The sequence below is a fragment of the Toxotes jaculatrix genome, chromosome 16, assembly GCF_017976425.1.
Source record: "Toxotes jaculatrix isolate fToxJac2 chromosome 16, fToxJac2.pri, whole genome shotgun sequence".
Lineage (NCBI taxonomy): Eukaryota > Metazoa > Chordata > Actinopteri > Toxotidae > Toxotes > Toxotes jaculatrix.
The window spans coordinates 21,662,301-21,732,583 of record NC_054409.1 but is presented as its reverse complement, the minus strand read 5'-3'; the positions used below and the strand labels follow the sequence as shown (position 1 = coordinate 21,732,583).

The 70,283-nt window shown below is 41.7% G+C and overlaps 5 protein-coding genes across 8 annotated transcripts; 2 read left to right on the top strand and 3 right to left on the bottom strand.

Moving 5' to 3' along the window:
* Positions 1–31,958: 31,958 nt before the first annotated feature.
* enc1 (ectodermal-neural cortex 1) lies at positions 31,959–44,463 on the bottom strand. The gene is made up of 3 exons (XM_041059518.1): positions 44,164–44,463; positions 37,667–39,479; positions 31,959–34,688 (listed from the first exon to the last, which is right to left on the bottom strand). The coding sequence occupies exon 2, from the start codon at positions 39,471–39,473 to the stop codon at positions 37,698–37,700; it is 1,776 nt and encodes a 591-aa protein (XP_040915452.1). The 5' UTR covers positions 39,474–39,479; positions 44,164–44,463; the 3' UTR covers positions 31,959–34,688; positions 37,667–37,697.
* Positions 44,464–46,243: 1,780 nt separating this feature from the next.
* hexb (hexosaminidase B (beta polypeptide)) lies at positions 46,244–52,855 on the top strand. 2 transcript variants are annotated; one of them, XM_041058916.1, is made up of 14 exons: positions 46,244–46,569; positions 46,733–46,884; positions 48,040–48,105; positions 48,727–48,773; positions 48,880–48,990; positions 49,100–49,201; positions 49,288–49,420; positions 49,578–49,758; positions 49,847–49,933; positions 50,048–50,120; positions 51,487–51,667; positions 52,092–52,182; positions 52,320–52,424; positions 52,513–52,855. In XM_041058916.1, the coding sequence occupies exons 1-14, from the start codon at positions 46,316–46,318 to the stop codon at positions 52,574–52,576; spliced, it is 1,647 nt and encodes a 548-aa protein (XP_040914850.1). In that variant the 5' UTR covers positions 46,244–46,315; the 3' UTR covers positions 52,577–52,855. The 2 variants fall into 2 exon arrangements, with proteins under 2 accessions (XP_040914850.1, XP_040914851.1); XM_041058917.1 differs by lacking the exon at positions 51,487–51,667 and adding an exon at positions 50,670–50,844 and having other exon boundaries at positions 46,246–46,569; positions 52,513–52,853.
* A 33-nt stretch (positions 52,856–52,888) lies between these two features.
* gfm2 (GTP dependent ribosome recycling factor mitochondrial 2) lies at positions 52,889–59,670 on the bottom strand. Of its 2 annotated transcripts, none has more exons than XM_041058914.1 (20): positions 59,375–59,670; positions 59,205–59,289; positions 58,850–58,895; positions 58,670–58,767; positions 58,439–58,564; positions 58,248–58,336; positions 58,064–58,152; positions 57,899–57,959; positions 57,467–57,652; positions 57,277–57,357; positions 57,039–57,187; positions 55,362–55,502; positions 55,169–55,268; positions 54,894–55,080; positions 54,712–54,788; positions 54,482–54,620; positions 54,189–54,374; positions 53,592–53,707; positions 53,323–53,505; positions 52,889–53,223 (listed from the first exon to the last, which is right to left on the bottom strand). In XM_041058914.1, exons 1-20 carry the CDS (start codon positions 59,414–59,416, stop codon positions 53,095–53,097), a joined length of 2,310 nt encoding a protein of 769 aa, XP_040914848.1. In that variant the 5' UTR covers positions 59,417–59,670; the 3' UTR covers positions 52,889–53,094. The 2 variants fall into 2 exon arrangements, with proteins under 2 accessions (XP_040914848.1, XP_040914849.1); XM_041058915.1 differs by having other exon boundaries at positions 52,890–53,223; positions 59,205–59,267.
* Positions 59,671–59,962: 292 nt separating this feature from the next.
* On the top strand, positions 59,963–62,451 carry nsa2 (NSA2 ribosome biogenesis homolog (S. cerevisiae)). The gene is made up of 6 exons (XM_041059785.1): positions 59,963–60,104; positions 60,711–60,898; positions 61,007–61,157; positions 61,337–61,516; positions 61,661–61,853; positions 62,159–62,451. The coding sequence occupies exons 1-6, from the start codon at positions 60,102–60,104 to the stop codon at positions 62,224–62,226; spliced, it is 783 nt and encodes a 260-aa protein (XP_040915719.1). The 5' UTR covers positions 59,963–60,101; the 3' UTR covers positions 62,227–62,451.
* Positions 62,452–64,443: 1,992 nt separating this feature from the next.
* On the bottom strand, positions 64,444–68,478 carry tor1 (torsin family 1). Of its 2 annotated transcripts, none has more exons than XM_041059644.1 (5): positions 68,150–68,478; positions 66,646–66,914; positions 66,365–66,540; positions 65,770–65,897; positions 64,444–65,652 (listed from the first exon to the last, which is right to left on the bottom strand). In XM_041059644.1, the coding sequence occupies exons 1-5, from the start codon at positions 68,346–68,348 to the stop codon at positions 65,408–65,410; spliced, it is 1,017 nt and encodes a 338-aa protein (XP_040915578.1). In that variant the 5' UTR covers positions 68,349–68,478; the 3' UTR covers positions 64,444–65,407. The 2 variants fall into 2 exon arrangements, with proteins under 2 accessions (XP_040915578.1, XP_040915579.1); XM_041059645.1 differs by lacking the exon at positions 68,150–68,478 and adding an exon at positions 67,547–67,830.
* Between the last annotated feature and the right edge of the window lie 1,805 nt (positions 68,479–70,283).

Here is a 70,283-nt window from a genome sequence, read left to right as displayed (position 1 = left end):
AACAAACAAAAACAAAAACAAAAAGATAAGAAAAAGAAAAGAAAATGGGCCAAGGTTGGTTGCTGATGTGAAAGGAGCGATATTCGTATTCATTACCCCCCACTTCTGGGCAGGTGGCTCTCACAATAAGACCTGCTGAGTGAAGTACTTGTGTGAGATTAATAGTTGCGATAAGAATGTAATGAGAGACCGAGGGTGGGGGGAGGGATAAATAGAAGAGGGGGGTGAGAGAAAGAATACAGGAGAAACAGAAGAGACGCGCTGCGAGAAAGAGGAGAGAGGAGGGACGGACTTTGAGAGGGAAACCCACCTGGCCGCCTGCCAGCGGGATGTCAGCGGTCTCTAGATTAGTGGCTATACATTACCCCAGCCTATTAAAATATTACGCACACAGATTGATGCTGACAGCCTGACCAGAGGGTGGTGACTGTGTGGGCAAATGTGTCTGTCTTCATTTAGGCCCCGCTGCCTCCAAATCTCATTTCTACTGCCAAAGTCCTGCAAACGGCATGACTGTGGATTTCTTGAGGGTTTCTGAGACAGATGTTTATGAGAAGCACTCTTAGAGTCAACAAAGAGGAAAAGAATCAGCTGTGTGCTCCCCCCTGTTTACAAAGGCAAGCGGGTCTTTGTGGAAATTAATTTACATCATCCTGCTCAGTCACTGTGGTTCCCTTTGCTGTTAGGAGCTGAAGTCAGAGGGGACGCTGGCACTGCAGCACAATGAACTCCAATGACACATGACCGTCCTCTCTTGTAATAAACTCCAGGGGTGCCCTTTATCCTCCGCCACCATCACCAACCCTCCCATACTATCATTTCCCCCTCACACGCACCCATTTGAACTTGAAAGCTCTGTCGGCCAGATCAGTAAATAATTACAGGCAGCCAGGCAGGCAGCGCCGTAATTGAATGTACAGCGAGTTGAGATATGGTGATGGACAGATTCTCATTAACCAAATCCACTTCATTGCAGTTCTCCCGAGGGCAAGTTATGTTCAAACAGACTAATCCACCTACAGAGCAGTCTGATGCCGGCTCTGACAAAGTAAACCAAGAGACTGACAGTTTCATTCAGAGCAAGTTTACAGTAAAAGCAGCCTGCAGCAAGCATGACCACACTTTGTCCTTGCTGTTTGATGCTTCATCTTTGACCTGGCAGATGTCACCTGCATCAGGAGCTGGTGCTTTTCTGCTGAGGCAGTTTGTTTGTGTGTGCGTGTGTGTGCTTGTGCGTGTATGTGTGTTCCTTCCCAACGAGATTGGAGGCCAAAGGAGGCAGTCCCCTCCATTAAACACGGACACCATCTTCAGTGCAGTCTTTCACTCTGAACACTTTAACGTGTGACCGTCTGATGAGATGTGCTTGTTTGAACTTCCAACCTCGTCCTGACGTACCCATTCCAGCTGAGTGACCCTGCACAAGGCTCAGTGGTTCAAGGGAAGGAGTGCAGCACATACAGTTGATGGTCCTGTCACATCAGCTGTGAAGGGCGTATCGTTTGCTAGATTAAATTCTGGAGCCTGTCATGTACAATAGCTGTATTATAAGCCAGGCAGAAAGTTGATTAATGTGAGATGCGACCAATGGAGAAGAAAGCCCGACTTCATTAAGGAGCTCGTGGGGGTCGACAAAATAACGTAAAGTCTTCAAGAAAAATTACTTTGACTTAAAAATAAAAGATGAAAAAATAAATCAAAAGTGGCAGAAGCAAAAATGCTTCACAATGCAGCCACAGCTTTAAAACCAGTAACCAGTTGGCTGATCCATATGATGTATGTCATATATGTCTGTTTGAACTCCAACAACTGCTGCAGCTTGTCTCTTGTCTTGAATATTTTTTTTTTTTGCAAAGTTCCTACACATTTCTTTGGTTGAATATATACATGTGCAGAATGTGCATATCTGTGAACTTTTGTTCGAACTGGCCCGTGGAGCCTGTCTGAAACTGTATTCCAGTGTGCGACAATAGTAAGGTGATAGTAGCAAGTCTCTCCTGTTTCCCTGTGGGACCCATTAGGAGCGACAGCTTTAAACTCTCAAGCAGACACAACAAAACATCAACATAACAAAAAACAAAAAGAAAGAGAGAAAGGGTGTTATGCACATTGCCACACATTCATCAATAACTTAACACTCATGTAATTATGCTGAAAAGGAGATGAAGCACTATATTTACAATAACACAAGCAGAAGTTGGTGTTTTACATGCGTGCCTGTTAGTATTTGTATATCTGTGTGTGCTTGTGCTTGCGCCTGCGTGTGTATTCATTTGTGTGTGTGTCTGTCGAACAGATGCTGTTGCCTCCGTCCGCCTTATGTGTCCTGTGGGAGTCCTTCATGTTTATTTCACCAGTTCTAGTATTGCAGAAGTATCAACTCACCCAGTTCTTCGGCCACTGTGCGAGGGTCATACGCTAACTTCGCTGTGTGTTTCCTTGACTGAACAGTGAATTTATGAAGTGTATGCAAACACATCTACTCATGTATGTCAGTTCAGTCTCAGTATGAAATTCTGCTGTTTAAAGGACCAGTTAAACCACTTTTTTTTTTCATTGCCAGTATTTGGATTTATCAGCTCAGATTTTCAGATATCAGACGTTCATTGGTGTTCAAAATGTAGAAAAATGACAGTTTTAACATCAGCAACATAACAAAAGCTTTCTAAAAATAAAAAATTCTGCATGGCTAGTTTCCTCTGGGGCTATGTGAAAAATAAGTCTTTTGGCTGAACTGACCCTGAAATAACCACCAGTTTCCATTGTGAGTTTCTGCTAAACCCTGTGGTGGATATACAATAAGAACATGTACTGCTAAGTATAAGATATTATCATTGGCAGCAGTGGTGGAAAAATGCCTGCAGTGGTTCTTTGATGAGTGGCCTTTGCTGAATGGTGAGATGCTTTTCTACAATCATTCACGCTGTGAATCAGGTGGATCTGGGGGATAAAGGGCTCTAAACAAAAACACAAATGAAACCTAAATTCCAGGCATAGCTCAGTCATGTGAGCGTGAGTCACCACAATGGGTGCGCAGACTTTAAAGGCTGCAGTTAAATCCCTGTACACCATTCTGAGCACCCGAGCGCCTCGCACGACTTGCAGACAAAAGGGGACACGCTGCAGGAATATTAGCCTTTAAGCTGCAGTGTAGTAAGTGTGTTTAATTCAGAATAACGTATGTCTCATCAGCTTAAATCAGAATGTAGGCAGCCTAAAGAACTTCCGTGATTGAGACACTGTTGAAGTTTTAGCACAAATTAAATTCGATTGTCAGGTACAGTCACTGGCTTCTCTGCACACAGTGTGTGATAAAGCTCAGTGTAAAGGAACATACTGGTGGCTTTGCATGCTTGAGCTCTACATCAAAGCACAATATAAGTTCTAAAGCCAAACTGAAATTTGGTTTGGAAAGTCTGATCACTATTTTATGCAAGGAAACATAAAACAGCTATTGTGCTTATCTTCTGGCAGAGTTCAGACATATGTAGTAACATTAGGAATGATTCACACTAAACATACTTTCTGGTCATTATATCAACACCTGCTGAGTCATTGGCAGCTTGCTCACAGCATGGGTAAGTCCTGCCATAACCTCAGGACTCTGTACGCCTCCCTGTTTTAGCGCCGCCCACATGGCCATATTGTCAGTTGGGGCCACAAATTTACACTCTCTGAAAAACACTAGTACAGGGGGCGCTGTTACTGCAGAAATATAGATGCCGCTTCAATTTCTGCTTTTTGGTAAGTGCAGTTTTAACCATATAAGTACACAAGTCAAAGCATATAAACACTGGTTTCTTAGCAACACTGAATCTTATTGTGAGTTTGACTTTAAGATGACCTACTTAAATTTTCATTATCTTTATCATTCATCCATGGACTCCTTTTCTGCAGCCTGCTTTGTGAGTCTCAGGTGTCACAGTGTCCTTCAACACACCAACAAGGAGAGATTTTTTTTTTTTTTTTTTTTTTTGGCTCCCTGCTCGTAACTGCATTAAGAAACAGGACAGCAAAATGTTGACTGTGATGAATTACCTACCAAAAGCAGAGTTTAATGCAGTGCAGCTCGATTTTCATTAAAAATTAAGTCTATAATGTGGAAATGTTCTGCAGTTTGTAACTGCCGCTGTATTTCATGTTTGACAGGCGTCTGTGAGGCCAGTGTGCATCTGCTCTGTGCACGTTTACTCAAATAGAGAAGACAGGTACGGTCGACCATCTGGAGACATCTGCTCCATTTCCAGACAACACAGTCAGGTCAGGGGGAGTCTGCACTTCAAACCTGAAGGAGTCCTCAGATGGCAGATGAACCTCTGCGCTGTACTGTACCTGAGGGACAGATAGGAGGAATTCAGAGGAATTCAGACGACTCTAATTACAGGTTTTATCTGTGTGTGGAATGTGAATGAACTAACCATTAAGTGTGCTGCTACGTACTTTGGGTGACCAAAAAAAGGAACATGGGTGAGAGGGAGAATTAAGGAGAGGGAGCGGGAGAGACAGGAAATGAAGGAGGGACTAAACTTGACAAAGACGAATGTGGGAAGCCTCCTTCTATCTCTGATCCTTTCACTTACACGCCCACTTGAATACAGAGGTGGAGATAGAAAAGAGACATGATTTGCCTGTGTTTGAGAGAGGAAAGCAAAAACTGAGAAAAAGAATAACATCACATTTAAATTATTTATTTCCATTATGGCATCAATATCCTATTTTGGTCACAATTATCCTCATCTGCAGGTGGTATTTCTTGCTGCTGGCTTCTCTCTGTGCCATATGTCTGTATTTGTGTCGCCTTGAAATTGTCCTCACTAGAAAAACAACAGCATTGGAGGTTTGTTCAAAAACCACTTACATTTTCACTTACACTGCACAAAGCGTCTGACTTTGGTCATCCCTGAATGCTCTCCCTGACATCTGTATGTAAATGTAGTCACATTTTTCAGTTGACATTTTACAGTGCAAACCTTTTCTGTTGGGAAATTCTCTCAAAGGATAGGTCTGGATTTCTTCAAAGCCGTCTTAACAGAACGCTCCATATGTATGTGAAAGGGTCACAGGTAACTGTAATCATTCCTCCTCTCCATGCTGGTCATGATAGTGTTTTCTTTTTGTAGCGCAACTAAGAAAAGGGGTGCAAAAGCCACAGTCCCAGTCCAGTGCAAAAGTGCATTTCAAAGTTCAACCTTACATAATAATATAATGCTTAAATAGTCTCTGTTAGCCAAATCAAGTGGGTATCTTTGTCCTGTCGCTCGTGTTTTTTGGTTTGTTTAGTCCAAGCATTAACCCTACATGAGAATAGAAGTGAGAAATCATCAGTAAAAAAATCTGTCTGGGGAAACACAAGGAGGAAATGGAAATGAATTCTTTGGACCAGCTGTTTGATTCTTACACTTAAAATTCGTTGGCTTTGGTTCGGTTTTTGTATCTTTCTAACTGTGTAGACTGGAAGCAGCTGCTGAGACATGAAAGAGTAAAACCTATAGCATCTTTTCCTACACGCTTTTTCTTTCTCTTTGTATACAGACCACAACGCCTACACACAAATATCACCTCAATTGTACATCTCAGCTTGTTTACTGATAGTAAGATGTTAAGAGAACATTATTGTGTCTCCTTTCAGCTCCGTGCTTAATTAGTATTCAGCCAGCGCCTCACTGAGGGAAGACCAAAGTGAAAGGATTATGTCAGAGCGTATTAGGTTGAATCAGACTTAACAGGTTATGTTTTGCCACTGTCTTTGAAGACGGAGAGCATCCTCAAAGATTCCCCCGCACAGATACTGCAGTTTTTACCTTTTAAATTTTCAATAACATCTCAAATCTTATCTCTTTCCAAAACTCATGTATGTTTTTTTTTTTTTTACTAACAGCTCAGCCTCTGTTCTCTGACCTCACTCTACATTTCACACACTCTTCAAACACCATAACCACCTACCGCTCTCAGCCAAACCGACTTCCCATCAATAAGAAAGTATTTTTGTTGTGTTCCTCCTCTCTCTACGGCTCTGTGGGTGTATGAATCTCTAGTGGCGGTGGTTTATAGGGCTGCTCTCCTCTCCTAAATAATATGAGGGCTGCCTTCTACAGGAGAGGCAGATAAGAGCTTAATGCATTACCCTGCAGAGTAGCGTCCAGCGCTGGCCTCATAAATCAGATCATGGTTGTACTTAAGTGTTGACTATGTGTTTGTGTGTACTGGTAGTGGTGATGTATGTGTTCTGGGAGATGGAGGTTTTGTGTGATCACAACACACATGCGTTCATATGCTTGATGATATATCACAAACACATATGACGCTATTTGTTGATGTTAAATTGACCCCCCCCCCCCACCCCAGCTTTCTTCATCACAGTGGTTATACTGCAGTGACTCGTTTTACCTCTGCAACACACACACACTGAAACGCAATGTCAAAGAGAAGCTGAGGAATTAAAACAAACCAAAAAAAAGCCCTTAAATGAATGACCGTGATGAAAGTTCCACCATCTAGCATGGCAGAGTCCCACTGAGAAAAACATTTGCGTGTTCAACTGGCAACAGAATCCAGAAGAGACAGAGGCAGACATTGTGGATGGGGCTGAGAGTGTGGCCTGAATGGAGATGAGCTGACTGATGCTGTGGGAGCTGACAAGCATCATTTCTGTCTTTGCCCAAAGATTTGTGACGCAAAATGTCACTTTGGGTACAGAAAACAATTTACACTAAAGCCACAGTCAGACTGTCGTTAGCTCTACGTGAAAAAACTCGACCCCCTTGTTGATTTGAATGAGGCCAGACCAGCAAAACGCACGATCCTGGTAGATTACTTTGTTCAAAGCATTTCCATATCTCTGCTATTTACCTTGCAATTGTTGCAACAATGGACATAACTGTTGCTTTCATGATGATTTTCCAGGAAGTATAAAACCTGATATGTTACTCAAACTGGACTTCTTGGGTTTTATTTCATGTCTCATCGTCTCCTGAAGTAATATGTTGTTACCAGCACAGCCCCTTGCTCCTTACATGCTGCGAATAATGTCTTACTCGCGAGAGACTGATAAATGTCTCTGTAAATATTATTGTAAATGGCATACAGAGCCGACATTGGAGTGATGGATGCGTTTGGCTGGTGGATCTGCTTTGCTCTTGCTTTGTCTTCTCAGCTGGCTGGTAGCCGTGAGGGCTCCTCCCATGAGCTGTTTGAACTTCTTTCCATCTGGAAAAACACTTCAGAGCATTTAGGCATCAAACATGGATCACTTACAGTGTTTATAACTGCAGGCTCGATGCGATATTGTAAAGTTTAGGTTTCTGCTTTAAGTCTGCATGTTAGTCTGAAAGAGGTAAGTTTTTTTTACAGTTTTAGTAGTTATACTTGTATAACCCTGTAGTTACATACAAACGCAGCATCTTGTCCTATCTAATCAATGTATTATTACTGTTTTGGCCCTCTTTGTTTACTCTAACCCATGCGTTTTGGTCCTGTTTAATACAACTGTGTTGTGATGACAGAGAAAGAGTGACTATCTACTTTCCAAATCTTTTTTTTTTGTTTTGTTTTCTCTGGTGGTTGCTTCGTAGGACAAGCCAAGGAGTCATGGACATGCCCTCCTACACCCGTCCTGTCCCATTAAAGTCATCGATCCACTGAGGCAGACATCATTGTTCATGATTGTTTTAATTCCGTCATCTCTGTCGAAACACCCAGTGTTGGAGTCCAGTATGACTGGATAGCCTCACCACTTCATCACGTTGGATTAAGTCAAGTGTCTCCACCCTGGCTGCATGCCAGGAGAGGTCAGCCTGGGCAGCGTGCCTACAAAAACACAACACAGCCTCTCCTCCTCTCTCAGTTACTCTAACAAGGAAGAGCACTACAGGGAGAGGAGAGTGTGTTTAACTAGCGTGCTGAGTTTTCAGAGATAAGTATCTCTGAAAGAGGCCTAGCTCAATTCGAGTAGGATTGACCAACCACTTCCATGTATGTGTGTTTGTGAGGTTGAGAGCATGTGTGCTTGCTTGGGTTCATCTGTTTGTGCATGTGCATGAATTATAACCTACCAGAGTCTGTCCACATTGTTGTAACCCTGTCAGTCTGGGTTAAATCCATCTGCAATCCCTATCGCTAACCCCACCCTGTCTTTTAAGGAGTGATCTCACCTTCCAGACGGCTCATTGTTCTCACAGTCCCTGACTCGGTCTCAATCCCAGCCAACACACATTCTCTGAAGTTTGCAGAAAGTATATTCAGTATATTTGCGCACACACACTAATCATGTGATTACTGTATAAAGATTAATGCAATATCTACATAAAGATATTGTGCCCTAGTATGATTATTTTATCTGCTTTAAGCTTGTAGCTGGTAAAGGTTTGACCCAGTTAATGCATTCAGAAATTAGCACCAGGGATGAATTTAAAAGGAAAAAAAAAAGAAATTATGCCATATCCGCCATCATGTTACTATTTTTAAGCAGGATTAATGTTTTCGACAATTGCAGGAAAAAAATTGTGAAACAAACAAAAGCCCTTCCTGTTACTTCTTGCTTTGGGTGATAATAAAAGACGATGTAAGTTATTTAAGTTCATCTTGCTGTGAAAATCAGATACTGTGAATCGTTTAAATGCTTTTGCCATCACCTTAATGCGGGAATTTTATCCAGCTGTGTTCATTTGAAAACAGGAACTGACTCACACTTTATCGTCAAGCATCATGACATTGTTCAAGATGAGGTGTAAATCATGAAAGGTATGAGCTTCAGATATCTGATTGTCACCTTCCATTGCCTCGTTTCCTCTTTTAATCATGTTTTCTTGGCATTGCCCTTTTAATGCCAACCAGTGCATGAGGAGGAGTTTCCTTCTTACAACAATAATTCCATTCAAACCTGAAAGTATAATGTAAACACAGCTTGCAATCTACAAACTAAGATCAGTGTTTCCACAGTAGGAAACATGATGAGCACACAGTTTACCTGGCAGCCGTGTGATAAGGTGTCTGTGCTTGTGTGTGTGGGGGAAAAAAAAAAAATTCTTATCTGTCCACATTTCCATTACAGGCAGGTGAACACCTTCGGGTTGTTTGTGGAGAAAGCCGACTTCAAACAAGAAAGTGATGTGTGTTAAGGTGTGCAAAAGTCAAACTAACACAATCAGTGTTTCACAAGAGTCAACACTGTAGGGACTCATGTAGAGAAACTGTCTCTCACACCCACACACACAAAGAACAATGTCTATTATCTTCTGCATCCATTAAGTGGTTTAAGCTCTGCACACTTGTCACACGGTCAATTTCTAATGAATTCTCTGCGTGAGAAATGGAGGCAATAAAGTGAAGTAGATGAGAAGAGGCTGTGTGCAGTCTGAGGAGTAATGAAAGCAGGGATATGTATAATGCGTATTCCCCTGGCCGTGGCCAAAGTCCCCACTGTGTATCATTTTTATGGCATGATCCTTCTTGGATGCCACTGCTTGGCCAAAGGAAAATTCAACTCAGCAGCGGCCAAGCTGAGGGATTACATAGGTTCACTTTCTGTCTTTTGGCAACTGTAGCTCAGGTGTTAGAGCGGGTCGTCCACTAATCTCTCTGTTGGGAGTTTGATCTCTGGATCCTTGTGTCCACATGTCGAAACGTCCTTTGGCAAGACCCTGAACCCGAGGTTGCTCTCAATGTGCAGGTCAGGCTCGGATCCGTCGCCATCGGTGTGAGAGAGTGTGTGTGAAAGGGTGAACAAGAGGCAAAATTGTAAAGCACTTTGTGAACTGCTGAGGTAAAAAGGCTCTACATGAGAGCAGTCCATTTATAAGAGCAGTCCATGTTTCGCACCTCAGATTTCCATCTCTTCTGTCTCTGTCACCGAGCACCAGTCCTCTCTTTTCACACCATCCCTCCTCTCTCACCTTGTCATCTTCCTCTTTCTCTGTCTCTACTTTGATTCAGATCATGTAATCCATTCATACGTTCATTTCCGTTGCACTCTCACAGGGCTTGAACAAAGGAAGCACGGGCTGTGTGTTGAGAATACACAAACACTGTCTTTTCATTAGCTCTCTAAGGAAGTCTAACCTCCAAACAATTATTTCATTTTTGCGTAATGTTTGTTTCGATGGTTTTTTTTTTTTTTTTTGTTGTTGTTATTATTTTCCCCTTCTGACAAACTAACAGGTACATGAGAGTGTTAACTGATTAATGTCACTTTTCGTTTCCTTCGCTTGCCAAGCCTTAAATCCTCAAATGGAAATTCTTAGTCATTTTTAACAAATGGATCCCTAATTTCAGAAAACAATAGACAAAGGCAGGATTCTCATTGCAAGTCTGTCATTGTTTTTGCCAGATGAAGTGATAACTGTTGCTGGCAGATTTGCTTAACAACAGCAAGCTAATCAAGCGAACATTATCCCCATGAACTGTCTGAAAATGCTGTGACTCTTTTTAAAACAAGAGCCACTAAGAAAGGTTTTAAATATGAATTTGATTGCTCTACGCAGCATGGTACAAATGTAAGGAAAAATTAAACATCAACCTTGCTAACAGAAGGACCCAAACACAGACACCGGAGGAAGGCTTTAGGAAGATGATCTTTTTTTTAAATAACAAAACGTCACTGGTCACAAAGTCCTTAAGCCAGGAAACAAACTTTAGGGATAACTCAGAGCCAAACCAGGAACAGAAACACAAGTAACAGGACTTCCAACAAATCAAGACATACTGAACAAAACACTCTAGAACCAAAACAAGAGTAACATGACTTCAACATGAACCAGGAATTACTATTAGTCCAAAAAGAATTCCAACACAATCCAAGATCGCCCAAAATAATCCAAAACCCAGGCCAAACAGCCCCAACAGGGCTGATCATAATGATCCAAAGCTGATGTTTACGGAACAGTCAGTGAACAAGATTTAGATGTTCTGATTGCTCCTGCCTAATTTCCATCTATTTTGCCATATAGAATTACACCCTAACTTCAAACAATGTGATTCACAGTCATTTGTCTATTAGAACTAATTTCCATTGGGGTTTTCTTTTGTTGTTTGCAGATGAAATGAACATTTCTTGTCCCACTCATTCATTATCTTTCCTTTGTCATCCTGCCTCCTGACAATATTCTCTCTGGATTTCTTCTTTCACCATTAAATTCACTTCACTGAATGGGTTTTAATCATGTGCGTAGTGACAGGAGCAGTCATGTATTCCTGCTTGGTTTGTGAATCACGTGATTTTCCTCTATCTTCTCTCCATTCACAATCTTGGGATGTGTTAACACTGAGAGATAACACCTTTCTGTCAGGAGGATGTGGTTGATATATATAAGTATCACCGAAAGGCCTCGGCCCCTCCGATCAATTCCCTAAAGCCCCCAAGCACAGTGGAGGCCCCCTAAATCACCAAGCTGCCCTGTCCTCCAACAAAAGAGTTGAGACAGCGGCACATTCGATCACTGTGTCTTCCTGTACATACGATGAAACAACCTGACAAAGTTCACTAAGAAAATAAATGTAGTGATTTTACACGTTTAATGTTTAAAGAGTGATTCTTCCAAACTTCATGAGCTTGTTGCTGCAGAGGTAGGAAACATAATGAGGGGAGAACCCCCGGTTCACTGTAGGGGTTGAGACTTGGAAAGGGCTGCTCTCATTATGTCAAACTATACAGCTGCAGTGCTGCTGTTATAGTCACTCTGGGGCCAAGTGCAGAAAAGAGCTGATCGACATAGCATTGGAAGCCAGATGAATCTAGTAGGCTGATCAAAAGAGTGAGAAGCATGTGGACTCCCTGTCCCTGAGAGCAGTTTCACTCTGACTGGGAGGCTTTTAAACATTTAAACCAATCAAAATGAGTCCTCCAGCACAGGCACAGTGTGACTCTTAACATTGCCAGTTTACAAATTTGCAAAGTTTAACTTCTGTAAGCATTATATTTATGTGGATATACCACAAGAGCAATATTTTCCATTCTCATGTGACTTGAGTTCATCTGCACTGCGTGATTGTATTCAGATTTTCTTGAGACAGTGTCAGTGGCCTCATGTTCTCCCATTTATCATTCAGCAGCAAAAACTCCAGGCTACTGAAAGAATATCTGAAAACCTCTTTGGAAAATATGACAGACAGAATTAAGATTAAGCTGCAATGGCAGTGAAACACGGTTTTACACATTCACAGATCCGATCGTCCATGAGAACAACTGAGTCACAGTGATGTTTGTTTGTTTTTTTCCCCCACACGCTTGTGAAATATACTCATTCATATATACTGCAACCCTTCCTCCTAATTACATTTAAACACTGCAAATATGTTTTGCCAAGTATGTTTTGCAAGAAATGGAATTGCAGCATGGATTATGCTCTGTGGCACCGTTTCTCCTTTTTTTTTTTTTTTTTTTTTTAACACTGTTTTTCCTAGTGAAGAAAGTGCTAAATTTTTTAATCAAATGCAAGCCATAGGGGGGTGGCTGTGCTGGATAACTGCCATACAAAAAGCAGAGGAGTTTTATTCCAGAGACAGAGATCTCAAATCCTGAGTACCGTGTGTGGTTAGGGTTAGGCAACAAAAGCACTTTAACCAAGTGCTGTGAGTGTCTAAACATAATAAAAACACTAATCGTGCTTTAGTTGCTGTGAGTGGATATTTTATTGCAGGAGTGTGTATTGTGGTTAAAACACATTAAACTTGTCACTCCATGTTTTGCAGATACATTCAGTTTTGCGTCTCACAAGATGTGTTCATTAAACATGTTTCCTTTTTATATCGATAAGACTTAATTCAGACGGTTTGATGTGACACCTCTCCCACTGTCTTGTAGGTTTTCCTGGCCACCCTCAGCTGGCAGCAGTTGACTGATTAAGTAGGTCGTCAGCTGATGTAATTCACCTGGGCATTCCAGACAATGAAAGCTGGCCCTTGTTGCTCACTTTTTAAGAATAACTTTTATAAAGGCTCCCTTCTTGTCATCATATGTACCACAAACACATTTGCCTTTACAAAATAGTATAAGTTCCATTTCTGAATCTGATTCCAACTTTTCTATCATGGATGAAGGTCAAATACACGTGATCAGCTTCTGAGGGGACTATCCACAGGACCACCCAAAGAAATCAAAGGAAAAACAAATGGTTTCACGCAGTGTAACATCCAAGTCTGTGAGATTGTAATGTTTTAGAATGATTCCAAGTGTTTGTGCTGGGGGAGTTTTGGCTTAAATGATGAATTAGCAATGCTTAATTAGAGTGTGTTATCTCAGATGGGCTTCATGAAATGAGAGTAAACACAAGTTAAAACTTAATGCAAGTGCCAAGAAGCAAGAAATCTCTCTTCCCCTTTCTCTTAACCAACATAGACACAATTAAAAAAAACATACACACATTAATTGTGACGGGTTTTGTTTTGTTTAGTTTTGTAATTTTCTCATATTGTAGCACTAACTCTGTTGGGTTTTTTTTCTCATTTTGAAATGTTCCCATTTCTACATTTCTGTTGGGTGGCTGCCAGGACCAAGAGTGCTGGGCAAAATCTGAAACTTAAAATCTTAAGAGTGCTGCTTTGTTATCCTGATCATAACAGTTTAACTTGAGTTGTTTTTTTGTTGGTTTTTTTTTATAGGCATAACAAGAGTTTCACCCCCAAGGCTTCAATTCTACAGGTGCAAATAATCATGTGCACACAACACAATCACACACACACACATGGACTTCATTGGTATAATCACACACATGTTCCTGGCAGTCCTGAGGACGACCCAGCAACACAAAATAAACACAGGTGAAGGAAATCCAAAGTTCCTGCTGGGCTTTTTATGAGGATAGTAAAAGTGTAATTTCACTTTTGTACAAAAAGCATAAAAGTATTGATGTGTTCACTACAAACAGGGTCTTCTACTGTCTGTTGTGCTGCAGATTAGCCTCTGCTGCTGACAGTCACCGTGGAAAAAAGTCCAGAGACTTACTGAGAAAAGTGATCTTTCAATTTCACAAGTATGGTATTTATTTTTCCTTAAATTTAATGGAAATATTTTCACTTTTTTGATCATCATGTGTTATTATTTCTGGTGCCAGTGAGGAGACAAACATAAATTTGAAACGCAGTAGAAGATAACAGGTAGCTGAAGACCCTTTATAATCTCTTCACTGTCATTTCTGGAAGCGATGATGTTGACAGGATAGTGACTGCAGCGACTGCGGCGCTATAATGTTGTGTTCTGAAAAACACACCATAATGGTCTCATTTGCAATGATGGATCGCAGTAAGTCCCAGCGAGCTGTTCTGAAGTGTTTTGAAAACAAAATGAGTCTTGGACTTCCAGCAGGCACAGCACACCTGCAGTAAATCAGACAGAGTTCTGAGTTTAGACTTTTCATGAGCATTAGATGAAAACTGGGTTTTTGTTTTTTCGTCGTCGTATTTTTGACGTTTTGGCCACAGTCTTGTTGGTTTTGATAACATTTTTCTCTCCAAGTTTTGGTGAGATCAGTGGAGAAGAGTGGTCAGACGTGTCAAAGTGTGTCTGCTTGTTGTTTATTTGGTCTACTTCACATACTGTAAATAGTTTTCCACATTGTCGTGGCTACTGAGAGAAACAGGGACACAGACGCACTGATGCATTTTACTTCACGATGAATTCCAGCATAGTTTCATACACAGCTCACAGTTATCATTCCCGGTCAGTGAGTGCACCAGCTGATGTAGCCAGAGAAGTAAAATACATACTTACACACACACACACACACATAGACACACACCAGCTATACAGCGGATGGCTAAAACACATTGATCTGCTTGATAACGTTTTTCCAGTCACGTAGTTGTTGGACAGGCGGACAGTTGGGGAGTGGACAGGCAGGAAGGAGGGTTTGGGGCTCCAGCAGGGAAGATTTTCTCTCCTGCAAGAACCATCGCAGCCCACTCAGAGAAGGAAACCAGCAGACTTTGTCTAATACTCACATTGTTATCAGGCCATGGTGTCACACCTACTTTAAGGTTTAGAGAACAGGCTTTTTTTCTCATGCTCTCTCGTTGTCTCACACATCTTGTGTGCTCTTCCTTATAACCTTTTAGCATGTGTAACCCTCATTTGGAGTTTTGAAATGTGTGACCTCGTTCCTGATTAGCATCTTTAAGCCTAACGTGGGAAATGAAAACATTCAGAAAGAAAAACAGTTCTATGAATGAACATTTATTTGTAGAAACAGTCATCTACACTCTTCAGCCACAAACCCTGAGGGTAAAGAAAAAGGTGTGTGTGATAACAGTTGTTAGCAGCTACTTCCTTGTGTGAGTATGTTGTGTGCTTTGTGCTTGCTTATAAGAAGCCTCGGCTCTGGTACGTATTGACACTCAACAGTGTTACAACACCAGTGGATCACAAGTTAATGTGTGAAAATTTCTGTGTGGAGGTGCTGTGATAAAATGCTGTGTTTTTACACCAGTATACTTGAAATTTTAATGGTGCCATGAAAATTCAACAATTTCAGGAGAGCTAGGCCACAATTTATGAAAGGATGTACTTTTTCCACACAGATCTTGAACACGAACACCTCATAAAGAACTCAGAGTTGTTGGATCATTATTTTAATGCAGAGACAGCGTAGCACCAACACAAACATGAGCCCAAACCAACCCTGATGCTGAACTTTACAGGCTCTGTATTTGCCATAGGGTTGCTTCACAGAGTTTATGTGCTCAGTTTCAACTCAGAAACATTAAAGCTTTATCTTATGCATTATATGTTGTTTTGGTCCCATTGTTTCCATTTACAAGCTGATATCTTGGCCTCAGTGACAGATAAACCGTCACAGGTGAAAGGAAAGGTTTACAATAAATGATTCATGATTTATCTGTAGGATGGGTCTGTTAAAAATTTATTACTGTGGCAGGCAGCTAAAGTAAAAGAAAATGCAAGAAAAACTCGTCTGACCCGAGACGGCCTGGATGAGTCTCTGTGTCTTTCTCTCCCTCTCCCACATTAGTTTGATGAATAACACTGACAAACACAAACATCAGTGGTCATCCATCAGCTTCATACCGGCTCACAGACAGAAAGGAGGACATCAAATATTTACGCCCACAACTCGTCCCTGCGCACAACTGAACTCTGACACATTCGGCGCAGTGAATTATTGAAACTCTTCAAGTATACATTCAAAACCACTGACGCACACCCACAGTGGTAGATGGGCAGGTTAGGTAATCAGAGCTACATATAATGTGATGGTTGAAATACTGAACAGAAATCAGGAATACCTGCATCTTTCTACCAAAAGAATAGTGGTTTCAGGAAATCCTCATTAATTGCAACTTGTGCCTTTCTTCCTCCATCATTCCTCTCACTAATTATAATACTGTCACCTAGTTAACTGCTAAAACCTGAACAGAGCAACATCGCTAAAAAGTTAAGCGTGAGTTTAACGGGAGTATGAGCAGTCAGATCATCTAAGAAATGTTATTAAACTGAATTCACACACCTGAAATCTTTGTAAATATGCCTCACTGCACAGAAAAACTGTTTATGCAGAACTACAGCAAGTACAGTGAGTGACTGACAAGCCCTCAGCAACAGCTCTGGAGTGTGAGTAGTGGCCACAGTCGGTATTACAGGTCGCATGACTCCCTCCGGCCCAAAAACACTTCTTACCATCCACAATAATTATAATGAAATGGCTGTAAATTCATGAAAACCGTCAATGAATCAAAATTACTCTTTTACACTCAACTCAGAGTTTGAATTTTGTGCATTTCACACCTTAAATGCTACTCATCTGCCTCCTTCCAGGGTTTTCTAAATTGCAAAAGCTACACGAGTGTCGTCCACCTGTGTTGTTCCCTCTAGTCTCCCAAATGGGAGCCCGGCAGGGAGCTAACAAGTAGATGACAGTCTGTCCCAGCAGGTGACACCAGCAGCAGCAAAGCCAAAGGGGTGAAGAGGTTAGGAGGAGGGGTGTGTCAGTGGGAGAAGAGGTGAGAGAATACTGGGGTCTGAGCATGGGGGAACAAAACACTCAACCTCTTCCAATTAAGAGGCAGCAGGTGCCAGAAGCTCTTACTGATGAGGCTGGTTGTACTATATCAGAGGCTTTGAAATGATATTTCATCACCTTGCACCACAACACACACAACCCCTGTGAGAAATCAGCATGTCTGTGCGTCTTGCTTGATTACAGCGCATTTTCTCACATGCTAATTTTTATGAATGAGCCATATGGTAGGGGGTGGGAGGTCTGTTTCCTCAGTCTAGGCCAATCAAAAGTGTCATGGCAGAGTGCGTGTTAAGCATCACACGGTGTGTCTGTTCTGTGGGGGATTAATCAGGAGAGCCTGGGTATGTTTGGGTGCCTTTAGAGGACGGCCCCAGGCCCTTTCCCAAAACATATGTGAGTGATTATGACAGATGGGGCCCTCAACTGGGGCTGGAGGAGGATGTGATGTAGGACTGCAGTGTCAGGTTTTAGAGGGCCTGTTTCAAATGTGACTCTTAATGTTTTGTAACTGATGTATTGGTGTGACTAATTCAGCTCCGGGAGTCTATTTTTCTGACAATAAGTCAGCTCTTACAGTATATTTCTCCATCCACCCCCGGACAATCCTTTTCTTTCTGACTCAGTGCTTTATGGTCTTATACATCTGGGCATGTATGCAAGAGACTGGGAGCAATGTTTTTACAATGATACAGCGGGCAACCATAATCCCACTTGAATACTGACTGTATTTTTAACCATCTTCTTGTTATCTAATCATTACTCACCATCTTTTTTAATTAGTTAAAGCAAATATATGTGCAGAAATACACACATTATATTCCCCGGTCTGCATTTAATCATCAGTTTTATCTGCTCGATCTTTAATGTAGCCACAATAAATATTTTTTATATTATTTATATTTTATTTGTTTTGTTTTGTTATAAATTGCACATTTATAACTTTTTTCATTAGCAACTTGGACAACAAATCTCCTGAGAAAATGACGACTCGTGGCTCATATTTTGCTGTGACATTGTTTGTTTTTCTTATCATGCAGAGCTTCAACCCATCCAGCATCTTTCCCGTTGCCATCAGTACAATGAACTGGCAGGTGCTGATGATATCGTCAGGTCTATTTGTGAACTTAATTTGTTCTGTAACTGCTTCTGAGCCACTGAGGCATTGAGGTCCATCTAGTATGTCTTTCATGACCGATGATTGATTTGTTCCATTTACTTAACACCCCCTTTAAACTGTGAGCAGGAATTAGTAATAGTTTCAAGACCAAACAAGGCCAATAAACAACAAAGCAATAAGCTACCCTGCCCACACTGCTGCAGTATGAGTCATTTTATCCCATTATTTCTCCTCAGCAGAGGACTACCAGTAATGAGTAAACAAGGCATTATGTTACTGAGTCTTTTTCTCAAAGGCTTGAGACCCAGGCACTGCAGAATGATGCAAAACCAACAGACAACCAACAGTACTTATTGTTATTCACCATAAAGTTTTATTTCTGGGGAATTGCAGCAGTTTCTCTCTATTCAAATGCGGTGAGAATGGTTTCAAAGCTTGGGGAAATGCAGTGGAAATCTCATTACAGTGTACACATGCTGGAAAAAATGTTGGCTCCGGGGCAAATTAAACGCCCTCTCCTGAATCGCAATAGGCTTGTTAGGATTTTAGTGTGGAAATGTAGCACGGGGGGAGAAATAGGCTGGCTAACAGTTCTGCCACTACCTGACTGCTTTAACAAGCGGGGTTAAACTGTAACCTGTGGACTGCTGTGACCTTCTCAGCAGCAGCTACACAAGCTGATTTGCATGAGATGTGCTTGCTGGAATTTCCATCCTTGGATGAGGCAGTAGCCTGAAGCACACTGGCAGGTGTGTGTGTGTGTGTGTGTGTGTGTGCGTGTGCGTGTATGTGTGCGTGTGTGTGTGTGTGTAAGTAAATCTACTGCTTCACAGATAAACACCCATTGATATTTGGGTCAATTCACATTCCAGAGTCATGTACCAACATTCCTGTGATTCTCTGACCGTGTTTAGACAAATAAGGTGAAAGTGGTGAATTTTCAGTTTTTTCATCAAATATACCAGATGTGATTTGGTGCTAACAAAGCGGTAAAGTTTTTTTTTTTTTCAAGTCTAGACGAATGGGCGATGAGTTAGTGTATCGATACTAACAAAATGTGATGTCTATGGCCTCTCTTGGATGTCTGCTGCTGACTGTTATACATCCTCTAAAGCTGACAGCTGTTAAAGGACACATCTGTCTACAAATCCCATAACAGCACAAAAACCAACAATGAGTTGATCCTAACAAGTATTGTCTACATATCCTATGTTTGAGTAACGTTTGCTAAAAAAAAAAAAAAAAAACTACAGCGCCCAGTTGTTTTAGAAAACAACTTCACACTGGTCATTGTTCATGTTTAAGGAAAACTGCAAAGTACACAAATTCATAGGGACAATACAGAGTAGAGCTGAAGAGAAAAACACCTAGTGATTTCTAGGTCAATTAAAATTCCAGTGTCATTTCACAGAGAGTGACCGAGAGCCCCAGGGGCATTCTGGGATAACAGATGCTCACATCACAGGGCCATACCATATCAAACTGGCTTCACTAGCTGAAGATAAAATCCACAAGAATGTCAGTCTTCAGGCTTTGGCTCCAGGACATTTAATGACACTAAAAAAAAGTTCAGTTCTCTCAATAGTCAGAAAAAAGAGAAAGAAAAAAAAAATCACAGTACATGACCGGCCTCAGGAAACAGAAATATGAGTATTGAACGGTGACCTTGAGTGATTTCCTAGGTAGTGAATTTGCTCGATCACAAATGGGCCAACGCCAGGCCAGAGCCATCGTGCTGGAACAAGGGCCAAAGTGGGCTCATTTGGACTGGACCAGTGCCCAAGCGGTGACTCAGTCAGCAGATCAGAATTACTTAGAGATGGCTAATGGAGAGGAGAGGGAGAGGGAGAGGGAGAGGAGAGGAGAGGAGAGGAAGGGTTGAAAGCCCTGGACAAAAAAAATTGTAAGTGACATTGATTACTATTTTTATCAATCATTGTATCATCATACATTTCATTTAAACATTACATTTTTTTTTTGGGGTGCATCAGTTTTTGTTTTTTTTTTAGAAACATCAGACACCTGATAAAAGTTTTTTACAAAAGGAAGCTGTACTGGCATTTCACATTTAATGCCAGCTGGGTCGGTCAGTTCCAGATGGCGTGAGGTAAAGTCAAGAGTTCGCAGTCTGTGGGAGACGCTGGTTTGCAACATTTTGGGAAGAAAAACCGTTCCAGCTGATTAGTCATGAGTGAGGAGGAGTGGGGTTGTATGTGCTCCCTGCATGTGATCTGATAGATGGAGAATTTCTGGTGCTGCTGCTGCTGCTCTCACACAAAAGTCAAGAAGAGTTGAAAGTTGAAAAGTGGGTCAGTGTCTCTTGGGATGTAAATGCAGACATAAAAGGAGACAGAAGGACAGTGTCTGAGTTTGAGATGGATAGATAATAGATTGATAGTGGGGGAAAAAAAACATTTGCTCACTATGTTTAAGCCATATTTTGTTTATATGAACCTGAAAACTGAAATGCAGAACAGTGAGTCCAGGGAAATGAGGTGTGAGGCAAGATAAAATGTAAAACAACCTACAACCTGTCAGCAAGATGATTTGCAAATGAGCTAATGCTTTTCATAACTGCTGTAGAGATTTTCACTGGTGCTTCACAAATTCTGCTGCCTCCCAGCCCTTCACCATTTCATATAAGGTGCTCTGTTTCTAACTACTGCGGATTAAAGGCTGTGAAGCTTTCATGTAGGATGAGAACTGCAGGCTAAGGTGTTATACAGGGGATTTCTTTAGACTGCAGCCAAAAAATGTTTTTAAAAACTTAGATTTCAGTACATAACCCACTGAAAACTCACAATTTATCATTATTGCAATTTAGTTTTTGTATAAATTTAACAAAATATATATTTCCTAAATGCTGCCCCCAACAGTGGCTTGTTGAACAGAAGGAGCAGTCATCCCATGACCTTCCTGCAATGCCTTCAGAAGGCTCAAACCAAAATCAATCAAATATCTGAAACATACCACAGCTGAGAAATAGACGGTTGGGAGGACAGTAAAAAATGAAAAGCAGGGAGGTGGTGAGAGCTCCCGAGAAGAGACAGTTGTGGGAAAAGAGCAAAATAAGCAAGATGAAAACAGACATTCTTTCAGGCATATTAAACCTGTTAAGCTACAGTATATCATGCTAAATCCCCCTCAGCTCTCCTGCCTATTAACCATTAGCACTGAGAGCCATGTGTGTTATCACACTCTAGCATACTGTGGCTAAGGTTATATCCCTGCATGTTTATTGATGTGCAATTTCCAGCAATTTAAACATGCAAGATTAAATGGAGTCCACCTTTCACCTTGAAACCATATGACAGTCATCACAGCCGAAGGTACTGTGCTTGGGAGATAACAGAAATTAAACAAAATTCTTATCAATTAGCACCTACACTATGGCTGCTGATTCAGCCTGTGCAAAGGCAGTTCTGCCGAGTTTTCAGACGTGCTTGTTAGGCTCAGTCTTAGAATCAGGGCAGGACTCAAAAGCAGACAGCTTAGCGGCGTTCAACAGTTTATTCCAATCAGTGAAAAAACAAGGTGACCAAATGGCAGCAGGTGCGGCAGAGGAGAGAGCACGGAGGTTAGTGAGGTCTGGGGCAAGGAGGCACAAAACAGGTAAGTCGTCCACAAAAGAAGTCTTAATGGAGTAAGCACTGAGGTAAGTCACCACGGGAGACGACGGAACGATCTAGCGAGGTTCAACAGGAAAGCGCAGCCTCTTATAGTGTGGAGTGGAGAGTGATAACGCCCAGATTGCGCACAGGTGTGCGCAATCAGTTTGAAGGTGAGGAGGAGCTGCCCTGGAATCTTTGCCTGTGAGACACACCCACACCAAAGACACACGCCCACACAAACACACAGAAAAGAAAAAAAAAGACAAGGACAATCCCAGAGACAGCCGGGCTGCCTCACGACAGTGCTTTAATCTTAAGCTTTGACTTTCTCTGCAGAATTCACAAGATAGCTTCTCATAAAGGAACAGTCTGACATTTTGGGAAATACAGAAATATTTTCACTTCCTCGCGAAGAGTTTGATGAGATGATCAATACTCTGTGTGCTGAGTATGAAGCGAGCGGGCAGCAGCTGATTAGCATAGCTTAGCATAAAGACTGGAAACAGGGTGGAAAAGCGGGCCTGGTTCAGCTCAGTAACAGAAACTGCCCACCAGCACCTCGTAGACTCGTTAATTAAAATGTTACATTTCATTAGTTTAATCTGTACAGAGACTGAAGTGTAAAAACAACACTTTGTGGTTTTATGGGGGGCTATGGGGAAAGAATATTGCCTGTGACTTTGTCAAAGGGCAAACTCATTTTGTACAGTAATTGAAATTGTCTGTCACTTCTTTCCATCTTGTCTGTTTTTTTTCCTCACAAAAAAGAGGGAGATGGAGAAAGAAGAAAAGTCTCAGCATTCCCCAAATAGACTCTCTTCTTATTTTTTCTCTGCACTGAGCATACACAGATTTGCAGGCTTATACAGAGTACACAAAGTCGTGCCCACAGAGAGTGCTGCCAGCACCCATTGCTGTCTGCCTCCCTGCAGACTCTGCAGCTAAATCCTCCCACTAATCTCCAATTAAAATGGTGATAATAGGTGTTTGCCCAACTCAGTGCCCACCACTGCACCCCTGCTCCGTCCTCCCTGCTTGCAACCTCCCATCAAATCTGTCATGGGGGGACTCACACAAAACACACACACACACGCACACACACACACACACGCACACACACACACACACAAACCCCCGTCAGACTCTTTCCAAAGTGCCCCAAGGATTGACCTAGATTGAGCCCACTTCACAAACTAATTTCTGCAAACACAAAGGAGGATTAGCAAAGATTAAGATGACAAGGTCTGAGGATTGAGAAGTGGCTGGCATAGGCCAATTATAATTACTGCCCTAACAAAAAGCGGACTGTGGCAAATCCAGTCACTGGAGGGCTTGTGTTTGGATCTGCTGTGCTCTCAAACTGTTATTTAGCTTAAACCATCACCTTAAACCATTACCAGTGACTGTATCATAATGGCTACACATGACACGGCACTGTGCAGTTTGGCCTGTGCTGATTGGTCAAATCTTCCAATAGCTTTGATTCAAATTAGACAGTACAGACACACCATACACTGAATCGCAGCAGTTAAAATCCTCAGGGATGCTGAATGGACTGATTCTTGTTCTCCTTTGATTCTGATTCCTTCAGCAAAGCTTTGTTAACTGATGAAGTTGCACATTTCATTTTGTTTTCCTCCTCATGGTTCTGTTTGCTCTCTCCGTTCATTGTTGTGGTAGTCCTTCCAGACTGTACGCAGGTTGCTTGCAAAGAGTAGCTTACAGTGCTTAGCCAGTAATTTCCCCTAACGTATTCCATATGTGGATCTGCTTTGTTGAAATATGCATCTGCTCCACCAGTGTGATTCATTAAATAATTTATGAATGCATTTTAGGATATTCCCAGTATTCATGTTGAAAAGTGAGATTAGGAAATTCTAATTAAAATGGAAAACACAATCTTCTCAGGATCACTTGGATGGCTTAAATTTCTGCTGCGTGCTATACTTCTAAAAGAGATTTGGCAGCTTCATATTGCCGCTGTTCTACTCTGTAAATAAGACTTTTTCATGTAGATCCTTTTTTTTTTTTACCAATGATGAGAGCACAAATACAAGCTCTGACTCCATCTCCTTTACTCAGTCCATGAGAAGCAAAATGTTAGGGAGGGAAACATCTGTGAGGAACACACCCGTACCAAAGTTTGATGTGGTCACTAAAGCCATCAGCAAATCCGCATGATAAAGCTCTTCTGAAATGCCGGCCACTTTTCATCGTTTCTGACGCAGAGCTTTTGGGTGTTTTGAAAAGTTTTCACAGCACATTGGGGACTGAGTGCCTGAGTGACTGCGGCTAACTGAGTGTGTCTGTGGGTGTTTGGAAGTGTGTTCAAATGCATGTGCGGTTTGCAGTGTTTATGTACGTGTGTGTGTGTGTGTGTGTGTGTGTGTGTGTGTGTGTGTGTGTGTGTGTGTGTGTGTGTGTGTGTGTGTGTGTGTGTGTGTGTGTGTGTGTGTGTGTGTGTGTGGTCCAGTGCAGAACAAAAGCGGACACTCATCAGTGGAGTTGGCGTGTGCACAGCACATTCAGACCAGGAAAGAAGGGGCAGGCTTTCATCGTCGCTCATGCTTGCTGAGACTCCAATGGGGACCACATGCCTGAGTCAGGCAAGGAATCCTTTTGTGTGATTAATACTAAAAGTTTAGGGCTCTCCCACTGTCAGGGCCTGAGCTATAGCCTCCAAGCCCCCATCAGGGGGTCAGAGGAAGCCAATGAAATCTCTCCAAGGCACAGATAACAACCTGCCACGGGGGAAGGCAAGCAAAGAATAAAACAGTCAAAATCCTAACCAGCTGTCAGACGTCCTGCATTACTCTGCTAATTACAAACTCTGTGGGCTTCCTTATCCCCACCTCCCCACCCACTGCTGTCCCAGCCTCACCTCTGCTCCATCTGTAATCCTGGCGTTTAATTAAGGAGGCTTCTCTAATTGATGAAAGAGAGTGAGAAATGCAACTTCAAACCGCAGTCTGACTTCAAGTGCTTTTAAAAATGCCTGAGAAATTGAAGTTTTGCACACCCCCTCGGACTCATTCATTAGCTGCGGCTAGGCTACCTCACATCAGCACACAGCCGGGTTGTCAGTGAGCATGCCTCAGTAAACACAGGCATCCCGTTGCTTCAGCTATATATTTTTTTGTTTGTTTGTTTTGTTTTGTTTTTATTGTTTTCTTGATTTTTCGTTTTCTCTGCAAGGTTGTTTTGGTTTGCAGATTAAGGTCTTAGCCTGGAGTTGTTTGTACAGACATGCCTGTCAGAGTGAAAGCAGAGCTGACCTTTATCTGACAGGTAGTTTCAGGGGATCAGGGAGAGTCAGTCTGCTTAGCATGATGGGTAATAAAGATTCGGATCATGTCTCTCTCCTGATAGATTGCAGCAATCCAGATATTTTTTTTATTATGAAAGTTAGAGAGCAGCATGCACTGTTTTCAGTGTTGGAAAGCAAAAAAACAATTCTGACCTACTTGTCCTCAAGTATTTCCATTTTATGTTGCTTTATACATGAGTGGCCAAATTCAGAGCCTTCATTGTGGAGGTGAGTGTTTGGAGCCACGGTCAGAAGGCTGTAGGTGCCAACCTTAGCCCCCGATAGTGGGCTTCTTCATCAAGCTGAAGAAGGAGGCCTTTCAGGCTTGGTTTGCCATCAGGTCTCCTGAAGCAGTAGATGGATAGCAGAGGGCCAGAAGGTGCCGTAGAAGTTCCGTGAAAGTTCTGGCAAACCACCAGATGGCTCAGAACGGTAAAACAGGCCTTGGCCCAGGTTGTGATCAGCTGGGGAGCAGGTTGTGTTTCGCTGGGTGGTGGAGGACTCGACCACCACGACTCGACCATGCCAGTGGACTAATAAAATATGTATAAAGTAGTTAAAATGCAGTAAAATGCTACATTTGCATGGGCTCATCAGTATTAATAAAATAATATTAATAAATTAAAACAAATCTGTCTAATAATGTAATGTATAATAATATATTACTCGCCTGGGGCCATTTACTTTTGATAGTAAGTACATTTTGCTGATTTCCTGCCTTTATCTAAGTCAGAACTTATATCTGTAATGGAGTATTTTTAGATTCAATTAGATTAAAAGCACACATCTTATCAGAATGATATAGGTCAACACTCACATTCTAACATACAAGTTCCCTCTGTTGTCTGCTAGAAAATGAGGACTGGAGGAAGATAACAGTGCATACGTTCACCAGCCACCTCTCTTGTGAGTTCCCTTCCTTAATTAGAAGGCTGAAGTTAATTGATTGTTTTGGCTTCCCATTCACGTCAAGAGAGAATAATGTTTACTGTTGAACAGACTTCACCCGAGCTATGCTACTTTAAAGTGAAGTGAGTTTACCCCATCAACCCACCTAAACCACCAAGCCCTCCTCCACCTCCCCCTTTCCTTACCCAACCTCAAACCACACCCGAGTGAAAATCCATATAACAGCAGAAATTGCAGGGCAAATGCCTTTGAGCCACACTGATTAAAAGACCCAACAACCCCATTTCAAAGAGAACGTAAACAATGTTATGAGCACACAGCCTGCAGTGACTCACCCCAAACTGTTATTACATCTACCTTATGAAGCTGTGCAGTGTTTCATCTTTCTGCGGTTTTCAGCAATGAGATAAGCCTTGAGATCGCTGAGGTAAGCTAAGTGGCTTTAAAAGCATCCCTAAGCGGTTAATAAGTATGTACTAATGACCCCCAAACACATCTTATCTGCATGAAAATGCCTGATAAAGCTGTAGCATATCCAAAGGGTGAAGTGGTGTTTTTCGATTCACAGGCTTGTATGTCTGCAGCAGTCAGAAAAAATAAGAGCAGGTTTTCAGGACACTTGCATGCAGGTCTTGAGCCAGTTGTTTAACAAAACATCTCCAGTCATGCCCGAGCACAACTTCTACATCTCTCAGCAAACCCACCTTTTCTAAAATCATTGCTCTCTATTCTAAGGGCATTTTCTTTTCTCTGTACATGTCTAAATTGCTTTTGTCTTCACGTACAGTCTTTGGCTTTGAAGCAGCATGACATGTCTGGGATCCAGCAGAGGAGGATTAAGTAGATGCTTCTTTCCAGAGATAAAGAGTTTCAGTTATGACTCTGATAAGCAGAGGTATGATGGCACCAGCTCCTTCCTGTTGTCCTGGGCCTGCTTCCTTCTTGTTGTGCTGCACTTCATCATCAGTTTATTCATACTGACTGAAAAAACAAATCATTTAAGCTTTGTTATGTGTCTTCCTGACAACCTAAAGGAATACTTTGGCATTTGCTTGTATGCTTCTATGCTTTCTTGCCAACCCTGTCTCTTAGAAATTTTATTCATATAATCTAATTTTTGTGAAATTTCATTTCTACCTGGATCATGCTCACAGTAGAAATTTTCAAGTGTAAGAAGTGCTACATTTACATTTAGTGTCAGGACTAGGGCAAGGACTTGGACCCAAATGCACGACCCCACAGACAAAATCAAAAATAATAGTTTTTATTCTAACAAAGTAGCAAACAAAGATCACCCATAAAGGGGAAAAAGGCACAAAAACAAAAATACAAAACGTGAACACAAAATCACTCTATCGAGGAAACAGGACAAAACACGGAGCAAAAAGTCAAACCAGAAACAAAGCAACAAATAATACACAACCTGACTGGGGATATGATGCTGAGAGGCAAGATGAGAAACAAGAGACAAGGCAAAAGACATGAGATAACAGCAAGAGACAAAAACGAACTAACAAGAACACAGGCAAACGACGAGACTTAAATACACAAGGCAATGGGCAACAGGTGAAACAAATTAGGGCGGGGCAGACAATCACAAAGGCGGGAAACAAGACAAAGACAGGAAGTAAAACAAGACAAGATACGCAAGGGCAATGATTTCAAAATAAAACAGGAACTATAAACAAAACTTAACAAACTGAATCTGAAAAGGTCCAAATGTCCACAAAAGAGATCATAACATAACAAAAAGGGCTCAGAAAACAGTCCACTTAGGGCCTAGTCATGACATTTAGTCCCACAAATGGTTCGGTTTAGGCATAAAAAGTGCTTTGGTTAAGGTTAGAAAAAGTCCGTAGTTTCAGTCCACTGATTTTTTTTTTACCATCATCTGTTCAAAATTTTGATTTGTCTAAAACTTCGGTTGATGACCAAATAACTGCAAAACGAATCATCATCATCAGCATGCTAGCATTGTCGCTGTGTGCATGATAGCACGCCAACCTTGACATTAAGCTGAAAGCACTGCTGTTCCTGAAAGTAAAACCTCACAGAGCAGCGAGCACCCAAACTTAGTCTTGTTATGTATCAAACCATGACCTTGATCTTTCCCAGACTTAAACCAGGTGCTGTGAATGTCTAAACATAACCTCAATACAGTTTATAAGTCTGTAATTGCTACGAGTGGAGAATGTAGGAGAATTTTATGTATGCATCCCATATTAACATTTTGCAACCTATCAGTTTGTAATGTTACTTAACAACAATTCTTCATGGCTTCACATTTACCGCACAGACATGAGAGTGTGATCAATCCTCTCTCTCCTAAATGTCAGCAAGAAAATGAATAAGCATATTTTCCAAAAGGTCAATTTATCCCTTTAAGTTAAAGTTTGTTGCCTTTTAAAAGTCTCTGGAGCAAGTAGTCAAGGTCAGTCACGTATTTGTTGTTCCCCAGTGTTCCATTAATTGCAGAGCTTCTCTAAATGTCCTCATCTGATGGAAAATCACTTCAGGTGATGTTCAAGCAGTAAATTAGCTTGTGGCCGCAAAGCAACCCAATCAGCAGGGTATCTTTCCTGGGATGGCAACAAATTTTAAAGATGGGGTCAGCAGGGTTATCCACAGAAGAGGCTAGAGTAATGACACAAGAGAGAGACAAAGCCACAGGCAAAAAAAAATGAAAGAAGAAAGAAGAGAGCAGCCATTGTGCATCTGAGCAGATCTCCTCAGACTTAATTACCTCTCATTCATTTTCATTCAGCCCTCTCACGATAACGCAGGGGGAAGGGGGCATGCTGTGGCGGATAAACAGAGGACTAATGAAGATGTGTTAGTCATGGGAAAAAATGAAGGAAAAAATAATCATTTAAAAACAGTAAGACATGAAACATAAATTTGAACTACTGGAGACATACGACTGTAAGAATTTCACCTTCCAAAACCATATAACATCTCTGCAGTCAGACATCTCGCTGCAGGTTAAAAGAAGCACCGATAACGGGGGGTGATCTGAGCCTCGCGTGGCCCTTTCAGCAGCAGTCCAGCATATGCTATTTTTTCCTCAGTATGTTATCTCCTGAGTCTGCCTTTTGGTCCAGATAAGCAGGGTCAGCTGTAGGTCTTTTGAAAGGAAAATAAACTTTCTTTAAGAGCACATAATAACATCATAAATATAAAGCACCTAAACATTTCGAAGTTTCCATTACGTATTCATAGAAAGCGTAGTATGACATCTGTTCAGAAAAGCTGGCTGTCACTTGACATGGCAAGTGTGCTCTCACATGAATAGGAGGTCGTTTTGAAATCTGACAGGAAATTTGAGCTCTGAAATTCGAAGTTGAAAAAGTTAACTTTGCCATAAGAAGATCTTTGCTTTAAATTCCATTTCAGGACGTCTGACAGCAACACACTGGCCCCTGACACAGTCCCTCGCTTGAGGCGGATTGGTCTTCAGCTGGCTGCTTGAATGCTGATGTAACTCAGAGGTCAGAGCGAGCACAGCCCAGCGGATGGCTCGCTCATTTTGAAAACATCCCTGACATGATCACAGTGTCTGTGTGTGTGTGTGTGTCTGGAATGGCTTAAAGCAGCTCCACCCTGCATGGTATGAATATTTTTTTGCGGGTGGGCGAAGAGCTCACCAGGCCTCTTCAGCTCTGTATCCACCCACCTGCACCTCCACCCGGCTGATGAAATCCCTTTTCCCTTTCTAAGTTAAGATAACCTCACATTATGCAGCTTTTTATAGTGTATCTGCGGTTTTCAAAATTACAGCATTTTATTTACAGCCTGTCACCAAATCCTATGAAAAGACCAAAATTAATCGTACTAACAAGTATTATCTGTGTATCATGCAAGTACAAAGTATTAGGGTGACTGGCAAAGAAAAAAAATCTGAGATTTAGACATGGAAGTTAAAATATTTTGAGAAAATGGTGCAATGCTAGAAGAAAAATGCTTTCAGAGCAAAAAGTAAAACTTTTATGAGTTGGAAAGTTGTACAGTTTTGAGAATAAAGTTGTAAAGTGGTAAATTTGAATTAAAAAAAAAATGTAAAACCATGAGAAAAAGTAAGATTATGGGAATAAATTAGGTTGCTTCAAGACCAAAATGTCATATGTTTCGAAATGATATGATTAGATATGATGGACTGGATTAAAGAATTGCATTAGTATGTTTTAACATTGATGGACAGTCCATATACTCACTGGTACATCAAACGTGCATTAATCCACAGATGAAAATAGTCCCCACTGAATGTACTTTACTTCTGTTTGAGTAAAGACAGCGAAAAATGACAATGCCAAGCTGTTTTGGGAAACTACTGTGCTTTAACTTAAAAAAAAAAAAACAAAAAAAAAAAAACTACACATTTGTGATCTGTTTTTAAAGATTTATGTCCTCGGTAGGAACCAGTTGGCTTAGAGCTGAGTGCCACAGACAGGGAAGTCATAAAGTATTGTAGGCTTTGGTCTTTTCATGGAATTAGTTGACAGTATGAATAACACAGAACAACACCACACCTATCATCTCAGATCTGTTCTGGGAAACGTTCATCATTGCTTGGACTAATTTTTCTATATCTTATTTTTTTTTTTGTAGCTGTGTCTAATTCTTCTAAATCTAGACATGATAAATAACTGTGACCAGACATCTGCTGACGCTGACATGTGAGGACATGTGCAACTAATATGCAGTTAATTTTATTTGAAAACGTCTCTGAATGTGTACGTGTGTGTGTGTGTGTGTGTGTGTGTGTGTCACGGCTAATGCCTGCGTTGCCAGGCGACTATGACATGTAGGTACATTGTTTTTATCACACTCGGCCACACATGCAGACTGCCCACACAAAATACTAGACTTTAGTCTGTTCAGCCGAGCTCTGCATCGGCTAACAGCACCCAAAGGATTCACAGTGCTGAAGGGTTGAGCCGTCAGTGGTATGTTCAGGGAGGGGGAGGGGGGTAGGGGGAGAGGGGGAGGGGGGGAGCGGGGGTGGGGGGATAAGACCTACTTCCTGGCGGACAGGAAATTCAACTTCCTGTCTTGATTAATGGGGGGACTGTTGGATCACAAAGGGGCACTGAGGGGCCTCCAGCACACAGAGCTCCCACATTTCACCTTAAATGTCAACGCTTTTTTTTCCCTTTCCTGGTTCTCAGTCATAGAATGCTTGAGAAAAATCATCTTGTGACTAAGTTATCTTGAAATAGAGCAGATAAGATTATTTCAGCATCTCAGCACATATTGTGACAGCCAGAGGAATACTTGTTTATTTCCCAAGCTTCCACCTCCCCCACTGTATGGGTGTATTTTGTTTGTGAAAGCAGTGAGGGTCAGGATCCAGTAAAACTGGTGTTTCTCAACCTCATGTCACCGGTCAGGAGCTGTGTCAGGGTGAAGAATGTAAACAGTGAACAGAGCTGGACTCCTCAGGGTTGGAGGAATGCGGCGAGCGGCAGCGTGCTCTGCAATCTCTCACTAATGGGATGTTAGAACTGTTACAAACCAGGACACGTCAAAAGCAGGAGGGCTCCACCACTGGAGAGCCGCTCTGCGATGCATTTCACTGATGAAAAAGTGTGAGAGGGGGTGTAGGATGTGAGAGGGGAGGCAGGCCAAGGAGGGAGGGAGGGAGGGGGGGTAGAGAGAGGTGCTTTTTAAGATTTCATGTTCTCCTCCAGCCCCCACAGTTTGCAGATAAAGGTTGCCGTTGCCAAGGTGACTTGACAGAGAAAGGGAAAGTATCTGGCTGTGTTTTGCCTGTTCTTGTGCAGGAAGCTTAGAAGCCAGAGGCATAGATAAGATGATTTCAGTCCCTCCTCCACAGAACAAAAGCTGTACGCATGATATACTGCCTTAAATACCTCAGGACACTCTGGCTGCTGTATTCACTCCAAAGCCTCCTAAATATGCGAGACATGCAGTAATGAGAAAGCACCCTGTGCTGTGATGAAGCAGCTTTTCCCTTCTAAATCTGCACTATTGCATTAATGTAGACAGAGAAATGATCTCAGAGACAAAGACAAAGAGACAGTGCCATACAGTCAAGAGGAAAAAACTCTTATGTTTATTAGCCATGAATTTCACATTGTGAAAAAAATCACATGTACAAAATAATGCCATAAAAATAGAAATTAAACTCTTACATGACAAAAAAAAAAAAAGAGAGAGAGGAAGAAAGAAGGAAACCGATGCACACCGACAGTGTTTCCTGTCTAATTTACATCATTATGTAAAGTGGGATACTGTGCTCCAATCTGAGCCAGCTGGACTTCCAGATAAAACACAGAGTAAGAGGAGGGCAAGACTAGAAATGGGAAATGCCACTCAGCAATTAGAAGCAAATTGAAGGGGCATTCATTGCTTGCTGTTGCCAGGGAAACCTGTGTTCTATGGGAAAGAAATGCTCTTATCTGATTGGTGGGGCCAGAGCCTCTGAGTTCAATGGCTGTAGGAGGTCAACATTATGGAGCCACGAGGGTCTCCGGAGAAGTCCTGTAATGTCCAAAGAAAGGATGAAGTTTTGGGTGGCCTAAAGGAGCTGGAGGAAGGAATTTGCAGGGCTGTTTACCAATTGATCCACAAAGATTTGATTTGATTCATGAATCCAGGAGGACAGACATTTGGAAAAAAATTAAAATATATATATATATATACACACATTGCACTGAAACATTACCTCTTACATTGAAATTCAATGAGTCCATCAATATTCAATTGTAAAATGCCAATGTTCAGGTCACCTGGACAGACATACAGACAAAAACACTGATTAGAGTTACCAAGAATTTTCATAAGCAAGTGTTTAGGACATTCTCGTTTTTTGTTCTTTAAGAACTTGCAGTGTTTTTTTTCCTTCTTTATTTATGTGCATCATTAACACTATGATGAAAAGCACTGCGGTGTCTGCCCTTATCAATGCACAGCTTACTGGATTCAACTCTCTCTCTCTACTTAACGGTGAAGAAGACTGTGGATTAACACCCCAATAAGCCAAGTTAGCACATGCGACAGTCCTCCAGCTGTCCCGAGGACAGCTGCACAGACCATCACATTCTTAACCATGTCAGGGTTACTCTGTGACGTCCCTGATAGATACTGGGCCACATACTGCACATTTCCAACAGCCTTATCTGTTTTATGGTTTTATGTTGGTAAGGTTTGGGCCCCGATGGGACAGTTTAAGGCAGGTTTGGACCCAGGTTTGAGCTTAAACTGAATCTATCAGAAGTAAAATTATTATTTCTTTCTTCCAACCCCATTCTGTCTTCTTATTTGGGCAGTGACCCTGTGGCCTAAACAGCTTTACGTCATCAGTGATGTGAGTCATTCTTCCTCTTCCATCCATACTCTGACACAACTGAAAACCCTGGGAGAGTCGCACCTCCGTCTCTTTTAAAAGAACCAGCTCCTCGTGGGAAAGACTGAACTGTGCAAAATGCAGCCCAACTGAGATCAAATAAAACACAACACCTGGCCATGCATGACACAACCCAAACATACATTCACAAATGAACGCAGGCAGAGAAGAAATAAATAGGATTAAACATATTAACATAACAGAGTAATCATTGTCATATAAATTAAGACTACATTGCAGCAAGTTTAAAAAGAAACTGATTGATTCTCAGTTTTAGGTTAAGGTGACAAGATTTCTGTGACCACAGAGAAGAGTTCATGCCAGTTTTACTGAATCACTATGAGTGGACATGCTCTAAAAAGGCTTTATCTATGACTCAGCAAGCAAGCCACCGCTTTTATCGGAATAACAGAAGCACAGCCGGTCTTTTACAGCATTGAGTGTACAGCTGAATATGACAGTGTCTTTTCTGAAGCACTGAATACTGCCCCTGTGTACAGTGGGTCTGTTAAGCGGCGCTCGGCGGATGTTAATGCGTAGCTGCAAAACAGCAAACATGTAGGGGTCGTGACCCCCGAGGCACCTCGACCCCCCTCCCACCACCACCACCACCATGGCCACTCACAGATCTCCTCCATCCTCCTCAACCTCAGCTGGTGTTGTTCATCAACACCTCGTGGCTTGTAGTGACAGCAAACTGCCAAAGCCTTCATGAGAGGAACACTCAAAGGTTTGTTTCTGTGTCTGAGCTGTCAGAAGCACGCCTTTGAAAGAATAAAAAAAAAAAAAAGATATAAGGGGTCAAACAAAAGAGCTTATTAGAGGATGGAAGGGGGAGATTTGCTCCTTCATTGTGCCTTTTATAAATCAGCTGTATTCAGTCAAACTGAGTGGCTTTCTGTTCTTTGGCACACCAATCATTGCATTCTCCCTCCCTCAATCTAAATAGAACATTCATCATGCTATAAATTGCAGTCTCCATGAAAAGAGTATTTTTTCTTCTTCTTTTTTATCACAGAGAAAAACATCAATACAGATCCTCGCAAGCCTGCCACGACTAAATGGGAAAAATGCAAGTAGTGTAATATGTTTGCAGTCCTCATAACACAGCATGAAAGCCTGATATGCTAGATGTAGACAAGGTTGGGGTTTGCGCCTCATATAGCAAGTAGCAGTTCGTTTGGTTTGTTTGCGTTGAGTTACTGTATGTCTCAGCTTCCTTCTCAGAAACAAGAAACGACATCCGGTAAAATGTCCAGCTGAAAGTGTCTCTGTGTCTCTGTGTCTCCGGCATCTTTGCAACATCAAAATGAATGTGGGTGTCTGTACATCACCGTTCAACGTCTCTTTTAGAGGAAGAGAATGTGTGCTTCTTCACAGTTGGAGTCCAGTAGATGATGCAAAACAGGGAAATCTGAGGAAGAGAAAAGAGTGACTTATGAAACAGGTTAATGCGACGTATGAAGATGCCTGAAAGCAAACAACACTCAACAGTGTAAAGGTGATTTTTTAGATATCCAGAGTACAAAAGAAGCCTCAAACCAGAAAATAACACAAAAAACAAGGCTCAGAAATAAAGCTCCTGGATTATCTTGCATTCTTGAAATTTTGATTTCTTTTATCTCTTTAAAAGAGAGGGATGTACAGCGGGCAGGTAAAATAAAAAATGAACACCTGTGCAGTGTAACACAACCCAATGTAATAGCTGTCGATTCAGTGTCATGATGTTGTATTGCACTGCGTTTTATTCACTTCCTGTATGATATAATACAACCAATATCTCCCTGACGGAGTCTGAATGAGAATGAGCATCACAAAATTGTTTATTTCAGAGCTGCTATATTACATTCCATTTAACACGTATTGCTAATGTGCCGACTCTGTATCTCCTGCTAGACTAATAGATTTGGTAAATCCACCTACTCTGTTTCCTCAGTACAGTCTGGCCCTCATCCAGCATCTTATCTCCCCCTCAGCCTACTACACTTTTCACATCTGAGCGCGTTTTACTCTCAGAAATCCACTCTGACCTTTCCATTTTTAAAGCTTGATATGTCCTTATTTGTACACTACAGATGGTTATAAGCTTGGCAGCCTTCTGTGTGTCTAATGTGAATGTAATGTAATGTAATATCATCAGCTATCTCTGTTTGGGGTTCGGTCTTTCCTTTGCTGTTGGTTGCTGGAGGACATTGTTGCTGAGATTGATACCACTGATACAATTAGGCATGAAAGTGAATAAGCATATTCCTTAACATGTCTAATGTCTAAAATCTATTCCAGTAACACTGTGCATGTGCCATATACAGTTCATTCTTTTAACTGGAAACCATTTAAACTGCCAAAGTGCCATGGGGCTTCGGAAACCAGATGAAGCTGATCAGGTTACTTGAGCTCAGTGTATGTCGAGACTGACTCGTTTGTAGTGGAGCTGTATTCATTCATTTACTTCTTACCCTTGTATTATATGACAAATGTCAGGCAATTTATTAGTATGATGTTCTGGGTTTTAAATTGCTATAGAGATTTAAAGTTACCTTTTCTTTAAAGACTTAATGTTGCATTTGAGTAAAGCTCATTATACTGCTCTAACATTGTATGCCTATATCTGTTTGGACATCAGATTCACATTGCTTTTGATAGTTTCTTATAATTTTCTGTGTGTAAATATCTTCTAAATCTCACCAACACTTCCTGAAAATGAATATGACTACTTTATCAACATCAGTGAAGTCAGTCAGAAATATTGTGTTATTTGGTTTTCTCAGTACTGTTTGCCCCTACTACAAGCTTTCCTAGAAAAAAATGAATTAAAAAGGAAGAATCTCAGACAAGTTCAAATTGTTCCCCTGGGAAAAACTGAGAACTTTTTTTCTCTAACAGCCACAGTCTCCTTCTGTGAGGTCTAACATACTTCCTTCCCCAGTCTGCCTTCTTTTCCATTCCTCCACATTTTGTCTTTTCATCGCGTTCAATGAGTAGACTGTCAGTTGCCATGAAAGGGATAAGGAATAAGGAAAAAAAAACAAATTCAGTATTAAATTAGTGGCAGGATTATATCCTTCACTGAGCACCGTGTTGCACTGGCTTAGAGATAGTTCAAGCCTTCAGTCTAGTCTCTCCCTTTCAGAGATGAGTCAGTGAAAAGAAAGGGAATAATAAGTCTTCAAAAATATTTCATCCTTGTAGAGAGCAGGAACATCACAGCAACGGAGCAGTGAAGCTGCTCTGAGCTGCTTCCTGGCATTTTCAAATGGGAGACTGTGTTGTGCTGGACAGCTGGGGAGTCACTCTACTTCGCTTTCTCCGGAGCCGAGGGCCGCCAACCATTTCAACAAATAGAGCAGCTAAATGAAAAGGACTGCCTGCATGGGTGTGTGAGGGAGAAGCGGTGTAGGGTGGAGGGTTTGTGCGATGTGATGTGATAAGGGACCCCACAGCCTGCAGCACGCAGAAAAAATCAGGTTTACCAGCTGACTACACATGCTCCACATACATCTGGCCTGCTTATCATCAGAGCAAGAGAGCAGGGTTAGAATGAGGCCAAGAAGACATAGATGAAGCCAGAAGAGACTGTCGGGTTCAGGGCTGGGGGTGGGGGGGGGGGGGGGGGGGGGGATTCTTCACTTCCCCCTCTGCCACTTCTCTTAGTCACCTATACTGTGACTGATGATGAATGGTTTCCGACACCGCGTGAGTCGCCGGCTGCCTCCCACACACCCAGGGTAAAGACCATAACCTCGACAAAGGGAGGCAACTGAGAGTGGATTAGCCTCGCCAGGGTGTTGTAGCCTGCTGGTGTGTGGCTTGTCTAATTGGCAGACCCCCTTTTCCTTCTTAGAGAAATTTCCCCCCCAGGAGCAATAATAGTATCCCATTCTCTTTCAATTACCCTCTCTGTCCTTCCGCCCATCCCCACAGCCACATAACTCACTTAACTAACGCACACAAGCCCCTATCAATACCCCCATTGGCCCACTCTCCCTCCTCTAGATCTTCCTCCTCTGTTCTGCTAAGAAGACTCTACCTATCCTGTCAGTATTTCTCTTTTTCTGAAAATCTGAAAGCTTGAACGACACACCCAGTGTTGGCTTGTCATTTTTGATAGTCAAGTTTATTGATCAACTTTGATTGCTGCCAAAAATAATTTTATTCATGTGGTGTGTTTGTGTGAAAAAGGAATGTAAGCCAGTTTGAGGCTACACATGAATCTCTTGAGGCCTCAGACAGAGATGAGGAGTGGGTCTAATCATGTCACTTTTTTCTAGCTCCATATACTCTGATTGTTTTCATTTTCAAACTTATACTTTAGACTCATAAACAGACTTTGATCATGTAAAATTGGTGGATTTCCACTTTCAGACAGACAGAGACATGAGAGGTCAAACTCACCTCATGAAAACGGTGTAGAGGGGTTTGGGGCTCAAGCAGGCAGATGTTTCCAGGTGCTGACGAAAGCAGTGGGAATGAGCGAGTATGGCACAGTAGTGATGCTGTTCCAAGCATCCAGCGTGGGGTCATAGCAGTCCAGAGTTTTACACCGCTGTGTGCCAAAGTACCCACCCACCACATACAGTTTGTTTCCAGATGCTACAGCCTGGCAGCTCATCCGCTTGGCTGTCACATCGCCCACTTTAGTCCACTGGTAGCTCTCGCTGCTGAACTTGTAAGCCGAGCATGCTGAGAACTCTGTATCCCCACCCATGACAAAGATCTGGTTTCCCAGCACGGCAGCAGCTGTGTAGCGCCACGGTTGCGGGCAGGATGCGGGCACAGTCCATCGATTCTCCTGCGGATCGTAGCACTGCACCTTGGGCAGCTTGTCGTGGGTGACGCTGGTTCCTCCAAAGGCAAACAGTTTGAGCTTGACGCTGACCACTGCTGCGTTGCTCACGCCTTCTCTCAAAGGAGCCACCATGGTCCACTTGTTTGCCACTGGGTCAAACTGCTCCACCTGTTTGAGTGACACGGATGGAGAGGCCGGGAGGCAGCCTGTTGCTGCAGTGTGACCTCCTACCACATAGAGGCAGTGCTTCAGCTCCGCAGAGCCGTGGCCAAACCTGGCGATGAGCATGGGAGCTGCTTTGGACCATTCTTCGTGGACGGTGTCGTAGACCCACACATCTTTAGACACACCATTCTCTGAGCCTCTCCCACCAGTGATGTACACCTTACAGCCAATGGCGCAGGCGCTGAACTCCTTCCTGGGGCTGGGGATGTCAGCCTTGGGGATAATTTCTTTGGCCTTCTGGTCTACCAGGTACAACTTGTCACACATGAAAGTCTGCCCTCCCAGAAGAAAGAGAGCATGGCTGGTTTTTCTTGGTCTAGCACACGGGCTGTTAACAACGCCATCATTCTGCAGGATTTTCAGCTTACAGCGGATAGCTTCATCCACCAGTTCCTTGCTCTTGGCCTGGGCATTGATCAGCTCTTCTGTGGAGACATTCTCCATCAGAAAGATGGCAGGCAGCAGGGCGAGGCGGACCGTTCTCAGAAGCTCTGGAAGGTGGCAGTGCCTCCTTTCCAGATCATAGTTGATCCAGTTAAGGGCAGCTTCATAAACCAGTCTCTCATCTTCTGTCTCTAGCTCCTCGTGTGACAAAAGCTGCACCACCATATCTTTGGGCAGTTGGAGGAAGTCCTCTGTCTTGCAAATAGCAGGGAAGTTGCTGAGGCACATGCCCCAGGAGAGCTCTGACAGCTTGGTACACTGGTGGGCGTCAGACAGCAACAACATGCCAAGACAGTTAGACGGGTGAAGGTTTCTCTCCAGGAATTCAGCACAGGCATCGCGGATGTCCTGAAACTCCAACATGTCCCCCGCTTCCAACAGTGACTCTGCGTTCTCCTCGTTGATGACCACGCGCGATGAGTATGCGTAATCCAGCAGGAGCTCTAAAACCTCCGGGTGGATGGAGTCATGGAAGTCGACCTCGCTGGCCTGGCTCTCCCTCAGCCCACCACTGAACATGGCCTCGAAGTAGCGGCTGCAGGCAGCCAGCACAGCACGATGGCAGGGGAAGGAGCGGCTGCCAGCATGAAGCAGGACGTCTGTGAAAAGCCTTTGCTGCCGCAGTGAGTTGAGGTGCATGAGGACACTGTCGGCATAGGAGGACTTGTGGAACAGGTAGATGTTCATAGAGCCAGTGCTGGCTCTCGATTTTCGGTTCTCATGGACGCACACGGACATTTTCATTGAATCCTGAAAAAGAGAAGAAGAAGAATCTCTCTTTGATGCAGTTCATGATTTGTTAGCTGAGGAACATTTTAAAGTTCTCAATATATCCATATGTACTATAGTTGAGTGTTCAAAAACAAACTGCCTGGCAATATATTTTTTTACAATGATAAGGAGCCCTGACGGAATAATAGGTTTTATATCTTGTATTCAATATTCAGAAAATAAAGTATGATGTAAGCAGCATTCAGGTTCTGTAAAGGACAGAAAATGTAGGTGTTTTTGTTCTTAATCTTTTTAATTCCATCATTTTTTTTACCCAATTAATTTGAAAGTTAACTGCAAAAAACACAAGACACATGAGATGTTAATTCGTGTGCAGGAATGGTATGTGATTACTGCAAAGCAGGCCAAATTGTGCTGTTTATCAGAGAAACTAGATTGTCTTCAAGATTTATCATTAAAAAAACAGTAAAGTCGGCCTAATTTGCCTTATTAAATTTCACATTCACACACTGTGACGTCAATCCTGAAATATTACATGGTTCTGCCCTAGTATCCATAATATAAGATGATTAATGAGGCCATTTTTGGAGAGAGTATTGCAGTTCTTCATAAGAAACAGAAAGACATTTAGCAAGCGATTCGGTGATTACACGTACTAGTAGCATACATCCGGGAGTTATGAAGGTCAAGTAGATAACAATTGTCTTCTCTTCAGAGAGCAGGAGGCTTTTCCACTTTCAGTTCTGAGCAGTATTAATCCCCCTCTTGTAGAGATACCGTGGTTTATACTGTACGTAAGAAAAGAGGAAAGGAAGAGATAGCAGGACTCTTTTAAGCCTCTGTGAAATGCCCAGAATTTCCTCCACTCCCCTTCCAGAAAGTCCCAGCTCCCACCCTCACTGTCCTTGCCCTGTCCTCGCTCGGAGCTCACTTTCAGTCCACCCAATTTCAAGACATGTCAAGTGCCTCCAGCACTCTATTTCCAGAGGTACTGAGTCCCTGTCTGACCTAGTAAATCCACAGCTGACAGATTATTTGACCAGACTTACAGACATTTTAAGGTTTCAGCTTGCTCCTGGGTCTACAGGTCTCTGCATATATATGAAGAGTGATGGAAGATTGCCTTTTCTTAACATTAAACCTTAATATCAACTATACTCCACATAAAATCTGTTGGGGTTTTTTTTTTTTTGTATCAAAACAGGTGCTTTTTTCCACCCCAAAAGATTGTCAGGATTGCAATCCATTGTAATCGACAAAGGTCAAGCTGACCACAGCAGCCACTGTTTCTCTGTTAGTGAGAAAATTAGGTTTTGACACTCAAAAGATACACCTAGAGACTTCAAAGGTTCCCAGGTGTCTTAAATGATTCCTCTACAGCCCGGCTACAGAGAGGAGAGGACAGTTTCCATTTTCCTTAAGTTGCATCATCTGCTCCCAAATCCTCAGACTGCCGTTGCATGAATAGACAATCAAGCTTGAACCCTGCAGGTACAAATGAAAGTCCAGCAGGGCTCTCTGGTGAGCGGTGTCACTCACACCTCCGGCTTCAGCAGAGCTGCATTGTTCCTTGTCACAGGCTCTGGGAACATGATTACATTCCAGTTAGACTAACCCAAACCAGCTGCTCTGTGTTTTTGCTTTCAAAAACCCAGACACCAGGTTGACTGTTGAAGTACCGCTCCCAATGGGGAAAATAAAAAGCCTAGCATTACCATAATGTATTTAAGCTACTTGCATAGCATTCTGGCCTAAGCTTTCAAAACTAGAGGGAAATCTGTGAGGGTGAATGTGGTTAGGTGAGAAAGATAAAGGGAGACAACCCATTGTAATTTCATGTGAACTGCAAAGATAAGAAAAAACTTGTGTGACTGCTTCATAAAAGCTGCGCTCATAAAACGTTTTCAAGTGATGTGTGCTCATGAGCCAATACAATGGCTTAAAGCAAGAGTTTGACTCTTTGAGAAATGTGTTTATTCACTTTCTTGCCCTGAGTTAGACAAAAAGATTGATTCCACTCTCATGCAGCCAGATACAGCCAGCAACTGGTTAGTTTAACTTATTACTTGGAAACCTATATATACATATATATTGCTTTCCAACTCATACAGTCATATTTCACAATAATAATGAGAGGAAGAATATTATTAATCACAGCTTGATGAAATGCAAAACCAACTGCAACGTCGGTTCAGCAGGATTTATTGCATTCCAGCACAGACAAGACTGGCAACCCCTCATCTTCTGGCCTCTGGCTCAGCTATAACAAGACTATCCTAGCATGCTCTCTCACCTGCATGCCCCCTCCCCTCAACACACACACACACAAAGTACTGATACTGCAGCTCATGTTTTCTAATTGGAAGTTGTAAGTGGCTTGATTTGAATAAGTGGCCCTAATAAATCAGATACCTAATAAAGGCATTAAATCAGAGAGGTTTAACGATCCTAATCATTAACATGTTAATAAATATAAGCCTTCAGTAGTGCAGGCCTGGGGTCACAGTAGCTGACAGGTAGAAGAACACTCTGATCAGTCCAACAGAAACACTGTTGAACATTATTTCAGATGATAGTGTGGTAATTAAAAAAAAAATCTTCCTCAACCCACAACAGTTCAATCTTATGATAATACATCTGAATTTTCATTTGATTTGCCTTAATGATGATAATTAGAAATATTACAGTTTACTGTTTTGTTCTGCAGCCGCTGTCACATTCAGTTACATGCTGCCCTATGCAGTTACCAGAGGTGATCTGCGTTCCATGATCTACATTTTGCATTTAATCAAACACTGAACAAAGTTATCCACAGTTAAATGAGCTCACTCATACATGCAGTGAGGGCAGGAGATCTGAAGAGAGAGACAAGAGCAGTAAACCAGATACTTAAGCCATTTGCATTTTAAAGGATAAAGCCTGGATTACCAAGCAGGCCTGCAGGTTCTGAAAACCCTTTGTTCATACATTTGTAATTTAAATGGGAATTTGTCCTAAGTTACAAATTTGCTTGTCCCCAACATTTGTCCAGTAAGGAAGTTTTATTAGTGTGTGTGAAATCTGTATATACCAATTAGAACAAATTGTTTCAGAGTACATAGATTCATGTAATTGTTCTTTGATCATAAACAGCAACTGACAACTTGTTATTTCTGCTCTAACTGAGAACAAATAAATGGCCACATCTTCAGAAGAAAAGTAATAACTTCAACATATTCCACATAGTTTACATAACTTGTGAGGAAACTTACGAGGAAATACAATTAGCAGGAACTGTAAAATCCTCTTTCATGACTAAACTAAAAGTTTTTACATACCAGAATTCAACTGATTACCTGCTGCCCTCATAGTGTGACGGAGTTTTGTTTTTGTCTTTATCATGTTTTCTCATTCTTTCTGGTGAGCGCATGGATTCACTTTGACTTCCACTGGTGACAGATGTATCGTTGAGAGTTGATAATACATGTTGTTTACATAAAAAAATTAGTTGACTAACAAAAAAATAAGCACCCAATATTCTGATAACTGTCATTTTTTAAAGCTAAAATAGAGAAAAAGATTTTTTTTTAGCAATTTATAGTGTAATTGATTAATCAAAAAATAATTGTCAGATTAATCATTAATGATAATAATGAGTAGTTCCAGCCCTGAAGGCAACCACTCATATCAATAACTATCAACAATCAGTGCTCGTGGTATTATAATTTGTTCTTGGTGTCTGATTGATCTTGCAGCCTATTTTCTGTTGCAGTAACAGAGTCAGTACATTCACACCAACGTGCCCCGAGAGGAAGAAAAGATGCCAGCAGTGTGAGAGTGTGCGTTTGCCTGAATGGCTTTTAGAGTTGTCATCTTCATCCCCTCACAGAAAGCAGATCCACAGACACATAACTGGAAAGCACATACTACATGCCACACTCAGAAAGAACATGGTTACCAAAAAAAAAAAAAAAAAAAAGTCGTGCACATGCTGCCTCTGGACTCTATCTGAGGCCTTGCTGGCTGCAGTCTGTTCAAAATCATTGCCAGGTGTTCACAGTCAACCATGGGCTCAGGAAGAGGGATGGGAGGGAGCGACTTCAAAAGTAAACACCAGGCTAATATGGGCCAAGTATATACATCTGCCACTTGAAAAAAAAAATGAAACAAGATGCAAAACAAGAGGCCAGACCGGCAGCTATTGATCTGTATGTCTGCATCAATCTTCATCTAAATCAAACACAATGAGATTTACAGTCTCCAACCAGCTGTTCACACACATCTGAGCGAGACTAACCGTTTTTAAACCAAAGCCTTTGCCACTAAATAAATTTAAAAAAACGAAAATTAAAACACATAAGGAGAGCATGTCACACCTGATGTCGCTTTTGAAACGCGTAAAACATCTTGGGCATGCATGAGTATGCAGGGACAAGACGCTCAAGAGAGCACAAAGGAGGAGAGGAGACCTGCCGCCTACTACACAAAAAGCAAGGAAAAGTACAACCAGTGTGCTCGGTACAAGACAGCAGCAAGATATTACCGACTAAATCAATTAATGTCAACAGCCGTCTATTGTCCATTAGCCTGTTTTCTGTTGCGCTTTCTCGGTTACAACCCGGAGTTTTCCATCGTCAGGTGATCAGAGAGGGATGCAGCAGTTGTTAGATTGCAACAGTGTGGTGTAACAGCCTGTGGGGATGAGACCTAAAGTCAAATGTACCTCTTTGGGTGAAAGCAGGAGTTCAACTGTGCCCGCTGTATCCCTGGAACATGCCACTTCTGAAAGAGCCACGATGCAAGCCTTGCGCTCGGGGAGTGTAGTAACTCCTTGCTTATTTCCGAAAGGCTGGCGGCTCCTCGGTCAGGATGAGGCCGTTTTCCTCCACTACACTGGCTTTTCTGCAAAGTCCGCAAGTAAATTTATTTAGTGTATCTAAACGCGTGTAACGAGACGCTCCGTACAAAAACAGAGGGGCTTTAACGTCGAGGATGAGCTGAAATGTTTGGAGGCTCTCCTCCAGCGCCGCCGCTCTGCTCCTGTGTGACGGTTTTCCTCCTGCGCTCCCAGTCCTCTCTCACTGAAATCAATGGGTGTGTTTACTGTGGGAAGTGGGAGGACCGTCACCTCGTGCAGGAAATGAAGTGTGTTGTGGTGGTGGTGCGTGTGTGCTGGGGGTGGACTTATGGATTACATATAAAACATACCATCAGTTTATAAAATATAATTTATACCAGTTCATGAAGCAGCTGAATTGAGCTCCACCTCGACCAAATTACAACACTTAAGTGATGCTTAATGCATTACAACCCAACACATGATCATTCTGCATCATGAGTACTTTCACATTTCATACATTTCGTTTATTGCTAATGTTTCTGTACTTTTATTTAAGTAAACTATTGCATAGAGGACTTCCTTGATCTGAACTCTTTCCACCTAAAACATTAAGCAAAATGAGATCCAGCATTGTGAGCGAGCCCCAGAGTAAAGATGTGTGTGTGTGTGTGTGTGTGTGTGTGTGTGTGTGTGTGTGTGTGTGTGTGTGTGTGTGTGTGTGTGTGTGTGTGTGTGTGTGTGTGTGTGTGTGTATGGTACATGGATATCAAAACAACACCGTAAAGGAAATACCATAAGGTCTAACTGAGTCACAGCAAACCCACCACTGAATGCCACAGAGACAATGTAAGTCCTATAGGATTATAAAGACATTGTGGTTTTTGGTTGAAGTAGTTGGGAATGAGAAGTCCAATTTTATCCCTGGACATCTTGTGTGAGTCACATCTGTGGTCCTTGTTGACAGTACTTCTTGGCTGTGACTAAACTGTTCAGTGGACCCCTGAGGCTATAATGTCATTATCCTAACTGTTTTTCTGTGCAGTGCACTTGTGTTGTGGTGATTACACACTCGCGTCCGGTTTCTTTTCCCATCAACTGTTTTTCATGAAGATGAGATTACACAATCACTGTAGGTTCATATGAAGCAGAGTGCAGGACACTTTCCCCCACAGAGGTGTATTTAGTTATGAGGAAAAACTCATTATGGCAGCACATGCTTCATGTATATAACAAGAGCAACACCTAGTGGACAAAACGGTCTTGGGACTAATACTGTTGATAAACAGCAGTCAGCAGATCTGAAAAGACAACATAGAAGGAAATGCTTCAAAATTGTAAAAGTAAAATGAAGTAGTTCTGGAAACTCAGCTCTTCACACCATTTTACCTTTGTCCCTGTTTACTGTGTCAAGACATTGACTCAATAAACTTTCAGTGTCCATTTAGAGATAGAGCGTTATGATCTCGTGGCCTCGCATTATTTTTTTTTTATCCAATGTCACCAGAGGGGCTCCGTAGATACTCATTAGTTTGCTTCAATAATTTATCCATGAACTTGTACAACTGTTACTGTGCTCCAACATGTCACATGCCAAACCCTTTCTTTTGCTTTTAATGCATCAATCATATACAGTCATCATGATCATATATAGAAACAAAGTTTATTTATTTTATTACTACTTAATTCCAGCAGATGACATGAAGATAAAAAAAAAAGTACAATTATAAATGACAGCATGATCAAATAAAACATGGCCTGGCCATCAGTAAAATGTTGTTATAAATAAAGGTCATTTATTTAATTTGTATTATTTTATGCTCCTTTGCATTGTTTGCTCCTTACATTTAATTTCATATGTTTAACAAAGAATAACAAGAAATATTTTTAATGGTTTCCATGCTGCCCCCCCAAGTTGTGGTTCCCCTTTAAATGTTTGCACAAAGCGGACTTCCGCATGAGAAGTCCCGCCCTGCTGCCTCTCCATAATGCTGCTGTCTGGTCGCTGGGTCTTGTGACTCTGTTGTCTTCATTCATCATGCCTGCTGTCCTGAAGTTTACTGTACTGTTGCTGGCCCTCGGCTTTTGCAGGGGGCTGCAGCACAACTACATCGACGAGGACGCCGAGCCCGTTGTTCAGGCTTCTAAATACGGCTCCCTGTGGCCTCTGCCGCAGAAAGTGCAGATCTCAGAGGTTTCATTCAAGTTGAGCGGCTCCAGCTTCACAATCGTTGACGCCAAAGAGTCGTCCGCCGGTCCGAGCTGCATTCTCCTGCAGAACGCGTACAGAAGGTGAGACACTGGAGTTTAATCGTTTGGTTTGTCGTTTACTTTAGCTCGACAACTTCCGTTTTCAGTTTCTCCTTTGCTGTTTGTTTGTCAGGGGGGAAAATACAAAGGTGCATTCAGGGACCAGTCGGTGTATGTTAAACACTGCTCTGCCTCTCTTGAACAGGTATTATGAGTACATGTTTGGCTTTGCGAAGAAGCAAGGGCCCAGCAAAGGCAGGAGATCAGGCCCCTCCGAGCTGACTGAGCTGCAGGTGTGGATCACATCACCTGACTCTGACTGTGACAGCTACCCCGGTCTCACATCTGATGAGTCATGTGAGTCTCTTCTCTTCCTCATAGCACATGAGCATAGCACATTAATAGCACATTAAATCTTCAAGTGCGTTCAGTCAAGTGTAAATGGGAAGAGCTTGGACTTGGACTTTACAGTTAAACTAAAACACATATCACCACACACTACATCCTCCAAAGTGACCATACAGTCGAATCCGCTCCTCTTGAAAACATTTTCAACAAAACTAAACAAACAAAAATATTATAACCTTCATGAAATAAGGATTTCTTGCAGGACTTATAAAATGATTAGAATATAAAGTTGATCAAATTAGCTCCCCCCTTGGCCAGCCATAACGTAAGACTCTGCTTACACATACATGCATGTGAAATAATAATACCATAATGTAATATGATATAGAACATTATGAAAATTCTGCATTATGAATACTTTCACTTCTGATACTTTACAATTTGCTGACTTATGTACTTTTACTTAACACTTTCAGCGCAGGACTTTTTAATGTTGCATTATTGGAAGTTTTACTTTAGTAGATAATATAAATACTTTCTCCGTCACTGCTTCTGCAGAAATGAAAGTTGCATACTTTTATCAGCAAGTGTCCGCTGATTAATGAAGATATCCATCTGTTGCTATTTCAGGTTTCTTCACTGTTTAAGGTACAGGTCAATAAAACTATTATACTTCAAAATACATAGTGGTGGAAAGTAACTACTAAGTACATTTACTCAACTTGCGGTAAAATACTGCTTACTCATCTAATAACAATACTCACAGGCGCTATTTTTCTGCCCAATGAGTACATTTATTTTTATTAGGTAGTAGCGTTTGCTGATAACACTTATTTTCTTTTTCCTAAGCAGGAATTTTAATGCTTTTAACAGAGTATTTTTACGTTGTTGTATTTGTACTTTTATGTAAGAAGAGGATCTGGATTCTTTGATAACATGGGGCATCTATGTAATTCTTCATACTACATTTTACAGCCAGAGAAAAGGTGTATTCATGATTTGCCAGTGGAATTAGAGATTATCTGGACAGCAGATACAAGGATTAACACGGTCAATTTAGACCAAACGTTTAAAGCCCCCCTTTAAAACCCCGACTTTAGTACCATAATAACCACCTGCCCAGCTTTGACTTCACATGCAGTGCAACACTTTGTGTGTCCACAGATGAACTGTCAGTGGATCTGCCATTTGCTGTCCTGAAAGCACCAAAGGTCTGGGGAGCCCTGCATGGTAGGATGTCTTTTTTGCCTGTTATTGCACCATTTTACAGCAAACTCGGCATTTGGACAGTTATTTTCATTACAGATTAGTATAATCTAACATAAAGTATATCAGGGAAAAAAGTGAGAAACACCCATTATGATTTCTCAGAGCCCAGGATAATGTCTTTAAAATGTTCCAGCATCTAAGAAGCTGGAAACAAAGATATATTTTACATTTTCATGTGATAATTAGCTTAAAGGAGTAGTTCAGTGTTTGCTCAGTATCTGAAACAGTTCAAGTGATTATAATCATTTCTGCTCTGCTCTGGACCATCACAAACAACGTGATCACTGATAAAACGTGTTGAAAATTATATCTCTGCATATATCTGCAATTTGACACATATATTCGAAAGCTGCCGTGGTGGTAAGATGCTGAGTCTGTGGTGTTACACTGTGTGTCGCAATGCAATGCAGACCGCCCATCACTCCTTGTAAGATAAAAGTGTGCACGCAATGTGCGCTTATTTACTGTGGAACTTTGATCATGTATCTAGGTTAGATTATCAGATGACTTCCAAGAACATTACACGATGACTTACGGTGTATTTATATTGCACTGTAAAATTTATTTCCATGGTTCTTTTAGGTCTGGAAACTTTCAGCCAGTTGGTGTATGAAGATGAATATGGAGCTGTAAGTGAAAGACAATACGACTGTTTCTAACGTTCTCATCATAGCGAGGACATTTTGTTGGACCTTCATATCCAAAATTGGTCGTCTGGTCTTTGTGTGTTTTCAGAAAAGCATCAATTCCACAACAATCAGTGACTTCCCCCGATTTGCACACAGAGGCATCTTACTGGACAGCTCTCGGCATTTCCTGCCCATCAAAGTCATCTTGGCTAATCTAGTAGGTTAGGCAGTGAGAGCTGCTGATTTTTGATTTTTTTTTTCTTTTCTCATTTTCGGTTTCATTTACCGTTTAAACATATAATTTTTTTCCTTAATCACTCATACAGGAAACAATGGCGATGAATAAATTCAACGTCTTCCACTGGCACATCGTCGATGATCAGTCCTTCCCCTACCTGAGCCGAACGTTCCCACAGCTGAGCCAGCAGGTCAGAAAGTCTGGTCATTATTAAGTATCAGGACACTGCATTTATCACAATCCACCAGAAGAGCTTATTCATTACGCCGTTCACAGGGGGCTTACCACCCATACACACATGTGTATACGCCTGCTGATGTGAAGATGGTGATTGAGTTTGCCCGTCTGAGAGGCATTCGCGTCGTCCCAGAGTTCGACACTCCGGGACACACTCAATCTTGGGGCAAAGGTGAGATATGCGAGTAGTGATGGAGAGAAATATTCTGAGTCACCACCCGTCTCTTATTCTTAATAATGTTTTTTCTTTTAAAGAAGCGTTCAGCAGTTGTACATCTAAAAACAGTGAAGCATGAAAAAAACATCACTTCTCTGTCTTTCCCTCTCAGGCCAGAAAGATCTGCTCACTCCCTGCTACTCTGGCGCCGAACCGTCTGGCTCCTTCGGACCAGTAAACCCCATCCTGAACACCACGTATGACTTCATGAACCAGTTTTTCAGGGAGATCAGCACTGTGTTTCCTGATGCCTACGTTCACCTGGGAGGTGATGAGGTGGACTTCACCTGCTGGTGAGACTGTACACAATGCCTCAAATGTCTCAGCATCAAAGATTAGAGAGCAGTTAATGCTGACCGCTGTTTCTGCTTTGCCTCACAGGAAGTCCAACCCGAACATTAGGAAGTTCATGGATGAGCAAGGCTTCGGACAAGACTATAGCAAGCTGGAATCATTCTACATCCAAAAGTCTGTTTCTCATTTATACTGAAATATGCTGCTTGTTCTCTAAGTTTTATTCCTTATTAGAAAAAAGAAAGAATTCGTTTCTTTTCTTTTTTCCCTTTTTTTTTGATCTGATAGGCTCTTGGATATCGTCACCACTACCAAGAAGGGCTACATGATCTGGCAGGAGGTCTTTGACAATGGTGTTAAGGTAAAAGAGAAATTGTGTGTAACACTATATCAATAATTTAAGAATAGAGTTTTTTTTAATGCCAACTAAAACAAGCACTTTATCAACATTGAAGATGAAGAGATCAATACCACTCTCATGTCTGAACTCTAAATATGAAGCTAGATTATCAGCTAGTAAACTCATCCTAATGAAAAACTACACGTTGTGGTTTTAAGGGTGAAAGTTACTGCTGCCCATCAACGGCTTTGCACATAATCCCAGTGAAACCACAATTTGTGCGCAAATTAAACACCTAAGGTAAGAATGTATTAGAGAGCTGTGGAGGTGCTGGTAGACAGGGCCAGCCTGTGTCCACCTCTACCCAGACGTTGTGCTAATCTAAACTAAATGGCTGCTTTTGACAGCTTTATTTTTAGCATGCAGAGTGGTATCTATCTTCTCACCTAACTCACGGAAAGAAAGTAAATAAACGCATTTTCCAAAATGTTGAACTATTCCTTTAACCATAACCAACAACTCATGTAGTATCTGACCTAAGAACAGTAGCTTGGCCTGTAACAATTCCAGCTAAAGCCAGACACAGTAGTGCATGTGTGGATCGGCGGCGGGTCAAATGAGGAGATGGGCAAAGTGACGGCAGCAGGATACACCACCATCCTCTCCGCCCCATGGTACCTAGATTTAATTAGCTACGCACAGGACTGGCAGAAGTACTACAAGGTTGAACCACTCAACTTCAACGGTCAGTTTTCATTAAAACAAATGGTGTTTTATGTCAAATCAGTTTATTTGGTGGAGGAAAACTCTGATTTGGGCTTGGTTCATTGAGGCAAAAAAGAATCCTGGATTTTGTTCAACAGGCTTACGCTTGAAAAACTGCACAGTTGTGACAAGAAGAGAGTCTCAGAGACAGACAAAGTGAACATGGGGCAGTGTGGTTGGTGGTTTCAGCTGTTTGTTTCATGGGTTGGTGTAGTTCAACACTGGAGGACCAACCCTGGTGTATTTGAAACAATAACCCAATAAATTAAATGCTCAAGTAAAATGAGAAGTAATTAATAAGCAAACACTGTGGCATGGCAAGAAGGTGCACACCTTGTCCTGGGTTTAAGTCCACCAGCCAGGGCAAAACAAGTCCGGTTTGGTCCTCCATAAACGTGGACCAAGACGAAAGTTGGACTGAACCTTTTTAGATTTGTCACCAAGATGTCACCAAGCAGATTCTATGACATTATGTTCTGCAAATAATTAAAAAGGAAGTAAAAGACACATTGTCTCGAGTGAAGGCTTGGACATTTTCGTCTTCGTCCCCCACCCTTAAGCAGATTTTTCCTTCGTATCTTGCTAATACTAATACTTGTATTTATGTATATATGCCGTGTAGTTGAAACCAGACACACTTATCCACGTTTGGAAAGGAAACCAGCAGCAATACCAGAATGAGATGGCAAATGTTACATCGTCAGGGTACAAGACCCTGCTGTCTACTCCCTGGTACCTGAACCGTATCTCCTACGGCCAGGACTGGCACGGCCATTACAAGGCTGACCCGCAGGATTTCAAGGGTTTGTGTCTGCACAATTGGTTTATTTAGCCAGATCCTTTTTTTTTTCCCTGCCCATTTTGACTGGTCATCAGCTGTTTATGTAGCATTGCTTTTTTTCAGTATTTACATAAGGGTGTTGGGAGATTGCCTCAGTCATATGATTGTTTTATTGCTCTGTTGTTGACCTGATTCAGATTTTATCAGCTGTATTGTTTGACTCTTGACACAGATCTGAAATGTCATGGAGTCACTCCTGTGCAAATATGTGTAAGCCTGTTGAATAACCAGAGGGAAATTCTCTAATATTTCGGTGTCAGAGGGGAGAAACCCACCATATAATTGTAATTCAGATAAACGAAGCATTTTATTTCTGTTTATTATATTGTCTCTAATCCAGTGGAGTTTTAGATTGCTGCCTCATCAAATATTACATTTTAAAACAGGAACTGAAGAGCAGAAGAAACTTGTGATTGGTGGAGAAGCCTGTTTGTGGGGAGAGTACGTGGACGCCACCAACCTGACACCCAGACTCTGGTACGGCTCATGTGATTTCTTCATTAACTCTCACCAGAGAAATAATGTATTTTGAACCTTGACACATCACATGACAGCAGCACTGATTTTTGTTTTTTTGTTTTTTTTTTCTGATCTCGTTTTCCCATCACTCCCAGGCCACGAGCCAGTGCTGTGGCCGAGCGTCTGTGGAGCTCCAAGGACGTGACTGACATCAGCGACGCCTTCAACAGACTGTCCATGCACCGCTGTCGTATGGTGGAGTAAGTATTTGCATTCATCTAACAGACACGCTCCTGCTAGAATTTCATATAAAATATACTGAAATATGTTCCTCATTTCCTGTCTAAGGCGCGGGATCCCAGCTGAGCCGTTGTTTTCCAGCTACTGTCCCCATGAGTACAAAGGTATCTGAAAGCAACTGAAGGGCTGGCCGTGGGGTCAGAAAAGGGAATCAGATCCATATATGATCAACTCCATGTTTGTATTTTAAACTAAAATTAAGTGCTAATCTGCCTTTGTAGAGACACACTGAAACACATTATGCTTTCAAAATTTGCTCTACAGGACTCTTGATCACATCTAATGTTGTAAACCTCCTGAATATAAAGATGCACTTTTTTTTAAATGAATGTTTGTATAATTGATTGTGAAAAAAAAATGTTGACATTTAAGGTGCTACCCTGTTGTTCCATATTAAAAAAAAAACAAGGGTATGAAGTAACTGGCTGCATATTTATTTTACATCCAACTAAGAACATGGTAAACTATTCGTATGATCATCATTATCCTGCAAGAGATATTCATACTATAAATAGCACTTTATGTAGTCAAATCTAATCGTTCTGGAAAAGTGTGTCGGTGGTAGCCATGCCTGTGTCGCAGAAGGCCATTGGTCCCATTCCGGATCTGCTACAGCGTTACGAACATCAATCACAACAGACCAGCCATTTTTTTAAGAAGGGCGTTCTGGTCCTGTGGGTTCATGGCCTCATAGGTGTCCAGCTCCAGGGAGAAGGTGGCGTTCCCAGATGTTATTGATCGCAGGATGGTGGAATAGCCCTTCACAAGGAAACACACGTGAACAGTAAGTAATTTTTCAGGGTGACGAATGAAACCGAAAACCTACAGACAAAATGTCGGAATTGTGTGTCATCTCACCATCATTTCTGCCAAGGGCACGGTCCCGAGCAGCACCTTGTTGTCATGACGACTCTGGATGTCTCTGACGGTGCCTCGTCTTTGGGCTAAGTCCCCCAGCACAGAGCTGAGGTGTTCCTCCCCAACCGTCACCTCCAGTGACATGACTGGCTCCAGTACCTGACCTCCTGCAAGCCTCAGGGCCTGCATCCAAAGAAACACAAAGGTAGCTTAACTATTGACAACCTTGTACTTTACAACATAGGACATAGACGCCCGTAATGTTTTACCTTAAGCATGCAGCGGGACACACAGGCAGACACCATGGCTGGAGACGTTCCTGGTTCTATGCTGACACTCTGGATCAGTGTAGTTACACCCTGTAAAGGATAACCTAGCAATGGACCTGAAGGTGTAAGAAGACATTGAAAACGATTAGTTTGTCTAATCTGCTAATTCAAAATGGGGTTGGTAGGTTTATTCAGATGTTACCTTCCCTCTGAAAAACTTTTTTCTCTCAGCTTCTTACTGTGAGAGATGGTGATTTACATGAACAAATAATTTTCTGCCAGAGTTTTTAGTTATTTATTGTGTGTGTGTGTGTGTGTGATGCTCTGTGTGGCTGAATTGTCTTGTTTTGATGTGTATACAGTCTGTACTTTGTTCTCAGGTCTGTCTTGTAAAAGAGATCTTAATCTCAGTTCCTGATTAAATAAAGTTTAACACCTTGCAGTCCTGGTGAAGGAGACCAGCTGTGTTTGAGCGTGTTAAACGATAAATAAGAAGTTTGTGGTTTACTTAGCCCTGGATATTAAATGTTAGAGAAAAATATTTTTGACTTTTCAGAGTCTTAAAGAATGAGAATAAATGAGTTTACTCATTATTACCTTGAAGATACGAGCTGTGCACTCCGTTCTCCACTGCACCTTTCATGTCTTGTGGTAGTTGACTCTCAACGTCCTCTGCGAAAACTAATTCATATGAACCAGTTGCAGAGGAGATGTCCACAGGACTCACAGCCAGCCCCACTGTCACCACATGTCTTCTCTCCCCAACTGTCCGGTCCAGTGTATCTACATTACAAGTAGTTAGGAAAATCAATATAGCAACAGTATGTAGCTGACAACAATTATTTATCCCCCACTTAATGCACAGATTAAGAAATGTTTGTTTGTTGTACCTGTGGCAGAGGCCTCGTGGAGAACTGTCTCCCGGTAAGCTACCTGTAGTGGTCCGAGGTGAGTCTCGATGCCGTACTCTCTTCTGATTCGATCATGGATGATCTCGATGTGCAGCTCTCCCATTCCACACAAAACAGTCTGAGAATGGAGAGCGAAGGACATTTAGGTGACTCAGTGTGGCACATGCTCTGGCTAAAGAACGTCCTGGCTAATCCAATGATGGTATTACCTGTCCAGAATCAGGGTCAACCCTGACTTTAAGACTGGGGTCTTCTCTCTGGAGGCAGTTGAGAGCATTCTCAAGGTCTTTCACAAAAAAAAGAAAAAAAAAATGTGTGAGGCTACAAGGTTTATGGCGTATAGCTAAGCTTTTAGGCCATGTGTAACAAAACTACAATAACTATCACTGACCAGCCTGTTTGGCCATAGTGGGTGGTTCTATAGTGCAGAAGAAGACAGGGTCAGGGACCTCCACTCCTGAAAGCACCACGGTCACGTCCTCCTCGCGCTTCTTCCCCAGCCCGTTGTCATTTTGAGCTCGGCGGGCTGCGGCTGCTGCTGAAGCCTTGGATGAAACAATGGTGTCCCCTGTGACTGTCTTCAGTGAAAGCAAGAAAAATAAATAAGCTTCTGAGGATGAAACTCTTCAATATAACAAATAAGGAATATGATATATGACGTTCTACCTGCTTCAGTCCTACAGTTAGTGCAATGTTTCCTGCTGTGATTGAGGGGATTTCTACGTGCTGATCAGCAAACGGCACCAGCAGCCTGCTCATCCTCTCACTGTAGACAACATGACACAAAAATAAATGAATACGGGTCAAAACTGATCGGCTGATCAGTCAGGGTCACGTCACTGTAACGGAAACTACGTACGTGCAGTTCCTGTTGATGTTGTGGATGGCCGTCTGTGGTTTCAGAGTACCAGAGTAAATCCTAAGAAACACCAGAGGACCACGCTGCTTGTCATGGAGAACCTTGAAGGCCAGAGCACATAAGTCGTCTTTGTACCACCGCCTGTGGGATGAAGAATGTTGAACAGGGCTTAACATCTATAAACAATGACCAAATGTGAGTAGAGATATATTTTCATACTAGAATGGTAAATTCACTATAGGACAATTCCAGCACGATTTGAATTTTTGCTCATTTTTTATTCTTCTTCTATGCATTTACCATTAATTGTACTTATGTGTGCCACCATAGAGGATATCAGTAAATCAGTTTTGTAAAATTGTTCAAGTTCATTCATACCAATTAAATTCCAATTAAGTAGGAAAACTATTACACAGCTGACAAGTGACTGTTCTGGTCTAAGTCAGCTACAGTGGGTACAGAAAGTATTTAGACCCCATTAAATTTTTCACTCTTTATTAAATTGCAGCCATTTGCTAAAATTATTTAAGTTCAATTTTTTTCCTCATTAATGTACACACAGCTCCCCATATTGACAGAGAAACACGGAATTGTTGAAATTTTTGCAGATTTATTAAAAAAGAAAAACTGAAATATCACATGGCCATAAGTATTCAGACCCTTTGCTCAGTATTTAGTAGAAGAACCCTTTTGAGCTAATACAGCCATGAGTCTTTTTTGGGAATGATGCATGAAGTTTTTCACACCTGGATTTGGGGATCCTCTCCAGTTCTGTCAGGTTGGATGGTGAACGTTGGTGAACAGCCATTTTCAGGTCTCTCCAGAGATGCTCAATTGGGTTTAAGTCAGGGCTCTGGCTGGGCCATTCAAGAACAGTCACAGAGTTGTCCTGAAGCCACTCCTTCGTTATTTTAGCTGTGTGCTTAGGGTCATTGTCTTGTTGGAAGGTGAACCTTCAGCCCAGTCTGAGGTTCTGAGCACTCTGGAGAAGGTTTTCATCCAGGATATCCCTGTACTTGGCTGCAATCATCTTTCCTTCGAGTGCAACCAGTCATCCTGTCCCTGCAGCTGAAAAACACCCCCACAGCACGATGCCAGTTCTGGTCGTCCCAAACGTCTTCCATTTAAGGATTAGGGAGGCCACTGTGCTCTTAGGAACCTTAAGTGCAGCTGAAATTTTTTTGTAGCCTTGGCCAGATCCGTGCCTTGCCACACTTCTGTCTCTGAGCTCTTCAGGCAATTCTTTTGACCTCATGATTCTCATTTGCTCTGAAATGCACTGTGAGCTGTAAGGTCTTATACAGACAGGTGTGTGGCCTTCCTAATCAAGTCCAATCAGTATAATCAAACACAGCTGGACTCCAATGAAGGTGTAGCACCATCTCAAGGATGATTAGAAGAAATGGACAGCACCTGAGTTAAATATATGAGGGTCATAGCAAAGGGTCTGAATACTTACGGCTGTGTGATATTTAAGTTTTTCTTTTTTAATAAATCTGCAAAAATTTCCACAATTTTGTGTTTCTCTGTCAATACGGAGTGCAGTGTGTACATTAATGAGGGAACAAAAGAACTTTAATGATTTTAGCAAAAGGCTGCAATTTAACAAAGAGTGAAAATTTTTAGGAGGTCTGAATATTTTCCGTACCCACTGTATATGTTCAAGAGTTCACTCACACCAGGTCGTGGTGCCGTTCATTGGGGGCAGGCAGGTAGGCAATGATGGCATCTAAAAGAAGCTGAACACCTTTGTTCCTCAAAGAGCTCCCACAGAGCACCGGGACACCTTTACGGGCCAGAGTCACCCGCCGCACAGCCTCTTCTAGCTGGAGACACATTAGCACAGTTCACTCTGTATTTCACAAGTAACTGTGCAACTTTATAGGCTTATAAATTGGGATCATACATTACTCACTTTGACTGAGGGAACTGCTTCAAAATTGTCACTAAAATCAGTTAGCAGCAGTTCAGCAAACTCATCATCCAGATCAGCAACCTGTGATTGGGAACAAAAATACATATGAGAAAAAAAAAAATCAAGAACATATATATTTTTTTAAATGTAAAAGTTGTGTCATCGTTGCTGAGATTGATACGACACGTACCTGTTCAATTAAAGCTGTCCTGGCCTCACTGACTTCCTGCAGGAGTTCTGGCTCATCAGACTGGTCAAGAGGTTTGCTTTCAAACGTTCGTCCATCATCTCCCACAGATCTTAGCTTCCATATCAGCTTCTGGTTGGTTAACAGGTCAACCACACCCGTGAAGCTCTTGCCGCTGCCGACAGGAATCTACGAAACAAGATACACGAGACAAATAAAACACACAGTAACAGACTCTCATTAGGTTTTTTTTAACACATACTTTCTTTGTGTATTTTGCTTTTTAAATTGAGTTATTACAAATTATAAATTAATAAAAGGAACGGACTACTTGAATGCGACCTCAGAACTTATTTCAGTCATCACAAAGTAATGATGACATTTAAGAGTTAGCCTTCACCGAAGATTCACCATTGTTTTTTTCTTAAGGCCTACCTGCAGAAGGAGTGGATTAGCTTTCAGCTTCTGTTTTATGCTCTCAATGGAAAAACTGAGACTAAGAGAAAAAAGAACAGTGGTGAGTCTGACAGTTTCCAAGTTAAATTTAAAAAAAAGAAAAAGAAGTTGTATACAGTTCAGCTGAACCGTCGAGTCACTGACCTGGCTGCAGGTTTATCCATCTTATTCAGGAAACAAACACAGGGAATGTGGTGCTTCTCTGCTTGTCTCCACACAGTCAGAGTCTGAGCCTGTTTGTGTTTTCAGGGCAACAGAAAAAACTGTGCTCAGAGTGCACAAAACATTTTTAATGAAAAAAGAAGCTGATTCAAAGCAGTGGGCTTACCTCAACTCCAGCTGAGGCATCAAACACTGCAACAGCCCCATCAAGAACACGAAGCGCCCGCTCCACTTCGAGAGTGAAGTCAACATGTCCTGTAATCACACACACACAGAGTCTTGTTTGAGTGGCTGCTTCTTTTCATTTCCATTGACATATGTTGCTCTCACAGGGATGCTTTCATTTAATATTTCTACCCGGCGTGTCTATAAGGTTTATTCTATGACTTTTCCAATCGAATGTGACCGCTGCTGACTGTATGGTGATGCCTCGCTCCCTCTCTTGAGCCATAAAATCTGTGACTGTATCCCCGTCGTCTACATCTGAAAGAAACAGTGACCAAAATAAACTCAGAGACAGGAGCAAACAGGCAGTCTATAAGTTATAAAGAAGAATTAACAATGTTCACATCTCTTTCTCCTCCACACCTCCTAGTGCCCTTGTATAGCCAGAGTAATAAAGCATCCTCTCTGTGGTTGTCGTCTTTCCTGCATCAATGTGGGCCATGATGCCAATGTTCCGGATCCTGCAGATACAGTGCACAATTTGAGATGGAGCTGAATCTCAACAGTATTTCAAACAACTGACTGCAGAATGCAATTACTTACTTGGATATATCAGGACTGAGCACAGCCCGCAATGATTTGACATCATCTGCAACAGTGAACATGAAGTAGAATAATGATGATAAGATTTTGATCACAGGCAGTAGCAGTTCTGGAGCTTTTGATCAACCTCAGCTACTAAATAGACCTTGATGGTGATGAGACTATTTTGTCATAAAACAGAAAAATCCACAGACATCAGTAATATTTAAACCAGCAAATGTTGAGCATTTAGTACTTGACAGAAGACTGAATCCAATAACTGGAATCAACTAATTTCGTGTTGCTCGACTAATCAATTAATCAACTCCTTAAAACATGTGAATGTCAATGGATCTAGTTATGTAAAACAACGAACCTGGAAGAAGGCTGTAATGTCTCTTTACATGAGAGCTCACTCTGCATCTGCAGCACTGGAGCCCTGCAGTTAATAAATACCGTCCCTGTAAATGAAAATGACTCCGTTGTGAACTCAACATGATGTTATGTATCACAGACAGCACATATTTTGGAGGAGTTATATCTTACCCAAATCATCCTGCTAAATGTGCAAAGGGCTCTAACGCGCATATTTTATGTCAGCTTATCTTCCAAGTTTCAGATAAGTCATAGTGGAGGAACATTAGCTTTAGAAAATAAGCCTCTACGGAGCAATGTCAGCCTATTTGTTACGGCTAAACCATAACATTAAAAAAGAGGGAGACAGGGAGAGCATTGCCATAATCACCAGAATAATACTGGACGTATTCAAGAAGTTAGTCATAAAAAAGAGGCCTTGAAATGTCCTACAAAACGGAGTCCGCTTTAAAACTATCAAAAAAAGTCACGCTCTCATAAGGCACAGCTCCAAAATAAATTCATAGGAACAAGCGTGTGAAGCTTATAGTTCCGGACATGAAAACAAAGCCGGTTCCGCATTAATTAGGTCAACATTAGCAAAATTGTTTGATATACATACATATAGAATGTATATCAGAACAAATGTGCTCAGTTTATATTTGAAAATATAATAATAATAATAGTAATAATGTGATTTTTCTTTAATGTGAACCGGTGTCACCGATAAGTCGTTCAGTTTAAGCCAACGGACAACGCGTTGCGTCAGGATGACGTACTTCCTCTAAGTTTCGGCTCCGGGGAAAACAACATCAGAGGGACCCCAGCCACAAGAAAAAAACACCAAATAATCTGCGTCTGTACCAACTGTTACCACCTGCGACGTTTTCACTGTAACGCTTAACTCCCTTAACACACAATGGTAAGAAAACAACCTTTCTGAACTGTATTATTTGACGTTTCTCGGTATTTTAAGGCGTTAGCGTGCTGTGGTAGCATTAGCTTTGTTCACATGTGGTGGGGTGCTGTGCCGTGCTGCTTTCTTGTTGACAGGAAAACCATCTGACATCCACTGACAGATGTACTTTTAATAATAGATGTATGAATATGACAACTCGGTTTTTGTGAAAGTTAGCTCCCTCGTTTACAAGCCACACGGTGCATTTTTCTTTACAGAGCTGCCAACGGTGTTATTTCTTATATATGCAATAGAGCAAGGCAGCAAATCCTAACATTTGTTAAAGGGAGACCAAAGAATGTTTGAGTTTCGTTTTTGTTTCAAAAATGGCCCACACGATTAATCAGTCATCAAAATAAATGCTAAGTATTTCTTCTATTAATCGATTAATCATTTTAGCTTCAGGTCATATTGAGCCACATAAGACTGTGTTTACTGTAAACATAATCATGTTTGGTCATTTTTATTTGGAACAGGAAACTGTATATTTTTGCACGAAACCCAATCTGTGGATTTATTATACTTCATGTCAACATAAATTGAATTAGATGTTTGTTTTTTCTTTTATAGCCCCAGAACGAGCACATTGAGTTGCACCGCAAGCGCCATGGCTACCGCCTGGACCACCATGAAAAGAAAAGAAAGAAGGAGAGCCGTGAGGCCCACGAGCGGTCTCACAAAGCCAGAAAGTTAATTGGTTTGAAGGCCAAACTATACCACAAACAGAGACATGCAGAGAAGATCCAGATGAAGAAAACGTGAGTATGGAGGGAGAAAACTGGTGCTTGTTTTTGTTGCTGGTTTAAAGAAACAAAATATGAAAACTGGCATTGACAGTCAGACAATTCTGACTTGTATCCTTGCAGCATCAAAATGCATGAACAGAGGAAGACCAAGCAGAAGAATGATGATAAGACCCCAGAGGGAGCAGTGCCAGCCTACCTCCTGGACAGAGAGGGACAGTCCCGTGCTAAGGTCCTCTCCAACATGATCAAACAGAAGAGGAAAGAGAAGGCTGTAAGTGTCTGCTGAAATCTGCCCCCTTTTGTGGTGGTTGTGTAGTATCATTTCACAGCGAAGATCTCCTGCGTTTAAGCAAAACGTATATTTCAGTTGCTAATTTTATGCAAGTGATATAAACATGTGAAAATGATGCCAATGGTTTTCTAAACACAAACGTGTAATGTTGTCTGTAGGGCAAATGGGAGGTGCCCCTGCCGAAGGTGCGTGCCCAGGGAGAGACTGAAGTGCTTAAAGTCATCAGAACTGGAAAGAGACAAAAGAAAGCCTGGAAGAGAATGGTCACCAAAGTTTGCTTTGTCGGTGACGGTTTCACCCGTAAACCTCCAAAATATGAACGTTTCATCAGACCCATGGTAAGATTGCATTATAGTTTGAGTTGAAATGTTTTCATATGACATGTTATACTCAGTCTAATTTGCAGCACTGTTTTTTAAATGTGCATTCAAGTTTCAAGTGCCTCATTTCTAAAATACCTTTTTCTCCTTCTCCTGTTTCAGGGTTTACGTTTTAAGAAGGCTCATGTCACACATCCAGAACTTAAGGCCACATTCTGTCTTCCCATCCTTGGAGTGAAGAAGAACCCATCCTCTCCCCTCTACACTTCGCTGGGAGTCATTACAAAAGGAACAGTCATAGAAGTCAATGTCAGCGAGCTGGGCCTGGTTACACAAGGAGGAAAGGTCATCTGGGGTGAGTGCTTAAGTCTGTGTGAATCCATTAACCCAGTCAGTATATTTACATATGTTGCAGGGATTAGTTTAGTCCCACTTTTGTGAATCACTCAGAAATGTCTGTGTAAACAATAAATCCAGTTTCTTTTTTTGAGCTTTGACAGTTAAAAAGACTAAAACATCAGTCTTCTGGGGGGCCTGGACATTTGTTGCAGGACTCCTTGTTTGTAATGGAATTTAAAATGTGATACTTAATGTAAATATTGTACAGATATTAATGTTTTATGTGATGATGTTGTAACTAATATTTCTTCTTCTTCTCAGGTAAATATGCCCAGGTGACAAATAACCCAGAAAATGATGGCTGCATTAATGCAGTTCTGCTGGTATAAGACCCTCAACCTTTATACAGACTGTGCCTGCTAACTCTTGATTCACACGAGGAGTGTTGATGACCACAAGGAACACAAAGATGCAATATGCAAGGGGCTTGAAATCAAGGAACCGTCGGGAAGATCACGGATGCAACACAACTGGTTTTGGATGCTCAAAGGAAAAGAAAATGGGATGATTTGTTGTGTTAAATTTGATGCAAATAAACTTGATATGAGACCAGATTTTTTTTTTTTACTTTTGTCCCTTTCTGTTATAAATAAAATATAAAATATTCCATATGATACAAAATTCTGACTAAAGGAGGGGTGGCGGGGATATGTAGTAATGGCTGATCGAGGCTTTGTTGAAGCTTCGACCCCTGATTAAAAAAAATGGTTCACTACCATAGACTGTATAAGACATGGACGTAGCACCCGTGACGTCACCCATTGGTTTCGGGGAGTCGGTTTTGTGACCAAACCATGGCCATCTGAGCTGCGCCATCTTGGATTTTGGTGGGAGTGTACTTTCCATATTTGGCGGAGAGGCGGTTCCTCTACGGGTCAGCCGGCCCAGAACCCACCCACTTAGCTCGGAGCAATATTTAATATTTACCGGCTTTCACCGCTACCTCCATCCACTATCCACTTACAGTTACAGCAGCACACAAACAGCAGGAGCCGCTTATTGACGGAGCTGCTCTGTCCATGCAATGTCGGACTTCTTAAAAAATGAGACAAAAATGAGACGAAATAAAATTGTAGCCTAGTATTCCCGCCATAAACGGACTCTGAGAGCACGGAACACACCGCAACAGCGTTCCCAACATTAGCTGCTGTATCAGCAGTGACCATAAATCGGCAATTAAGTCATAAGCCAGGGGCATAATATGCTAATACATGCTAATTAGTGCAAACATCCAGGTAAAATAGTGAGAAACTTACTTACCGAAAAAACTGCAACACAGACTCCTTCCACGGTCGGTTAGTACAGTCTACACTACAACAAGCCATATATGTCACAAGAACCTATCCGAACACTGGCAAACAAACACGGACACTGCAGCCCGTCAACCGCTGGAGGTAGCCGGAGGCTTCTGGATGTAGCCGCCTAGCCTAGCCGATGCTTCAGCAAAGAGCTAACTGCCCGTGCCTGTCTACGGAGCTGTCACTCAACGTAACCACGCTCCAATTTATGTAAGAACTGTAAGCCTAAATAACACTATAACGGTTGTGGTATAAAAAATGTACCAGGCTGTAAATATGTTTTCTTAGGCTGTAAAGTTGGCTATTTTAACATGGGGGTCAATGGCGAATTGCTCACTTCTGGAGCCAGCCCCCAGCGGCAGCCGAGGAACTGCAGCTTTTATTTGAACGCGGAAGTGAGCCTCACTGCTGAAACCTACAACTCCCCCGTTGTTCATTACCCGAGGCTTCAATGACACGGTGCTCGAGTAGGGCATCTAGTGGTCAAAACCCCGACAGAAAGACGGGTGGCGGGCATTTGGGCCTGAGACATGTGTCAGAGCATGTGTACAAAGCAAAACCCTGACAGGTGCTGTCTGTCTTCTTTATTTTAGCCTTGTGCCTAAAGTTGCCCTTTGCACAGCAGTGTTTGGCAAGCTGTTTGATTATTACATAACTCCTATTTCAGTCCACATTTCCAGCTGCCACTTCAGGCTTATGTTCATTTATCACAGTTAGTGAATAGAGGGAAGCCAGAGCTGCATGATTCGATTTAAATGAAACTAAGAAAAATGTTTGTGGAAATGATGATGATTATTTATCTTGTCTGGCTATTTATCGTCCTTTGTAATCACAGTATATATCTATACACCAGGTTCTGTTGCCATTTTCCAAAATCCATGAGAAACTTTGATTTCTATGCCAGACATCATGACTTTAACAATAAATAACTCGTGTAACTTGATTTTCAAAACAATCACTGCACCAAAAGTTGGTCAGTCAGCTTTTCAAGATGAAGCCTCTTTATTTAATTGCCCGCTGGTTCATAAGTTGTGCTGTGAGCTCATCAAAACATTTTTTTTTTTGTGGTTTCAAAACCCTACAGCCAAGATTTGAAGTTTTGTTCACATTTGGGCAGGACTGTATATGACTCCTCCTCTTCAAAGACAAAATATAGCACAGAAAAGTATTGTGCTTTGAAAAAAAAACCTCTTGGCTGGATTGGGACACAATCTTTACTTCATTTAAAATCAGAGTAACTGGACAATCAACCAATCTTACATAAAGTATAATTGGAATCCTGTATTTACCAAAACTTGATGTATTTTATTTTGTTTTTTTTTTGTATGTTGCAAGAATGTTGTCCTGAGTTCATGCACAGTGTCCTACTACAGCTCCAGACATGTAAAAAATTCTAAGTATCCTGTAAGGCAAATTAACATCTGGATATTTCAATATTTCAACATGGACACAAAGATAATATATTACTCATACGTTACAGAATCTATCTGTACTGTATCATATTTACCAAATGAGATATTTAAAGTAAGTGGCTGCACAGTATAGAAAACATATCTTGTCAATGCTGTTTTTTAATGTTACATGTAAACAGTTTCCTTTTCTGCATCATGTATTTGAACAGTGAGGCTTTTCTATCAGCAGCACTGACGACCCCACTTCACCCACAACGCTGACTGTTAATGAGCTCGTATGTACAGTGGACACGTGTAAGGTAACAATGAAGATATTATAAAAATCGTGAAAGTAAGAATTAAGGCAGTTGTCTTCCAGTAATCCACGTATGTGGACCACAAATTAAAAAATAAACGCATACAGTGAAATGCTATAGCTTCAGGACACCTTTAGTCATTAAGCATCTCTCAGGAAAACAACCTATCTCTGAAACTCTCATTGTTGTGTGACATAAAAAGAAGAGATCAATCCCCTCAATCAGTTACAAAGGATCCCAATCTTATTATTTTTTCATTCAACTGGCGCTGTGCACTTTCATCAGCCCCTCCACCTTCATTCAGTGTAAGCGAGATGCAGCATTGGAGAAGGCCTGCTGATATCCTTTTCATGGCCCCAAGGTCAGAGAGTGAAACCTTCAAGCAGACCTCCTCAGAGTTCAGTCAGCTTGACTTCATCTCTTTAGCCATTTGGCTGAGAGCAGTTTTCTTTTAAAACAAAAGTGCACGTAGTGATCAAACGTCGTGTCCATCCGATCGTGACGTTATATGTAGTAGTTCAACTTGCTCTCTATTGTCTTGCAGCCTTTGACGGAGAAAATTCTTTCAGTTTTGGGGGAATAAACTAAATCTTTGGCCATCCTGTTTGCCACGTGCCGGTTTGGCGGAAGTCCTCTAGCTTCCATCTCGGCCATGGCACACTGGACGACGTGTTCGTACTCCAGAGGCAGGAACGGGACGAAGAAGTCCACCAGGTTCTTGTCAATCAAACTTGTACGAAAAAAGCCACCTACAGGAAGAGATTAATAGATGTTTCAAGTAGTAAAAAAAAATCATCCATGTTTTTCATCAAAGCTGGCTTGAGAGTGACAATGACACAACAGCACTTCATTTAATTTATACTCACTTTGGTTGTTGTTGAACACTGATAGAGAGAGCAACGTTTCCAGGTCTTTGAGCTTGATCTCTTCTCGGGTTCGTCCTGATTTCCAGAAATCTAAAGTCGTCTGTATGATGTTGTCCCCCCCAGCATTGCTATGAGTAAGACCAGAAACAGGCAATATATTAAAACATATAACAGCTTGATCTGTTGTTAAAACAGTTTTACATTGATCAAATATAAATATAACATGTACAGATATACGGTCTGGGCTCTCAAGTTTCAAAGCTACAGTGATGCTTTCTTACTGCATTATTACCACAAAACTCCTTTTTATTTATACCATTCTATGGTACAAATGAAAATGACTTAAGAGCCAGTATACTCCGTCAGGACTGCCTGCTGGGTGGTCGAATAGCTTCAGAAACCCCCCTCCCAACATGCCTTTCGTCGGATTAAAGGGGTCTGGGTCTGACTATTTCTGCAGCCTTTCCAAATCCAACAATCCACCATTCCTACAGGGGACTGTTCTGCTCAAACCCTTTTGAATTCTGACATGGTCACACAACACCGGTTCCGACAGAGTGAGAGCCAGCCCTTAGAAATGCTTTCAGCTTTTCACCTGAGGAAGATGAAGATGGCTTTCCGATACGAAATTCCATCCAGCTTGTCATAGTAGTCCAGGTATGGCTTGATGCTGTCAATCAAGCCGGGATGCATCTTGTCCATCTCATCAAAGATGAACATGGAGCGTTCACAGTTGGTGACATTTCCTTTGATCCACTGCTGCAACTGATACTGTGGAGAAACAGTAGCAAACTCACTTCACACAGAAGGCTGAAAAAGAACAATTTCACTGTTTTAATTTAAAGGAAAATGAATCAACTCATTTGAACTCCATACCTTGTACATATTAAGGTATTGACTTGGATGTGGGAAGTGAAGTGTGGCCGTGAAAACATGAACGAAGTTGCTGTCCATTCCCTCCTTGTAAATGTTTTCAGCAATCAGCTTACTAACAAAGTTCTTCCCTGTGCCGGTCGATCCGTGCAGAGAGAGCACCAGGGGCTTCTTTGGGTTGTCGCTGCTCACGAATCCATTCACAGCTTTGAAGATGATGCGTGATGCAAGGTGCTGTCCGAACAGCTTGCTGTCCAGGTCAGCCTTGAGACCTAGAAAGTACAAAGCAGAAAATCAACAGGGTTAGCAGCAGCAAACACCTGACCAAAAAAAAAAACCTTTCTGACATTTTTTTAATCTGAAAAATCTTGTCTTATTTCATGTCACAATCCATTTGTGTGTGTGTGCTACATGAAAACTGTACGTCACTGCAGTTCCACCCAACTCATGCCTGGCCACAGAAGGGGCTCGCTGGCATTTACTTATGATTTCACTGTTGACTGAAGCAACAGGATGAACGCTGAGGTATACAGGAGCATTCTGTGCAAAGCGTCAAAAGTCACTGGACGACCTGCTGAAGACCAGACTGAAATGCAGGGAGACCCCACAACAAGTAAGTGCTGAGAGCGACTGCAGTCTCCAACGCATTTCTTTCTATACTGATGTAAATCCACTCCAAATAAAGCAAAGACCTGGCAGCTTAATGCAGTATGCATGGTTTTATTTCAAACGCAACTCACAGAGCCTACTACAACAGAACAAAGGTCATTCTCTCCCAGTCAGGTGTCGGTTCTGTCGGTAGGAAAAACAAACCTTATCCTTATGGCCGTATTCTTTAGACTGCACATCAGTGTGCCTACTTAACGTTATTTGTCCCGTGCTGAAACAAGCTGCACACGCTCACCTGTTGCATTGAAGGCTATCCATTTCGAATCGCAACTTTCATGTAAATAATTGTAGATCGTCCGGCCCAGAGTCGCACCGATGCCGATCACCACTGTTGTTGTAACCGGATCAAACGTGTTCACCAGCACCCCGGTCGTCGACAAAACATGCAACCACAAATATAAACGTGCCGCGTTCATCGTCGAAACCACTTAATCGCGGACATCAGTCGTTTTTTATGTGCTAAAAAAACAACAACCGTAAAGCCCAGGCGAAACCGCGCTAATTCAGCACACTGACTAGCTTCTTTACAACGCGGAACTTCCTCATACGTCACGAGCACGTGATCAACAATCCGAGCTCGGTTCAACACAACCTCAGAAATGTTCGGTTAACTTAGAAAAGGATGCAAAAGTAAATAAAACGAAGTATTACAATGAGCTTTACGCACGTTTATACTACTTAGGCACTTGTATGGGTCAGTGACGATGTAACACATGTCCCCGCTCGGCTAATGTTAAACCAGTCGATAGCTTAAAGCTGTTAAAGTGTGAGAAAATGCCAAAACAACACCGTAGCTAGTTGTGGTGGCGGCTGTGTTAGCCGGACGCACGCGTGTTACCTGTCCCGTTGAAAGAGATCCACTCGGGTCGACAGCACTCGTGGAAGTAGAAGAAAATGTTCTGGTAGCTAGCTAAAAACGCCGTCAGAGTGGCAGCCACGCCGACCGCTATGGTAGTGCTGATGGGCTCGATCGCCTGGGTCACGCCGCAGCAGAACAGCGTCCACAGCAGCAGGAGGTGCAGCTTCCTCGGTTTCATTTCGCACTTGTGGTACCTCTTAATCAAAGAAATTAAACGGGTAAACTGCCAGATGGTTCGTTAAAGCCGGTGGGCGAACTCAGCTGGAGGTGGAGGAACTCCGGTTGTCATGAACGCGCTCGGGTCAAGTGACGTCAGAGTCCAAAGGTTCTTCTTCAGTTAAAGATAATCAGATTTTTTTTTTTTTTGTACACAGGCGTAAATATTATTTCATACCAAAATATTTACTCACAAACATTAAGGCATATCAAAGAACACGGACCCTCTTTTTAAAAGCAAGCCACATTTCCTAAGGAAGAGATAGGCTTACCTATAGTAATAATAAAATTCAGCCATGCTTAAATAAATAGAAGGGTAGGGGGTACAAAAGGTCAAACGTTTTTTTTTTTACTTCATAAGCTCGGAGGAAGAATTTTGCATGTTACCTCATAAAACACCTTTTTAAAGGTTCCTTTTTAAAAACAGAAAATCAGTTTTCCTCCATCTAGATGTGTTACCAATTTCTTTGCAATAAAAATGTTTTCTAAAGGAAAACTATGGTAACTAAATCTTCATTTGTAGTGAATCTACTTGAACTTTTTTTTAAAATGTCAGTCCTTAAATACAAATGTCTTTCTTCCAAAATAATGAAAAGAAATAAACAGAACACAAACTGAGGTGTTATACCTTTGGCACCACCAGGTGGGGCTCACTGCTTACATCTGCCAACTTTTTTTCCCTTTACAGTTCAAAATAGACGAAGCGACAGTGATTTACTCTCCATCAGTGGGTGAAAAGTGTCAGCTGTCATTGTTGGGATAAATATAAAATGCATGGGGTGACACCTTTAAATTTGTATTAATTACTCTTTTCTTGGGTTGTTGGGCTGTTTTGGGTGATCTGGGCCATGCTTTAGACAGGTTAACTGAGTCTACCATGTGGTGACCTCCATCCATTTCAGATGACAAATAAGAAATTTGTGTTAACACTTTCAACAATAGGGAATATAACATAAACTCTCTAGCATGTTCAGTCTCCCTGACTTCACATAAACTTGCATTAATTGACCTTTTTTGGCCACTTGGGGGTAGTGCAGCATTCTGTGGGATCAACATGTTTTCACATTTTCAGTGACAATCACACCCTATCACAAATTGAACGTCTGGCTCTACAAGGGGCAGACAAAAGAGTATTCTATGAAACCCCAGAATAATCTAGTAAGTTGGTTGCTTTTATTTTAAAAACTAATTATTTATGTACAGAATTTTCCAAATAAAATAACAGGCAGTGCCCCGAGATGTCTAAAGAGATGAATGAGCTTCTCAAAACAATGAACTGGAAACTACAAGCATAACGGGGCTTGTATGAGGAATTAAGAGAATAAGCCTGATTCATCTGCTGTTTCATGTTGTATAATCATTAGTTCACAGCTTCCTGTTATTCACAGTCAATGAAGAGTGCTTTATTTTGAGAAGGACATCTATTTCCTTAAACATCTCAGGGCACTGCCTATTATTAAGTATATTTGGAAAGTTCTGTACATAAAAATTAGTTTTTAAAATAAAGCAAAGGTTATAAAGAACTTTTTGTCTTCCCCATGTACAGACACAGTCAAATTGTAACAGGGTGATTTAGGTGACTTAGGCTGATTCAGTGAATGAGTCCATCAAATGGGCCAAGACATGGCTCAGGGAGGAAGGAAGAGTCCATTTGACACAGATAACCTGGAACACCTGCTCTCAGGTCTGTACTTCTCTGCAAGCCCGGAAAGTGATTAAAAAACAGCATGTTCGAATGTATGAGAGACTATTGTCTGCTCCCTGCAGGAGTGAGTTGTGTTTTCTGCCGGCTGCCAAATAAATGTCAAGCTACAAGTGTCTGAAGAGAGAAGATGACCTGTTGCACTTTTTTCTTCCAGCCACAGATGTGACATGATGACAGAGGCAATGCTCGTCC

Coding starts and splice junctions, on each gene's coding strand:
- enc1 (XM_041059518.1), bottom strand. CDS start 39,473: ATGAAAATGTCCGTGTGCGTCCATGAGAACCGAAAATCGAGAGCCAGC.
- hexb (XM_041058916.1), top strand. CDS start 46,316: ATGCCTGCTGTCCTGAAGTTTACTGTACTGTTGCTGGCCCTCGGCTTT. Junction 48,774..48,879: donor ATGAAGATGAATATGGAGCT/GTAAGTGAAAGA, acceptor GTGTGTTTTCAG/AAAAGCATCAATTCCACAAC. Junction 48,991..49,099: donor AAGTCATCTTGGCTAATCTA/GTAGGTTAGGCA, acceptor TCACTCATACAG/GAAACAATGGCGATGAATAA.
- gfm2 (XM_041058914.1), bottom strand. CDS start 59,416: ATGCGCGTTAGAGCCCTTTGCACATTTAGCAGGATGATTTGG. Junction 55,081..55,168: donor TAACTGTAGGACTGAAGCAG/GTAGAACGTCAT, acceptor CTTTCACTGAAG/ACAGTCACAGGGGACACCAT. Junction 53,708..54,188: donor GCACAGCTCGTATCTTCAAG/GTAATAATGAGT, acceptor TTACACCTTCAG/GTCCATTGCTAGGTTATCCT.
- nsa2 (XM_041059785.1), top strand. Junction 60,899..61,006: donor AAGATCCAGATGAAGAAAAC/GTGAGTATGGAG, acceptor GTATCCTTGCAG/CATCAAAATGCATGAACAGA. Junction 61,158..61,336: donor AGAAGAGGAAAGAGAAGGCT/GTAAGTGTCTGC, acceptor TGTTGTCTGTAG/GGCAAATGGGAGGTGCCCCT.
- tor1 (XM_041059644.1), bottom strand. CDS start 68,348: ATGAAACCGAGGAAGCTGCACCTCCTGCTGCTGTGGACGCTGTTCTGC. Junction 66,915..68,149: donor GATCTCTTTCAACGGGACAG/GTAACACGCGTG, acceptor TGTACTTTCTAG/GTCTCAAGGCTGACCTGGAC. Junction 65,653..65,769: donor AGTGTTCAACAACAACCAAA/GTGAGTATAAAT, acceptor CTCTTCCTGTAG/GTGGCTTTTTTCGTACAAGT.